We start from the raw sequence: 60,948 nt of genomic DNA, 5'->3' as shown, positions 1-60,948 counted from the left end.
TACAGAACTGAGTGTTCTACTATCATCACTTATTCCTAGCACTTTAACCAAATATGGGTTTCTATGTCAACCCTCCCTGACATACACCACACCCTAAATTACAATGAGAAGTTTCTCTGGTAGCGGCAAATGGCCACATTAATCTTATATGGTGAACTAGTATTTGAGTATCCTCTCTTCTCCATGACATCTGCCTATAATTTTGTTAAGATTCAGAAATGCTTTTGATGACTTAACTTTGTTTAAATATTTTTTAGTTTTATGTCATTTACATTTATTCTGATTTTTAAAGTTGGCTTATCTGGGGACTAGAGAGATGGTTGAGTGATAAGGAGAACTTGATACTCTTATAGATGACTGGAATTCAATTCCCAGAATCAAGAGGCTTACAGCTGTATACAACTCCAGTTCATGGTATCCTACTGCTTTGTTTGGCCCATGTGAGCACACAAAGACACATTCACATACACATAAATGAATATTTATTTTTAAATTTGACAAGCAAGATGTGCCTAAATTGGTGCAATAGTGGCATGGCTGGTATGGAAGTTGACCACATTCTGACTAGATTTGAGGTCAGCCACGTGGGAATAAACACTAACGTTTAAATGAGAAAGTACTACCACTTTTTCTCAACTACAACTTTAACGCTTGTATTGTTAGTTCTCAGACTATATTTTTTTGACACTGTATTGGTCACTATATGTTCACTTCTGCATGGGAATAATATCAGGTGGAGTCATCACAGTTTATGCAATACTGCCCCTGCAATCAATAAAAGTGTGAAACTATGGATGCAATTAGAAGGCATTTTAATAACTGGTAAAATATAGCTAATAAATTTTCTTTATTTTATTTTATTTAAGTCATGCTGCATATACAATTTATTATACGTGATAAATTACTCTTCCTTTATTTTTTCATCACTTAAAAATTTGAATAGAAATTGCATAATAAAAATTCAGAATGCTATAGAATAAAATTCTGAGAAAAAAGAGACTGGCTTGTTCACCTGAATCACAACAGAAGTTCTAAGAGGTGCTTATGTTATGCACACAGTGGTAGCATGCCTGTGTTACCCTGGCTGTCACTTCCCATGTATATTTAACTTGGGACAGTCACCTAGGATTGGAATTCACCTGCTAGTTCAAATTATAACACTATACATAAAGAAAATAGTGTTGTTCTTTCTTCACATATACAATTTTAACCATCATCATCATTTTGTTTTTAAGTAACAATATTCATACAGTTTACTAGCCTCACTCAAATCAAAGTTTGATATAGCAACAAAGTCACTTGAGGGCTAAATTCAGAGAAAGTAGATGGCTATCAGAGTCCCCTAGGTAAATGCTAAAGAAAGCTTTTCCAAGTTGGGGTTCTATTTAAAACAAGGACCTACAGAGATTTTCCACAAAGAGGCTTTACAATACATTGCTCTACACTGAGAAAGAATTCTTACTATATTTGGTCAGTGTAGAAAATGAGCTCACCATCATCTCTGGGTAAAGGCAAAGGTAAAATGCCACTAGCCAAGAAGAAGAAACTGCTTTCATAGGCAAATCCTAGAGGTAAGTTCATGACTAACTTTTTGACTCAGGAACATCACTTTCCTTCTAATTACTAATTTCAGAATATTTTCCCTGTAGCATTTTTTTTTTACTTCTAAATATGTATCTTAGGGTTCTGAATGTGTTATTCAAGTGATTATCATCCAGGAATATTATAGATTGTCTCTCCAGTGAGTATTTTGGGAACACATTTGTTGCAGTTTCGCACACATACACAGAGAGAGAGAGAGAGGAAGAGAGAATCCTACAGTATTTATTTGGAGTGCAATGGCTTTCAAATGGAGTTCAAGATCCTTTGATCTTGATATTTTCTAAATAATGTCAATATTTCCTCTTTTAGCACTTAATCAAATCAGTATACTCAACTATTGACATCAACAGGATAACATACACTCCATTCTGATGAGAAAAGAAGTTTAAATGTTTCTAATAATAGTATGAACCTCTAGCTACCCTTTAATTGTTCCTCTCTCTCTCTCTTTCTCTTCCCCTTGTTTGTGCTTGTGTCTGTCTGTGTGTGTGTGTGCGCGCGCGCGTTTGTGTGTGTGTGTGTTAATATCTAGAATGATGAATCTTCTGTCAACTTTATAACTTAATTTTCTTAAAGTCAAAGTTTCTACAGAAAATCAGATAATTCTTACTGTATATTATAGGTCTATTACTTTCTACTAAAATGAATGAGAAAACAAGATTTAACCTCCACCATGATGTAAAAAGTGTCTACTTAAATAAAAAGGGAAAGAAATATTTAAAGAGAACAATTTAAAGTCTAGCTACTATTTTATCTAGTACCCATTGAGATTATATTATATATAACATATATAATATATACATATACATATTATACACACACTCAAACACACACACTTATTATCAGTATATGTCTATTCTGTAAATTGTCATAATTTAGAGACTTTTAACCACCCAGAGTTTTTTTAATAAGACATTTAATAACATCACCAGAAATCTACAGTCTCAGTATTGGCCTGTATTTATAATAACCACTGAGAGCTATGATTTTATTACTCATTTGTTCATGTTCCAACAAATTTGTAGTAAATCACTTAACATATTTAAATGAATTCATAACTATCTAATTTTTATTTGGTTCATTATATTTTTCATTTTAATTTTAGTTTAATTGGTCACAGCTTAATTCATATAATTTTATGATCTCATTGTCTCAAATAGCAAACTGAATTTCTAATAAGACCACAAGAGCCTTTTTTCCCGAACATGAGATACAAATGTGCAATGATTGAATAGATTATCTATGAGATAATTATCATTTTATAACTTTCAGTCATTTTACCAATTAGCAATGTTGGATCTCACATTTTGTTCAATTTTTAAATATATTTGAAGAGTTCATATTTTTCAAGTGACTGTACATAATGTTATCTTTCATAAATGTCATAATTTTATTGCATTTTAATTATAGTGAATTTTTTTAAGTGACAATGAATATTTTCCTTTACTTGACTATAATTTCTTGAAGCAAACACTTCTGTGATTTTTCTTCAAATCATTCTTTCTTTGTTACTGCCTTCCAAAGATTATTTCCGGATTAAATCCTATCTACTTACTAAAAGCTGTTATACCGTAGTGCTCAGCGGTTTACATCCTTTTATTAATCTTCAGTATTTTATATATAATTCAAAGTTATTGAATTGAATTATAGTAATGTTATAACTTTTCATAAATAATAATTATTTGGACTTATATAGTAGAAAATATTTAACAAACTAACTCACTAGCAAGTTCATGGTTGGGCTAGGGTCAAACAGTAGTAGAACCATTGAAAACCTTGTTCAAAGCTCTGTGCTCAATTTGTGGTCTGCAAAAATAATTATAATAAATAAATGAGTTAAATAGTCAATTAATAAATTTGTGGAATATGTGAAAACATTTTGTGCTTATGCCTTTTCAGTGTTCTATGTGATATGCTCTAGGACTTAATTCTTCAAGACTTCTAGCAGGAGAGCTAAGCAATGCTATTTGATGTTAATTGGAATCACATTACAATCAAGCAGAACATGGGAAAAAATAATGTAATCACTTTTCATTTTCAATGTGGGAAAACATGAAGAAAGGAAATCAAAAGCAGCAACAGCAGGTACAAAAAGTAACCAATTGGAATTGCATGATAGTGAAACCCATGAAAACACCAAAACAAAAATATATGTTATGACTGTTTTGTATGTATGAGAGAATGGAAAAGGTGTATATTAACAGAATTCGTTAGACTATGTGATTACAAGGTCATATTCTAGAGATAACTTGAAGCTCAAGAAAGAGTTGTTCACAAGGGCACCATATTTAACTTTGGACATTTTACTCTGGGATCCAAAATTAAAGCGATAGCTAAATAATTTAGTAGTTAGATACTAATTAACTTCATATCACAGGGCTGAAAGAACTAAAGAGAATAGATCTAGTGTGAGTGAGTAATGCCAAATATTAAGGGTTAGAACAGGAGAAACCATAATTATATTTATTTAAAAAGCATGGAGAAATGTTGCAGGCAATTTTTCAGAAAACTGGCCAAGAAAATGGCAGAGTGAATTTAGCTGCAATCAACAGAAAGTCTTGTTTGTACTGAGTAACAAAAGTAGAGTTCAGTTTTCTCATATCAAGAAGAAATCTTAGAAAGGAACTAATGGCTTTGGTAAAGTTTTCAATGGGCTCACTGAGTGCTGGGCTTTTTCAAGTCTCCATGGTGCTGCATGTAAGAAATGGGCTTTACGTTCCCAATTTTCATGAAAAAAATAAATCAACAGATCTCATGTTCCTAATGTGAGGTAAGGCTTCAATCTTTTAAACATGGGGTTGGAGAGCTTAACAGAATAGGAAAACAAGTGGTTTTAAGAGTTTCATGAAGCCAAGGAGCTAAAGGCTTAGAAATATATAAAAACAAATTAATAAGATCAGGACTGAATACTGTAGAGAATTACAGTAAAATAGTAAGTAAAACTGATTGCTATAGAAAATATCCAGAATTAAGTTCCTTTGAAGAAACAAGGTGTCTATGGCAATTGGATGGTCAGACTGACTGATTGAACATTGAAGGTTGCTAAAGAATGGCTGGCAAGAGAGAAGAGTAGTTACATGGGACACCAGTTCAAAGATTTTTTTAATGAGTTTATAATAGCTATAGGCACAGAAGTTGGAAGACTTAGTTTGGAAGATTTTTTGGGAAACCTTGAGTACATTTCAAAGTATCAATCAGAATAGCATAATACTATACTCACAAACATGAAATTTCTAAACATAAGTCCTGAACCTGACATTTTATCCATCTGTAATTCTGGAGATTTACTATTTTTAACATATAAATCTAGATGAAAAATGTAGAACATATATAGAATTTTGCATGGTATAAGAAAGTTAAAGGGCTTGGTAACCATCATTGCACAAAAGAAGTAAAAAAAAAAGGTCCATATTGATATATAGTAACATGTAACATGTTTACTTATTTATTTTTCTTATTTTTCATATTGATATCAGTTCCCTCTCCATCTCTCCCTCTCTCTCTCACCCTCCCATGACACCTGACCACCCTCCCATTCCATCAGCCCTCCCCCCACAATCCACAGGAAGGGTGATGCCTTCCAGAAGTAGTCAACAAAATCTGTCAAGTCATTTGGAGTATGGACTAGGCCCTCCCTTCTACCTCTAGGTTAGGGGAGTACCCCTTCATGGGGGATGTGCTCCCAGAGTCCTTTTGTGTTCCAGGGATGCATCCTAGTTCCACTGTCAGAGGTCCTTTAGACTGCCCAGACCTTCTAACTGATATCCATGTTCAGGGGGTCTGAGTTGATCCAGTGCTAGATTCCCAGCTATCAGTCTGGGGGCCCATTAGCTCCTCCTTGTTCAGGTCAGCTCTCTCTGTGGGTTTCTGAGCCACTGAATGCTGAATGCTAAGCAGGACCTTGATAAAACTTTCATGAGCTAAATACTTTAAAAATCTTCTCAATTTGAGTAGTTATCTTTCATGATAATTTGTATAGAAAAATGCCAAACATGTAAGCCATGAATTACAGAAAATGAGTACAATAATACAACTTATACCATTGTCTTTAGATAAGATTTCAAAACTACACTGCAATGAAAACAAAAATGATAAAAGAGAGGTATATATAGCAAAGCAAAATAAAATACAACCAAACAGAAGGATGAACAATAGAAATATATGAACCTTCATCTGTAATATTTAATAAAATCAAAATGCCAATTCCTCCCCACAAAAATAAGCAATCTTATTTAAAAGTCAAAGGCAATAGTAATTAGTATCACTTTAAGAAAATAAATACAAATGCCCAAGTGATATATAACAAATTATTCACTATTGGTGACGGAGAGAGGGTTCAATGGAAAAGGCCACCCATGGCTTTTACAGAGGACCCACATTCAATAACCAGCACCCACAAAGCAGCCCATGGACTGTTATAACTCCAGCCCCAGGAGATTCAATGCCCTATTCTGACCTCAATGTAATTTGCACATATGTAATGCACATATAGATATGTAGACCAAAGAATTTTATACATAAAAACAAGGACAAATATTTACAATTATGTGTTAATACCATAAGCAACAAGAGAAACATAAATCAAAACTACAATGAAATAACAGTGTCATGCACTAGAAAAGCTACTATCAAAACCAAAAGGTAACTAATGTTCATTGAGAGTAGGATAAAAGTTCAGTTTATGCACTGATTATGAGAATGTTCATGTAGCAGTTGAATTGAATCATAGAAGTTCTCAAAAATTTAGAGTTGACATATTTATCCATTATTTTACCTTGGGCTGTATCTTAATAAAGCAAATTCAGTATACCAAAGAGATACATGCTTTTCCATATTTATGACAACTATTTATAGTTGCTTATATATTGGAATAAGCAACATATAATTAAATGTTAGTCATACATAGGAAGGAATTATTTCATTTGAAAAATGATGAATAAGTCCAAGATACTGTGTTAAAGGAAATTTCAGAGAGAGACAACATGTTCAACTTCTCATCATGGGTGGAAAATGTTTTTTTAAGAGCTCAAAATGACTGTAGATTAGTAATCAATAGTGGTTTGGGAGTGATTAAGTGGTAGTTTAGAAAGATTGCCAGGTAAGTCTGTACATCAATTACATGTTTTCAAATCCATATTCACCCATAAAGGAATACAACTAATACATGTGTTCAACAAAATATTTTAATAATTTTATAATAATAAATACAGATGAAATGTGCTTAAAATAATTTTGAACCAAAACACCCATTTAACTAGTAAAACAAATTCATGAAAGAATAATTTGCAAAATGGTCTAAGAGCACTCTATATAGATATTTTCTGTCACTTGAAGTGAGTAGACAACAAAAATGTCTGGTTGTAGAATAAAAAGGAGGAACCATTTGCTTTCCTCTACATATTTTTGTTTGTGTTTCTTTAAGTATGTAATGTTCTTAACTTTATTATTTTTCATTTACTTATTCTTTTGCTATCCAATTCAGAGGTTTTGTCTCTCTTGATTTTGAAATTCAGAGGGAAAAGGAGCCCCATAAGAGGAAAATATCCCTTATTAGCTTTGGCTACAATTTTTCTACATTTCCTAACTTCAAGCAACTTGAAACTGCCCATGTCAATGAATCAACTAAATGACTCCACAGTTGCTGAGTTTGTTCTTCTAGGACTGTCTAGTTCCTGGGAAACCAAAGTTTTTCTCATGCTGACATTCTCTATGCTCTATTTAGGAATCATTCTGGGAAATCTCTTCATTGTCATTTTAGTAATTGCTGACTCTCACTTGCATTCACCTATGTACTTTCTTTTGGCAAACCTTTCTTTAAATGATGTATGGGTTTCCTGTACCACTGTTCCCAAAATGATCTCAGACCTTCTGAAAGAACGCAAAGTCATTTCTTTCCACAGTTGTATGGCCCAGATCTGTTTTATTCACATTATGGGAGGAGTAGAGATGGTGCTGCTTATAGCCATGGCATTTGACAGGTACATAGCCATCTGTAAGCCTCTGCACTACTTGAGCATCATGAGCCCCAAAATATGCATTTTATTTGTAATCGCTGGTTGGGTCACTGGTGTGATCCATGCCCTGTCCCAGTTCTCTTTTGTTATAAACCTGCCTTTTTGTGGTCCTAACAAAGTAGACAGCTTTTATTGTGACTTCCCGCGGATCATACAACTTGCATGCACTGATAGAGACAAGTTTGAATTTGTCGTTGCTGCCAACAGCGGCTTCATGAGCATGGGGACATTCTTCCTGCTTCTCCTCTCCTATGTCTTCATTTTGGTGACAGTATGGAAAAGGTCTTCAGGGGACTTATCGAAGGCACTGGTCACTCTGTCAGCACACATCACTGTGGTTGTTCTTTTTTTCACTCCATGCATGTTTCTCTATGTGTGGCCTTTCCCCACATCATCAATTGACAAATACCTGTTTATTGCTGACTTTGCTATCACACCTGCCCTGAATCCTGTCATCTATACATTAAGAAACAAAGATATAAGGGTATCAATCCAAAGATTATGTAAAAGAGCTGGTCATGACAGATATTGATGACTAAATTTTGGTGTGGGAGCTCTAAAAGTGAACATTTAGCTGTATATTGAAAGGTTTCACTGAGGAACATGCTTTTTAACCTTGCCAACTGCACATGTCACCTACCTCGCAACATGTATGCATTCCCACAGGCTATTGATGCCTTGCTTCTCTTCTTTTGAGAAACTGAAATATATCTGTATGTATTTCTTTTCTTAAAAAGCACTATGGATAAATGTGTTTTTTATAGACTGTTTTTATCAGGCTATATTGTTCAAAAATGAACATCAAATTTGTTTTGGTATGTAAATGAAGAATCATAATGTGTGGCTCCATTATTAGGACTAGTGTCTTTAGTTATTCAGATTGTGTTGTCTCAAAAAGTACACAGATTTTAATTTAAATGTAAATAATTTACTCAGAAGAGGTTTCAGTGTCATCAATGGAAAAGTGACACATTACTACCTTCTACTGACTCTGCCCTAAAGGTGACAGATATCATAATTTAAAATTGTTTCACTTGTAAGATAAGGGGTCCAAAGTGGTTCTTCATTTTGTAAATGCACATTACTCTTTTGACATGTCTAATCTGTATCCTCAACAATTTTCTATGTGCATTTTAGAAAAATTTAGAAAAAAATGGTCAAGCAGATTTGATGGTAAATACACTAAACTAAGCTAACCATTGAGTAACTTGAAGGTCATCATCTATAGGCTACATAACTTATAGAACTACATGTTAAGCTTTTCCACTTTAATCATGTGGCACCAACTGATACATAGTCATGGAAAATTTTATCCACTGACAACTCTATGATTCTCCACTTTGTATGACTTCCTAGAAACTTCTGAGTAACGGTGGCCTTTCATTCATGAGCATGACCCAGCAAAGAAATTGCCATTATAATATTCTTTTGGTTTGTTTGTTTGTTTGTTTAAGAGATGGTTTCTCTGTGTAGCCTTGACTGTTGTAGAGCTCACCCTATAGAATAGTCAGGCCTCGAACTCACAGAAATCTGCCTGCCTCTGCTTCCTGAATATTGGTAGTAAAGGCATGTGCCACCACCATCGGGCCCAGTACACTGTTCTAAGGACCAGAAACATTTCCTATAAACTGATATAATCTGACTTCAAAATAGCAATTTTTGACACAGACCAAAATAGTTTCCTTATACACATATGCACTAATAAAATGATACAAAGAGTAAAAGGAAGAACAAGAGTACAAAAGGTGTGTTTGAGAAAATGGCACTGAGTATGGTCTTCATTTGAAAGAGCAAGAATGCCACTAGCAATGCAAACGACATAGGAGCAATCTGAAAGAAGAGGCTTTCATCTCACTGGGGAAAGCAGGATATCTGTTTTGGGGGTTATTTATATTGTTGCTGTTTTGTTTTGCTTTCTTGTTTTTATTGAAAATAATTTTTTTCGTATAATACACTCAGATTACAATTTCCCTTACTACTACTTTCCAAGTTCCTCTCTACCTCATTCCCATCAGAACATCCCATTCTGGCCCTCACTAGAAACTTACCAGGAACCTAAGATATAACAATAAAATAAGATAAAACCAAAAATATAGAAATTGGCATAGGGCAAAACAAACAGAAGGAAAAGAACCCAAGAAAAGACATAAGAAACAGAGAAAGATGCAGAGACCACTGATATGCACGCTGAGGATTTCTATCAAACCTGGAAACTACTGTATATACAAAAAAAAAAAAAAAAAAAAAAACCTAAAACCCCCTATAGGATAAAAATAAATAAAAGGATAAATAAAAATAAATCATTAAATAACATCATAGGTGTTTAAAAAAAACTCTGTCATGAATAATTCAGGAGAGCTCATTTCAGGTGGCCCTTGACTATTGGACATGCATCCTACCCTAAAGAGTAACATGTTTCCCCAATAAGACACCCTTAGAGAAAGCTGAAAACAATATTCTACAAAGACAATTTATTGACAGAACTCCTATGAGTTCAGAGAGCTAGAATATTTCCAGTCAGGTAATGTTATTGTTAGCCTGCTTCAGAACCATTCATTGCATATCTCCGTTACTGACCTAAAATTCAGCTGTGTGAATATTTAAATAAACATTTTTGAAATGTACAAAAGGACCCTTAACCTTTACTAACACAAAAAGTAAAAGGCATACCATCACATAATATATTCGGTAATTAGTAGAGATATTCTCACATGATGTCCCCACTAATGCACTTTATATGCCTTGAATATGATTCCTTTCTGCTCTGTTACTATAAACATTTCATGAAACTTAACACATGGAAACACAGTTCCATGTGTTAACTTGAAGTTTTTGTCCTTCTTCCATGGTCACTCATATTTGGCCTCAGGAAAAAAAAAAAACTATTTCTTCCTCCTATTGAGATAGAGATGTATTTTTAATTTAAGCACAATATACATTGGTATGCTGAGAACAGATGGAATTAGCCATCACATTTAAAGCATATTTACATGCAGCATGATAAACACACTTAGAAAACTCATATTTTAAACATTCATTTTTTAAAATTTATTCATTCAATCTAGTGGCATTGTGTGGTGCAGTGTGTCACACAATATACCCTTTTGCCTTAACAGTCCTATCCAAATAATGTTCACTACAATGAGTTATCAGCCTGGCGCAAAGTCTCTGGAACACCATCATCACTGGACTGCTTTCTGATACCCTACTGTTGCCCAAGTCATGGGGATGCTGTGGTTATCATCCCACAGGACCAGTATCTTCAAGTCCAACAGGTCATAGATGGGGTAGATATTAGATTGGCCAACTCAGGACCAACATAGTTGGTCAGGGCCAATGGAAGCCCACCTCCCCAGGCAAGAGGCAGAGCCAGCTCTCCTAGATCTATGCTGGACTGGCCCCACCTCTCATTGGTCCTGGGACAGCTGGCCCTACCCTTCGCTGGTCACTGCAGCAGTGAATCTGGCCCCATCCGGATAGAAAAGCTGGCCCCCATACTCAGGAAAGACACCCTAACCCCTTACTATGGCATAGACAGTTTACTCTTTGAACAACATGAAAAGCAAATTACTGTGTAAATATTTTAAATGATTACTAGATACATGCAATATATGTGATACACATGTGCTGGATGAAATGCATACTATTACATATGAAACAAATATGTGGAACACTAAGTATATGTGCAATTAGTTCTATGCCATGCTTTTAAGACTTGAAAAAGAGGGATATAATGTCATTGGTGAATGTGAAGAACATTATGCTCAATGAAAAATGGGACACAAATAAAAATTGTAAGGTGTGCTCTCACTTATATGCAAAGATTTAATAAGTTGAATAAACAGGACTAAATAGAACTTTAGTCATCAATAGTATATCAGAGAGAAAATAAAAGATGTAGAATTTCATAATTATATATGGCTAATAATTAACATGTGTGAAAAAGAGGGGACAATATTGGGTATCAGTCCTTACCTTCCAACTTATTGAGACAGGGACTCTAGCTCTTAAGCACTATGTATCCTGGTATAGTTGGCCATAGCATCTCAACATTCCCTTATTTCCAACTCTCATTTTACATAGAAATTGTCCAATATATGTATGTTGTAGGATGTGAATTAAGCTCTTCATGTTGAGTGGGAAGCACTAAGGTTCTTGTATACTGTATCCATTCCTATCTAGATCTACTCTAGGTCTTAATCAGCCATTGTCACTATGTCGCACTATGTTGTGAAACAGACATTTAAAAATTAATTCATTGTAAAATAATTATATGCTTACTAAATACATCCTTTTCTTCCTTCTGTAGCCCCTAGAAACCACTAATGTATTCTCTGCTTCTGAGGTACATTGTTTCAAATTACTCATATATGTACAAACTATGTATTTATTCTTTTATGTCAGAATGTTCTAAAGATTCATCCACATACACATTTACACAATAAAATACTACTCTGTGGGAAAAACAATGGAATCTTGAAATTCACAGGCAAATGGATGGAACTGGAAGAAACCAACCTGAATGAAATAACACGGTCACAAAAAGAGGAACATGGTATATACTCACTCATATATGTATTTTAGACATAGAGCAAAGGATCACCAGCCTATAATTCACACCACCAGAGGAATTAGGATACAAGGAGAATTCTAAGAGAGCCATAGGTCCCTCACAGAAGGCAAAAGGTACAAGATCTCCTGAGCATATTGGGAGTGGGAAGAGGCAGTGAGTGGAGAGAGAACTAGGAGAAAGAGAAGGGGAAAAGAAGAAAGAACGAGGGACCAGGAAGATTGAGATGGGGGAGGAATAGATGAGAGAAGACAAGAGGAGAGAGAAAGAAAGAAAGAGAGAGAGAGAGAGAGAGAGAGAGAGAGAGAGAGAGAGAGAGCATTAAAGAGGGAGCCATTTTAGGTTTGAAGAAAAAACTAAACCTAGAGAAATGTCCAGAGACCTACAAGACTGACCCAATCTAACAATTTGAGCATCAGTGGAAAGGTTACCATTAATGCCCCTCCCTGATAATGAGATTGAGGACTAACTTATCCACCATCATAGAGCGAGCCCTCATCTAGTAGCTGATGGAAACAGAAGTAAACACCCACAACTAAACACTGAGCATAACTTGAATCCAGATGCAGAGAGGGAGAACAAGACCAGGCTACAGAAACACATAGAGACAGCTGACCTGAATAAGGAGTAGCTAATGGGCCCCCAGACTGATAACTGGGAATCCAACATGAGACTGACTCAGAACCCCTGAACATGGGTCTCAGCTAGAAGGCATGGGCAGTCTAAGGGAATTCAGACAGTGGAACCAGGATGTATCCCTTGTGCACAAAAGGACTTTGGGAGTACATCCTCCGTGGAGGGGTACTCCTTTAACCTAAACACAGGAGAGAAGGCCTAGTCCCTACTCCAAATGGCATGACAGATTTAGATGACCCCTTCTGGATGGCATCACTCAACATGTGAAGTGGAGGGGGGGCGAGAGGGGAGGGTGGTTGGGGTCATGGCAGGATGGGAGAGATGGAAAGAAGAAGGGAGGAAGGGAGAGGGAACTAGGATCGATATGTAAATTAAAAATACAAAATAAAAAATACATTATAAAAAAGAAAAGATTCATCCACATTGCCACAAATAACAGCAGTCATGCTATTTATTCACACAATGTCAATAATAATTAAATAATAATAACATATGTCTGTATGTGTGGTGTGTATACATGCACAACTGCATGAATATATATATCATATATATGTATGATACAAGTATGCATTTTTTTCTATTGGTTCATCTGTTCCTAGACACCAGTAGATAATGTATCCTATAAATATTGCAACAAAGAACATGGGAATTCAGCATTCCTTGATGTATGGATTTCATTTAATAGGTATCTCAAATGATTGAGTAGTATGCTTAAACTAGTATAATTTTTAATTTTTTGTAAAATCAACATCATTTTATGTACTCTACCACTGTATATTATCAACAACAACATACAACAGTCCTAATTTCACAAACATAAGCCAAGATATTTTATATATTTTTTTAAACATTGTCTTGCATTTTACAATTTTAAAATGAACCTAGTGTTGAAAATGGGGACTTACTGCAAGATGTTCCCATTTCAGGATCCCCAAGGACCTGAACCCATTTAAGTACGTGACAGGAAAGTTTCCAAAGCAGACTTGACTTTGTCAGTGTATATAAGCCACACTGAGGTGAAATTCTTGCCAACAATGGTCACAGCAGAAATCACAATTTTACAGTGTGGCACAGTTGCAGACTCAAGCAGCATTTAGAGGGAACATTATCAACTTGGGAGGATCCAGTTGATGAGATGATTCCTGCAGTGTAAGTACATCCCAAAGTGGTTGCTGTACTGTCACTTTTCATCAAAATATTCATTTAATATATTTTTCTACATTAGCAGCACATTTTTTATCACTAGTGAATTTCAGGGAATATTGCATCTTAATTTTCTGTTTTCCAAAAACAGGATATAAGTTTACTTTTCCAAATAACATTTGAAACTTCTGGAAATTTTAAGTAGGTTTATATGTTCACATAATATTAACTCTTCATGTAATGTGACAAGTTATAACACTCTGTGCTTAAAAAGCATGCTGCTCCCAGGCTGCTTATTTTGCTATAAAGTTATCTTATAATACTAGAATTTTTTATGTCTACTTTCTATATACAGTACAGTCGGGATGAAAGTAGAAAAGTGAGACGTAGACAAGAATGCTAGGGATTTAAAAATAATTATAGTTCACTGTAAATTTAAAATTCAATTTAAGTTATCTGAAAATACCATTTTATACAGAGAAAAAAGAAGGGAAGGAGACAAAAATAAAGGCATGGAAATGAGTTTAATTTATAAAATATTCAGATTAACATATGAAATCTCATTACTAAGAATTGAAAGCCACTGAATATATAAATATAAGTAACACCTCCCATATGCTGGTCTATAACTATATTATTGCTCACAGATAATTTCTAATGGATAGTGAAAAATCAAGGAAAGTAATAATGTTAACAATGTGCCTTTAGCACCCAAGTTCTCAATCTATCTGATGAACCATTTAAATCACATTTTTTGTAGTAAACTTGGTTTGATTCTATAATTTCATACACAGTCAACAGTAGATTTGTGCCTGGAAATTTTGTGTTTGTGTTTGAAATAAGTCAATAGATTGCCATTTTGGAATTATGGTATCCATGTAATGGGGCTGTAGCTCTATCTATGATGTTTATTGAAGAAAATTATTTCTGATTCCATTCATAAAGAACAGATAAAAGTTAAGTGCTTCTGATATTTTTAAACAATATACTCATATTTGTAGGTATCTTTCAGAGGTACCAGGCTTTTGAGCCATCATTCTACATTTAGAAATCTTTCCTGATTAGACACAATGTACAAAAATAAGAAACATTTATTTAAAATTTGAGTTGGATACAATGCTAATATTTCAGTTTGAATATTTTTCTCCTAATTTAACTATGAACATTAAGTTATTGTTTCTATTTCAGGAATTCTTAAGCTATGCCTTCCTCAACCCATTGGAGCACAGTGTACTAAATGGAAGAAGCAAACCAGACTGTGGTGTCTGAGTTTATTTTTCAAGGACTTTGTACATCAAGGGAGCTACAGATCTTCCTCCTCCTGCCATTTTCCACTCTTTACCTGATGACTGTGATAGGCAATCTCTTTGTCGTGATAGTAATCATCACTGATCATCATCTCCATTCTCCCATGTACTTTCTGTTAGCTAATCTCTCCTTCATTGACTTCTGCCTTTCCTCAGTTACTACCCCCAAACTGACCGCAGACCTACTAAAATACAATAAAACCATTTCCTTTGGGGGCTGCATGAGCCAGATCCTCTGTGTGCATTTCTTCGGAGGGGGTGAGATGGTACTTCTTGTGACCATGGCCTATGACCGCTATGTGGCCATCTGCAGGCCACTCCATTATACCAGCATCATGGACAGACAGAAATGCATCTTGCTTGTTTTGATATCATGGATCATTGGGTTTGTGCATGCCATTAGTCAGCTGCTTTTGATTTTGGAACTACCTTTCTGTGGACCTAGAGTAATAGATAGCTTTTTCTGTGATATTCCTTTGGTGATGAAATTGGCCTGCATGAATACTGATACTCTGGGAATCGTGATAAATGCTGACAGTGGTGTTTTAGCAACAACTTGTTTTGTTCTCTTGCTGATATCTTACTCTTACATTCTACTAACTGTTCAGCATCATTCTAAAGATGGCTCATCAAAGGCTCTCTCTACCTGTACATCACATATCATAGTGGTTGTGCTGTTTTTTGGGCCCTGCATTTTCATCTATCTATGGCCAGTCAGCATTACTTGGATGGACAAGTTTCTCGCTGTGTTTTATACAGTTATCACACCCCTCCTGAATCCAGCCATCTATACATTGAGAAATAAAGATATTAAAAATGCTGTAAAAAAGCTGAAAAGTCACAGGTAAATTTGGAGATAATTTTTAGACATCTCTTGTAATCAGAAAATTCATTGTGTTCATACTATTTTAGCTATATTTTTATTCAGAAAATTGCATATATGAATCATTTCTGCATGGTTTTAGCTGAACACATTTATAATTATGAGATATTATGAATGTACATTCAAAAGTCCAATACTTAGATCTTTGCCACTTAGAGTGATAACTGCATTGCATACTTATTTGTATGTAAAGACTAGAATGATGATAATGTTCTAAAAATAATAATTATAGTTTAATAATAATACCCATAATCACAACACTATGCAACTCATTTTTACTAGACTTTATTTAGAGTTCCCATTTAATTATTTATCAAAATTATAATTTAAAATATATAATTATGTTCTAATCCTCATTCTAACTTTGCTCCAGGAGATGCTGGAGATATTTATGAGTTCTACATCCTCTGAGATCAAAATGATTTACAAATCAAATCATATTTACCTAATTTCTGTCATTTTTCCAATTTATACCTATTCAAATAAAATCATTTTTTCCCTATTTTCAATCCATAACAGAAAAGAAAGTGTTCATAATATTAGAATGCACTTCTCCCAGTCCACATTATTTTGATGACCTTGATTTTAGTTTATGTTATGATAATAGGACAGTGTGGTAAAAATATATGCTTTTTAAAATAGTATATATGATGCACTATGCATGTATACATATTTACATATATATGCATACACTGTTCGTGTTAGTTGTCATTTGATAATGTATGCTACTTATTGGATGTAACTATATGTATAAACATTTACTATAGTTTGATATCTAGTGTATTCCTAAAAAAGATGTAAGTTATAATTTCTTGAAATTCCTGTCCTAAAATTTCATGAACTATGGTTGCAATCAATATATATATATATGTGTGTGTGTGTGTGTGTTTGTTTGTGTGTGTGTGTGTGTGTTTTCTAATACAGTTACTCTTATATAGCATAAACTAATAAAAAACTTGTGAATAAATACCTGTATTGTGTTTTCCTGAAATCAGATTAAAGGTGGACAAGGTTCATATCAGTCCACACACCTTGAGCATATGGGGAATATTTTGGGAAGTTTCAATATACTTTTCCTAAAATATTATCTCAGTTTTGTTTATACACTTAACTATCTTAATTTTTTCAAGTTACCATTTTTTTTCTTTTGTGAAACTTGTTCTTTGACAATATCTGCAATAAGCTGATTGCATCTGACTAATGTCCTCGAAACTAATTTCCCTCACACTCTTATTACCCTCTTCCCCAGACACATGCACACTAGTCCCTCTCTACATTTATGATTTTGTTTTTGTGTTTTACTTTATGGCACACATGGACTGCTCAGAGCCATCTGTGTGTTCATTGGTTTTGGAACCATTCTTGGAGAATGGTGAGTTTCTCAGTGGGCCGTAAATGAAGAAAATGTCTTTCCCTTCCCCAGAACCATTAGGAGCTCAACGTTTTGCAAGTGGAGAACACACTCTGATCTATGACTGACTATTGACAGTTATCTGTGTGGGGCCCACAGTAGGCAGCCTTGGAATTGACTGTATTGGTTGTGCCCTGTCCAGATCACATTTCAAAATCCTTCTCACTATTGCAAATGTCTTATATGTATTCTTCTGCCCCTCTTCCTCCTTTCTCAAATCACTATTATTTTATAAGTGATTTGAAACCTACACATAGCTTGCTTTTGTCTTCCCTCAAGCATGTTATGAAAATAAAATACTATGAGAACTTCTTGTTAAAGTTTAATTAGACTGGAAACTCCCTCAAGCCAGTTTCTCTTTTATTATCATTATTATTGTTGTTGTTTGTTCTTCTCATATATACTTCATCCTAAAAACAGTTTCCTCTCTCTTCCTCTGCACCTAGTCCCTCCTACCCACATCATGACTTCCCTAGATCCACATCCTCTATCCCCTCAGAAAGAACAGGCCTCCCAGGAACATCAACCATACACAGTACAATATACACCAATACCAGATACATACCATCATATAAAGGCTGGACAAAGCAACCCAGAAGGAGGAAAAGAGTCCTACCAGCAGACAAAAGAGTCAGAGACATCTCCTACTCCCACTATTAGGAATCCCACAAGAACACTAAGCTACCTAGTCATAACATGAATGCTGAGGATCTAGGTCAGATCCCTTTAGGCCCACCCGATCTCTGAACCTTGAATCTTGAAATTCACATGCAAATATAAGGAACTAGAAGAAACCATCCTGAGTGAGGTAACCAGGACACAAAAAGACAAACATGGTATAGCCTACAGTTCACACCACCAGAGAATCTTGGATACAAGCAGGACCCTGAGGGAGTCATGCAAGTTCCCCCAAAGAAGGAGAAAAAGACAAAATCTCCTGACATATTGGGATAGGGGGCATTGAGTGAAAAGGGAGCTAGGAGAAAGAGAAAGGGAGAAGAAGAGGGGAGAAGAGAACATGAGGGATCAGAAAAATTGAGTCAGGGGATAAATATGCAACAGCAAGAAAAGAGACACCATAATACAGAGAGCTATTATAGGTTTTAAGAGAAAACTGACACTTGAGAAATATCCAGAAACCTACAAGGATGAATCGAAAGAAAGGACCTGTTTTACAAAGTGACTCCTGTAGAGTGAGTGCTTCATAAAATGATTGTTGCATTGTTTTTCATCTCAACTACTCATTTAAGATTTGTTTGTTTTCTTGATTTAGTAGCACATATTTTCTTTTATCTCTTTGATGAATTTACAGGGAGTCTTGAACTTGTAATTATTGTGCTTGACAAAAAATACTGAACAAGTTTTTTCTTCCAAAAATCTTTGAAACTTAGGGATAATTAATGATTTCTTACTATAACCTTACAAGTTCTAAGTCTTTCAACTGGGAGAAGTATGATATTCACAGATCACTATATTAAACTCTAGTATTATATGATTATGTTTATATTATTGCATGCTGCATGTACTCAAGATATAGACAATACAGTAAGAAAGTAGATAATTGAGATTGGAGAGAGAGGAGGATAGCAGGTGGGTTTAGAATAATAAGGGTTCATTAAGAAGTCACAAAATCAGTAAAAGTTATGTGAAAATGCCACTGATATTCAAGGTTAAGTGTACTGAATTTTGGAAACAATGAAATTACAGTAACTTTTATGTAAACACTGTATTTGTAATTCATCATCAAGAACAAAGTACCTTGTTTAACAAATGCCATTAATTTTCATAGAATACTCAAAATTAAGTTTCCTATCAGTTACCTTCTAGTTTATAAATGGTATTAGAGGCATTGCAGTCAGACAAGAATGTTTGCACTACAGCTTTGCTACTTATTTGAACTCATTAACACAGGAAAATAAATAATGCATTTAAAGTACTTAACACAGAAATTACACAATATTAGCAACAACTTGATTTTCTAATCTTCCAAATCAGGCATAGAAATATAAAGTACAGAAATTAAGATGAAGAAAAAAGAAAGAAAGATAGAAAGAAACAAAGAAAGTCTATGAGAGCAGAAAGAAAAAAATGAGAATCAGGGAAACTAGCTTACATGATTAAATTATTCAAACTATTGAATGAAATATCACTGTTTAGAGTAAAAAGCAAGTAAACATACGACAATAAGAAACATGTTCATGCCTGGGAATATACGAAAGCTAGGGGATGAACTTCAATGGGTTAGTAAAAAAATCAAAGGAGAGACAGAATTCTAACAAAGTGTCTTTACCATCTAGGTTCTAAATTTATTCGACGAACAGTTTTTCTCACAATTTGTATGTTCTTACACAGTCAACAATAGATTTGTGTCTGAAACTTTCATGTTTATTTTTGAAACAGGACAATAAATACTCATTCTGGAATTATGATGGTCAAATAAAGAGGCTCTATGTCTCAGATATCATTTAAAGAAAATTACTTCTGATTCCATTTAGAAAAGGTAAAGGCCTAAAAATGTAAGAATAATATTTGCTACTAACATTTGTAAAGAATATACTCATTTTTTATTATACATGTTGTCTTTCAGATGTGTAGAACTATTGGCCCATCGTTCTCCAGTAACAAACCTTCTCTGCTAAGATACAATATATAAACCCAGGAAATACAGTTTTTAAATTTGGGTTGGATAAGTTTCTAAGATTTCAACTTGGTGTATTTCTGCTTACTTGACACTTTTAAAAAGCTGTCTTTGCTATTCCAAGAGTTCTTGGTACAGATCCCTTTGTGTAAGCCATTGCTGAACTTTAGTAAATGGAAGATGGTAACCAGACCATGGTGTCTGAATTTATTTCTCAGGGACTTTGTACATCAACGGAGCTACAGATCTTCCTCTTGCTGCCATTTTCCACTCTTTACCTGATGACTGTTGTAGGTAACCTCTTTGTCGTGATATTAATCATCACTGATCATCATCTCCATTCAACTATGTACTTTCTATTAGCTAATCTCTCATTTGTTGACTTCTGCCTTTCTTCGGTAAATACACCCAATCTGACTGCAGACCTCCTAAAAGATAATAAAACCATTCCCTTTGGGGGCTGCATGAGCCAGATCCTCTGTGTGCATTTCTTCGGAGGGGGTGAGATGGTACTTCTTGTGACCATGGCCTATGACCGCTATGTGGCCATCTGCAGGCCACTCCATTATACCAGCATCATGGACAGAATGAAATGCATCTTGCTCGTTTTGATATCATGGATCATTGGGTTTGTGCATGCCATTAGTCAGCTGCTCTTGATTTTGGAACTACCTTTGGACCTAGAGTAATAGATAGCTTTTTCTGTGATATTCCTTTGGTGATGAAATTGGCCTGCAAGAATACTGATACTCTGGGAATCGTGATAAATGCTGACAGTGGTGTTTTAGCAACAACTTGTTTTGTTCTCTTGCTGATATCTTACACTTACATCCTATTAACTGTTCAGGTTCACCCTAAAGATGGCTCATCAAAGGCACTGTCTACCTGTACATCCCATATCATAGTGGTTGTGCTATTTTTTGGGCCTATTATGTTTATCTATCTGTGTCCAGTCAACATCTTTTGGGTGGACAAGTTTCTCACTGTGTTTTATACAGTCATTACACCGCTCCTGAATCCAGCCATCTATACACTGAGAAATAAAGATATTAAGAATTCCATAAATAAGCTGATAAATCATATGTAAACTTGGAAATAATTTTTAGGGTAATTATATAATATAAAATAACAGATTACACAAATCTTTAGCCATTGTTCAACTAGAAATTGAATGTTATGGTTTTATTTTGTAAGAAATTTGTTAATAATTGTGTATGACCATGAAACGATTATGAATATACATTCAAAGGTTGAACAATACTAGTTTTCCTGCTTACAAAGAATAATATATCTGAATGATAAACCCTTTTGTATGTATACATATACATATGTGTGAAGATACATATATATTCATTTTATCTATCATTTGATAATGTATTTTACTTGTGGGATAAAGCCATATATATACATGTTCATAATATTTGAAAACTAATTTACAGCCAGACATAATAGTCATTTTGGAAAGATTATAATTGAGCATCATTTAATTCTTATTTGATTAGCTAGTGAGATGGATCAATGTGTAAAGGGGAATTTTATACAAAAAAAATTCCTGGTGTGACTATAATTTGAAATATGTTTTGAAAAATTATCCATTTACTGACTTGACAGATTTTGTTGATCACTCCTGGAAGGCATCACCCTCCCTATGGAGTTGGGGTAGAATGAAGTAGGGGGAGGTCTGGGGGGCATGAGGGATGGAGAGGGAACTGGGATTGATATTTTACATATCAATATGTAAAATAAGAAAACTAATAAAGAAGAAAAGAAATAAATTCATTAAAGAAAAAAAAACTGAAACATTATCCATTTGCATCCTCTATCTTCCTTTATTTTTGGAAAATTGCCACTGTTTAATTATTACAAGTTTGTGGCACATTCTAAAATATTGCATATATTTTGGTTTCTTGTTTCAGTACTGTTTATTTCTCAAATTTTATATTGTCCATGCTGTATTATTCCATAACCTATCAACTATTTTTCAGAAATTTTTGCTGTTAACCCATGGATTAGTCTTCTGGGAACTGATAGTTTTATACCTCTGAGATTTGTTTATTAATATGGTTTGATTTCTTTGCTTATTCAGGGCTTCAAATATGTAATAATATTTTAATCCATCATCTATGTATGTTATTTTCCATATTCAATTGGTTTTGATAGACTTTTCTCAATTGCTTAAATTATCTTGTTACATATAATATTCCCTCTTTGTCTTAATGTGGGAAACAGTGTATAATTTGGTAATTAGTAACTAAATTTTGTACTTCCTTTCAAATAACATTTCATGCTTGACAAAATACTCTTGACACATAGCTAAAAAAAAATTCTTAACATTCAGTATTAGTGTTTTATTTGCTTTTGTTGTTGTTATTGTTTTGTCTTTGTTTATATTTGTTTTATTTATTTTATTTCTAGACAACAGTTTCTACTTCCTCCCTCCTCCCAGGCCCTACTGCCACTCTCCCACTGATTCCCCCTCCAAACCTATTTCTATTCAGAAAAGGACAGGCCTACTATTAATATTGACAATGCATAGAATATTAAGTTGTAGTAATATTAAGCACCTCACCTTGTATTAAGGCTAGGTAAGGCAACCCAATATGAGGAATAGGGTCCCAAAAGCCAGCAAAAGTGTAAGAGTCAGACCCTGCTCTCACTGATAGGAGTCCCACAAGAAGACCAAGCTACACAACTGTCACATGTATGCAGAGGACCAAGGTCTGTCCGTTCCAGGCTCTCTACTTGTCAATTCAGTCTATGTGTACACCTATAAATCCATGTTAGTTGCTTCTGTCGATTTTCTTCTGATATCCTAGACCCCTTGCGCTCCTACAACTTGTCTCTTTCTCTTTATCAGAGATACCCAAACTAAGTATAATGTTCTAGTGTGGTTCTCTGTATTTGTTTCCACAAGTTGCTATATGAAGTCTCTCTAATGACTAGTGGGCTAGGCACCAATCTTTAAGTATAGCAGAATATTCTTAGGCATCAGTACATTAACTTTTTTTCTACAACAGTATTTAATTCTATCCTAGGTATCTGGACCATACAGCCTCTAGGTCTTGGTATGCCAGGCAGTATCAGGGATGAGCTTGCTCTTATGACATGGGGCTCAGGCAAAAACCTATCATTGGTTAGCCACTTCCACAAACTCTGCCTCACCCTTATCCCTGCACAAAGGTTATGTGTCTCAGTTGGTGTCCCCATCCCCACATTAGTAATCTTGCATGGTCATATAAGGTAGCCAGTTCAAGCTACTTATCCACTTTTACTTAGCTGAAACCAATCATAGGGCAAGATAGTCACCAAAGATCTTTACCATCCCCACATCTGACAGAGAGCTGATTGCCAAAATATATTTTAAAAATTCAAGAAATTAAATGTCAGGAAACCAAAGATCCAATTAAAAGCTGAGGTACAGACAAAAACAGAGAATTCTCAACAAAAGAATCTCAAATGGCTAAGAAATACTTAAATAAATATTCAAAATCCTTAGCCATCACAGAAATGTATATCAAAACTACTTTGAGAGTCTATCTTAAATTTGTCAGAATGGCTTAGAAAAATAATGCAAGTGACAACTCATGCTGCCTAGCTATCAGAAGACTCCTCCATTGCTGGTGAAAGTGCAATCTTGTATGGCCACTATGGATATTAATATGGTATTTCTCACTAAATTGGGAATCAATCTACCTTATGACCCAGCTATATGACTCTTGGGCATATACCAAACGATGCTCAATCATATCACAAAGCATGAAGCATTCTTTGAGTATATGCCCAAGAATGATAAAGTTGTATCTTCCAATGGATATATCCCCACCATTCTGAGGAACTACCACACTGTTACCCATAGTGGTTGTACAAGTTTGCATACCACTAGCAATAGATGAGTATTCCACTAACTCCATATCCTCCTCAGCATGAGCTGGCACTTGTTTATTGATTTTAGCTATTTAACTCCTGTAAGATGAACTCTCAAAGTAGTTTTCATTTGTATTTCCCTGGTAACTAATGATATTGTACTTTTCTTAAGAGTTTCTCAGTCATTTTTGGTTTTTTTTTTTTTTGAGGGAGAACTTTGTTTATATCTGTGTCCCCCTCCCAACTTTATTGTGTTTGTTTTCTTGGTGACCACTTTTATTTAATTCTATAGATATTTTTCAAATTAATCATCTACCTGATGTGTATTTGGTAAAACTATTATTCCATCTGTAGCTTGCTGCTTTGCCCAAATGATGGTGTCCTTAGCCATACAGAAGACTTTTCACTTTCGTAAAATCCCATTTACTTATAGTTGTTAATGGTGCCTGAGATATTGGTGTTCTATTCAAAGTCTTTTCCTATTCATATGAGTTCAAGGCTATTCCTCACTTTTGTTTAGGTCAGATTCAGTGTATCTGATCTTTTTTTGAGGGATTTGACCAATTTGGAATTAAATTTTGTGTAGGGTGATGGATGTGGATCTAATTGCATTCTTCTATATACCTATCCAGTTTGACAATTTCTCCCCATATATATTTCTTATTTCGTTATCAAAAATCAAGTGTTCACAAGAATGTAGGTTTGTGTCTAGGTCTTCAATGTAATCCTATTGATCAAGATGTCTTTTTATGATATTTTATTTGTTATAGCTTTGTAATTAATTTTGAGGTAAGGAATATTGAAACCTCTAACAGCATTGGAGATGATTCCACTTTCTTATATTTTCTTCAATTTCTTTCTTCAACATCTCAAAACATTATCATACAAGTATTTCACTTGCTTAGTTGGAATTAGCCCATAATATTTTTGAGGCTATTGTGTAAGTTATTGGTTCCAAGATTTATTTCTCAGGCCATTTGTTACATTATATATAGAAAGGCCACATGTTTTGTATTGTTTTGTGTTGGTTTTTGTATTAATTTTGTATCCTAATACTTTGGTGAATGTGTTTGCCAGATACAGAAGTGTCCTGGTGGATTTTTAAATTTTCTCACTTGTACAATCATATCAAATGCAAACAAGGATACTGTGAATTCATCCCTTCGTATTTAAATCTTTTGATCTCTTTTGGTTGTCTCATTGGTATAGGTAAGACTTCAAGTACTATAAAGTTCTATACTGAATAAGTATGGAGAAATGGACAACTTTGTCTTGTTCTTAAATTTACTGGAAATGCTTTGTTTTCTTTACATTTAGGTTGGTAAGGAGACGGGCTTGCAGTAAATCACCTTAATTATGTTGCAATATGTCTCCTTTATGCCTTGTTGCCCAACATATTTATCATGAAGAGCTGTTGGGTATTTTTAAAGGCCTCTTTCTATTACTAATGAGATTATAATGTGGTTCATATCTTCCAGTTTAGATATATGGTAGATTATACTTATTTATTTACATGATTTTAATCATTCTTGCATAACTGAGATGAACTATACTTGATTATGTATCTTAGATTCAGTTTATGTAACACAAATAAATAAAAGGACCCAGAGACAGATATTGGGGTTGAACCTGAAGATTAAGGAAGCAAAGTAGAGGGCAATTAGCTTATCTCTAGCTCCGGCTAAAAGGGCTGGTCCATGCTATGCACAAGCTCTTCACCAAGTTTCAAACTGCTGCCTCTCCTCAGTGTAGCTGCAGACTGACTGCTTCCTACTGACTATGATTCGATTTCAGACTATTTCAATCTTGTATAGATCTAGGTGGCCTTGGACTACAGAGATCTGTCTATCTCTTAATCCTGAGTTCTATGATTAAAGGTGTATAGCATCACCTCTAGTTTCGGGACACTGAGAATAAGATGTGCATCACCACTGCCTGATCTCTATAGCTTGAGGCAGACTTTGCTTTTTTGAATCTTCAGGCCTTAATAATTGACAAGTAATATACCACAAGTTTAAGAGTTTTTTTTAAATTTTTAATTTAAATTTGAAAGAAGCCTGTTTTACATGTCAATCCCAGTCTCTACACCTTCCCATCATCCCCTGTTCCCCCCACAACAAACCCCCATCCTATCCTCTTTCTCTGCCTCAGGGAGGACGAGGCCTTCCATGGGGAGTCTTCAAAGTCTGTCCTGTCATTTGGAGCAGGGTCAAGCCCCTACCCCATGTGTCTAGGGTGAGGGAATATCCCTCTATGTGGAATGGTACATTTGTATACTAGGAATAAATACTGATCCACTACCAGAAGCCCCATAGATTGACCAGTCCTCGCAACTAAGACCACATTCAGAAAATCTGAGTCAAAACTATGCTGGTTTCCCAGCTATCAGACTGGAGTCCATGAGCTCCTCGTTGTTCAGGTCAGCTGTTTCCATGGGTTTCTACAGCCTGATCTTTGACCACTTTGCTTATCATTTTTCCTCTCTGCAACTGGATTCCGAGACTATGGCTTAGTGTTTAGCTGTGGGTGCTTACTTCTGCGTCTATCAGCTACTAGATGAAAGCTCTTGGATGGCACATAAGGTAATCATCAATCTCATTATTGGGGAAGAGCATTTAAGGTAACCTCTCCACTATTTCTTAGATTGTTAGTTGGGGTCATCCTCGTAGATCTTTGGACATTTCCCTAGTGCCAGATTTCTCTTTAGACCTATAATGGGTCCCTCTTTTATGGTATCTCTTTTTTAGTTCTCCTCTATTCTTTCCCTGACTCAATATTCGTGCTCCCTCATGCCCACTTCTCTCCTGTTCTTCCTTCTAACAACCTCTCCCCTTGCCACTTGCTCCCAATTTGCCATCCATAGTCCCTTACTATTTGTAGAACATTTATCCAGGGCCTTCTGATTTTCAGAGTTTCCATTGAGAAGTCAGGTGTAATAATGCTATGTCTGCCTTTCACATTCTCCAGGGAAACATGTGTGTTTCTTTTAGGATCCTCCTTGTTTCCTAGCTTTTCTGGTGGTGTGGATTGTAGGCTGGTAATCCTTTCCTCTATATCTAAAAACCATATATGAGTGGGTACATACTGTGTCTGTCTTTTTGTGACTGGGTTACCTCACTCAGGATGATTTCTTCTACTTCCATCCATTTGCCTAAAAATTTCAAGATTACATTTGTTGTTTTGTTTGCTTGTTTGTTTTTTCTGTTCAGTAGTATTCCATTGTGTAAATTACCACATTTACTCCATCCTTTCTTCACTTAAGGTTGCTTTATCTAGGTTGCTCCCAGGATTTGGATATTAAAAATAATGTTGCTATGTACATAGGTGAACAGTTGTCCTTGTTGTATGAATGTACATCTTTTGGGTATAAGCCTTAGAGTAGAATTACTGGATCTTGAGGTAGACTGATTCTCATTTTCCTGAGGAACAGCCACATTGATTTCCAAAGTTGCTGTAAGAGTTTGCAGTCTACAGGACCTCTGACAGTGGAACCAGGATGTATTATTGGTGCACAAAAGGATTTAAGAGCATATTCCCCATGGAGGGATACTCCAATACCTAGAAACAGGAGGGAGGTCCTAGGCCCTACTCCAAATGATTTGACAGATTTGATGATCCCTCCTGGAAAGCCTCACCCTTCCTCTGGAGTGGGTGGGAAATGGGATGCAAGGGGGGTCAGGCAGCATGGGAGGATGGGAGGGTGATGAAACTGGGAACAATCTGTAAATTAAGAAAAATTAATATTAAAAAATAGGGAAAAAAGAGTTTGCACTCACACCAGCATTGGAGAAGTGTACCCCTGTAACCACATCCTCTCCAGTATAAACTGTCTTGGTGTTTTTTTATTTAGCCATTGGGACAGTAGTAAGATGGTATCTCAGCATTGTTTTGATTTGCATTTCCCTGATGACCAAGGATATTGGGCACTTTCTTAAGTATCTTTCAGCCATTTTGCATTCCTCTATTGAGAATTTTCTATTTAGTTCTGTACCCCACTTTTACTTTTTAATTGGATTATTTGGTGCTTCAGTGACTAGCTTCTTGAATTCTTTATATTTTGGAGATCAGCCCTCTGTGAGATGTGGGGTTTGTGGAGATATTTTCCCAGTCTGTTTTGTCTTGTTGCCTGTGTTCTTTACCTTACAGAAGTTTCTCAGTTTCAGGAGGTCCCATTTATTAATTGTCCATCTCAGTGTCTCTGCTACTGGTGTTATGTTTAGGAAGTGGTCTCCTGTATCAATTCCTTCAAGGGTACCTCTTACCTTCTCTTTTAAGATGTTTAGAGTGTCTGGATTTATGTTGAGGTCTTTGATCCATTTGGACTTAAGTTTTGTGCATGGCAATAGATATGGATATATCAGCAGTCTTCTACAAGTCACCACCTGGTTATGCCAGCACCATTTGTTGAAGATGCTTTTTTTCCCATTTTATAATTTTAATGTCTTTGTTAAAAATCACATGTTCATAGGTGTGTGGGTTAATATCAGGGTTTTCAGTTTGGTTCCATTGGTCTTCTTGTCTATTTTTGTGTCAATAGCAAGCTGTTTTTAGGGATATAGCTCTACAATAAAGCTTGAAGTCAGGGGTGGTGATGCTTCCAGTATTTCTTATATTGTAAAGGTTTGTTTTGGCTATAAAGGGTCTTTTGTTTTACCATATAAAGTTGAGTATTGTTCTTTCACGGTCTGTGAATAACTGTGCTGGGATTTTGATGGGGATTGCATTTAATCTGTAAACTGCTTTTGGTATGATTGCCATTTTTACATGAGACATCTTTCCATTTTCTGGTATCTTCTTTAATTTTTTTTCTTTAAAGACTCAAACATCTTATTATATAGTCTGTCAGTTCTCTCCATGTCTCTTCAATATTGTAGGTGAAGCTCTGGCTAGAGCAATGTTTAAAAAAAAAGTAGATTAAGGGGAAACAAATTGGAAAGAAAAAAGTCAAACTCTCACTATTTGCAGATGATATGATAGTTTACATACATTACATTGACCCAAAAACTCTACCAGGGAACTCCTATAGCTGATAAACAACTACAGAAAAGTGACAGGATATAAGGATTAACTAAAATAATCAGTATCCCTAATATATACAGATTATAAAGAGGCTAAGAAAGAAATCTGAGAAATATGACATTTTGTCATAGCCACAAATACTTTTTGTGTCTATGTTCGTAAGGATATTGGTTAGAAATTCTTTCTTCATTGGGTCTTTACATGGTTTAGTTGTTAGGGTAACTGTGGCCTTAAAATAAAGAATTAGCAATGTCTCTTTTGTTTCTACTTTGTGGAATATTTAGAATTGTTGGTGTTAATGGTTTTATTAACCAGACATCATGTTACTCAGTGGTACACATGTGCTTTGTGAAACTGGTATTTTCAACTTCTCCCTCAGCATCTGAGAGGGAGCCTATGGGATTAGGACCTCTACTCCTTCTCATGCCATCTCAATACCCTATTTGCTCTCCTTTGATTTCATATTATTCTCATCATTAGCTGTCTAGTTTTCCTGTCCTTCCTTCTTCTTCCAGTTTTATGACTTGCATCTGCCAAAACATGGTGTTTAACTGATGTTAGTTAGATCTTCACATAGAAAATTACATTGTGATTCAATTCTAAAACAAGATTCAGTACTCTTTCAGATACAAACTAGTATTCTCTATAACATGCTTCCAATGAGCTCATGCCCTAATCCACAGGCTGTTAAAGGGGCAAATTTTGGTTCGACAACAAAGCAAAAGAAGAATGTAGTTTACCACACAGAAATGGCTAATGATCCAGGGAGATGAGACTCTTGTGTAAGAGTGGGACATCTGAACTGGGTTTCAAGAGCTTAACAGGATTACTCATAAATCAATAGGTATAGAGAGCCCATGAAGCTAAACCCCAAAGCATAGTACTTTGACATGAAGGGAGACTTGAAGAGCCTGAGTTCTTTCTGACCATCCATGACTTCTTTGTCCCAAAAGACTCTCAGTGGAAAGTATCTTTCCCATTACCCTATGTTCTACAGATGGGCTGAGAAGAATTAAGAAAACCCTAAAATGTAAGACATTTCCCTCCTCCTATTACAGACTCTTCCACCTAGTCACATTCATACAGAATATCCAGTCTTCATGGATCCTGGGCATTTGTGGTGATATTTTGTTTGTGCTTTAACAAGTAAAGCTTGCCTGAAGATTAGAGTGCATATCTAGCCACACACGTTAGCCTAGGAGGCAAAGCAGTAGTGGCCCACACTTTAATCCCAGCACTTGGGAGAGAATGGCAGATGGACCTGTAAGGAGGAGGTTTATCCCTGCTGCCTGGTTTTGTCCCCCAGTCGTGCCAGCCCCAATGAACACAAGGACACTCTGTATTTGATATAATGATGTTGGCCAGGTACCAGTTTCTTGTCAGTTAGCTCTGTCTTAAGTATTAACCCATTTCTGTTAAAGATAAGTACTTCCACGTGCTCTAAATTTACCGGGGAATGGGGCCTGCATCTGGTCTCTCCAGTCTCTCCATGCTGACTCTGCCTTAGTACTTCCTCTTTTCCCATGTCTCCTAGTCCCTCCTATCCTTCTTTCCTATTGGCCAACAGTGCTTTATTTATTAGCTAGTGTGAGAAACATATTTACAGAATGACATCTCACATCATCTCCTTTTTTCTGTCTAAAATAAAGAGTTTTAACCATAGTATGTCTGGCAGACTCTTCAGCAAAGCAGGAAACTTTAAACTGTCTTCTTATATTGGCAGTTTGTCAGGCATTTTTCTCTGTGTCCTGCAGACTGTCTGGCAGACTCTTCCATGAAGCAGGAACTCTGTAGCAATGTCCATCTTGAATCAGCAGTCACTTTGCTGTGGGTCCTGCATGTCCAGTTTATACAGCATAAAGTCAAACAGTCCAGACAAGAGCAGTATCTTGTCCAAATGGCTAGTCTTACCATATTGGAAGTAAACTACATAACAAGTTTCTTCAATGTCCATCTCCCTTTCTGACGCATGTGGTCAAGAGCATTCAAGTCTTACTGTCAAGACAAATCCTAAACCATTTTAAAGGCCATATTCTTTAGGTCTTTGAAAGGTTTGAAGAATGCCAATCCATCTCAAATAATCTTGAAAACCCAACTAACTTACTTAACTAACTTAACTCTAAGCTTTGACTATCATAGGTAATTATCTATAATCTGTATTACATTATACATTACATTTCTAAATGAGCTAAATAAACAGAATACCTAAACAAAAGTAGAAATATACACATCACAAAATTGACCTTAAATTGTATCAATAAATGAAAATCAATTCCAAAACAAAGTAATCAATAAATGAAAATCTATTCCAACACAAAGTAATCATATCTATATCATAATCCCCTTTTTACCTTTAAAAAGTTATTGGTTGTGATCATTAACCATTTATAACCAACCCCATTTAAATGAAAACAATCATTTACAAACAATATTTGGGAATTTGGGCGTCGTTCTTTCCAAACTACTTCCTGCTGGTAAAAGGTGCTGTCATGGGGGATTCTAAGAAGATGCAAAAATCCTGGCTTTAGTCTGTAAGGCTACTTTGTTCAGCTGTTTTGAATGTAGGATCACGTGGTACTCTGTTTCAGGGGGTCTGGCTTGCTCAAACCACATTAGTCTGGGAGGAATCCACAGCTTTTCATTTTCTGTGGAAACAAAAATAAAACTCCTTTTCCCCAGTAACTTGTCCTTAGACTTAAAGTTTGATGTGAAAGCATTTTTAAAATATATAAATTGAATTAATCCGGTAGCATTTCTTTTATCAGTTGTTGTTATTTTGTTACTCCCTCAGCAGTCAAACAATTGGAAGATAACAGAATAGCATATAGTATCCTCAGTTTTTCTGTGCTTTCCATCTTTATGTGGCTTTTTTATTACTGTTTTTTTTTTTTTTTTTTTTACTTTCTATTTTGTCATTTTTTGAGACAGGGTATCTCTGTGTAACTCTTTTCTGTCCTGGAATTTACTCTGCATACCAGGTTTACTTTGAAATCACAGAGATCTGCTTGCCTCTGTCTCCCCAGTGCTGGGATTAAGGCGTGTGCTACCATGCCCAACTCCTCAATGTATTTTTACAACCATTTTATTCCTTTCCTCTCCCAAGCCTACATATATTTTAGAACACACTGTAAACCTTTAGTGGTTTTTCTTCAGGTGAATCTGTAAATCTTTATCTTTCTGTAGCCATGAGTCTTTTATACGGTAAACAACAACATTGCTAAAATGAAAGTCATAGTTGTTCCTGCTGCGGTTTATCAAAGATGGCAGCAGCTATTTTACCACCAGCACTGAGAGCTGTGCTCACTGCCTTGATCTGCGCTGCCATCCAGCAGCATGCTGCAGGCTTGGAGATGTGGTCACTGCCATTGCCAGCTCTTGTACACACCAATAAATTGTTAGCAGTGCTTCTTCAAAGCTGTGCTGTTTTTCCCCCCTTATGCTGAGTCAGGAAACCTCTCTTAAAGGAGCTGCACAAATATCTGCTTGTCTCTCGCAAAACAGAGTCCAACAGAGAAAAATGCTGCTACCAAGAAACCTTGCTTGTCTCTGTTATTTTGTTTGTAAAACCCTTTTTTAAGCTTTTGTTAAATTTTAAGTGGAAATTCTTATTAGCCACGTGGGCGCCATATGTAAGGAGTAGGTTTTTCTCCACTGCCTAGTCTTGTCCAGCCGCCGTGCCAGCCCCAATTAACACAGGGAGACTCTGTATTTGATATAATGCTGTTGGCCAGGTACTAGTTTCTTGTCAGCTAGCTCTGTCTTAAGTATTAACCCATTTCTGTTAAAGACAAGTTCTTCTACGTGCTTTCATCTTACCTGGGAATGGAGCCTGCATCTGGTCTCACCAGTCTCTCCATGCTGACTCCTCCTTACTACTTTCTCTTTCCTCCTTGTCTCCTAGTCCCTCCTATCTTCCTTTACTATTGGCCAACAATGATTTATTCATTAGCTAGTATGAGAAACATATTTACAGAATGACATCTCCCATCAGATCTCTATGGGCTCCTGGTTACATTGGGCTACACAAGATTGAAACAGTCTAAAAGAAAAACAGAGCTAACATCTTTTATTCCAATATTTGGGATAATACACCTTTAATCCCAGCACTGTGGATGTGGAGACAGAAGTGTGTAGAGAGAGGAGAGAGGAGAGAGGAGCAGTCTGAGGATTCATAGGAACATGGGAGCCCATTTAGTTTGAGTCTTGGTATAGGTAAGGAGTCTGTCTGATAGCTGGCTCCTTTACTTCTCTGACCATTCAGTAGTTACCCAAATAATCTGACTCTGTGTTTTTATTATTCATTCTACAGGCATGAAAATTCAATCTTCTCCTTGTCCTCAGGTCTTCTTTACTGAAAGTTTCCAGAGTCCCATAAATTCGATTAAACTAATATGTTCTAAAATAAATAAATAAATGATAATAAGAGATGAAGAAGAAAAAAAGAAGATGATGATGACAAACAGAAGTACAGAACAAAAGAAAGAAGAAAGGAAGAAGGGAGGAAGAAAGAATGAAAGGAAAGAAGAGGTAGTATAAGAAAGCCAGGGGAATTAAGAGAGTAAGCAGCTCCCCTCTGTGGCCTCTGCTGCTCCTACTTCTGTTTTGAGTTCCTGTCCTGACTTCTTTGAGTGATGCTGAAGTGTAAACCTAATAAACTTTTTCCTCCACAATAGCATAGCAATCCTAACTAAGACAACACCTAAGAAGGAAGATTAATATGGGAGGAGCCAAGAGACACATAAAGATATGAGAGTCAAAGCCTTAAAATTAAATGTTTATTTATGAGCAGCTGCAACCATAAGATAGAGTCGCACCCACCTGGAGAGGTGAGCACCTTACCTTCTCCTGTCCTCCCCTTCCTGTCTTTGGAGGCCCTTCACCAAGACACATAACCCATCCCACCCACCAAATTCCTGGAGACCTGCTAGCAGCCCTAAAACTCCAGAAGCTGCTGCCATTGTAACTTTAGCCATTTGTTCAGAGACAGGTGGGTACTGGGCCTTGTCCTGTCCCTTCTCCATCCCAGCCTTCATTGGAGGCCCTTGATGGGGCTACATCGCCTACCAAATCCCCAGAGACCTGTGGGCAGCCCAACACCCACTGGAAGAGCTACAGCCATCACAGCCTTGGCCCAGCACCCGCAAGAAGAATCACCACATGCACTCACTGAAATAAGAGATGGGAAAATTACACTAAAAAAAAAAAAAACATTCAAAAGAGTAACATGACACCACCAGAGTTTAGGGGTTTTACACCAGGCAGTCTGGACATCTCAACTCAAATGAAGCACAAGAAAATGCCCTTACAAACAACTTTATAAAGATGATAGAGGCCGTTAAATGGGAAATGAAATAAAGACAATAAAGAAAACACAAACTGAGGAAATGGTAGAAATAGAACATCTGGGTAAACAATCAGGAACTACAGATGTAAGAATACTCAAAAGAATACCAGAAATGTAAAAACCGATCTTAGGTGTTGAATATACACTAGAGGAAATAGACTCATGGAACAAAGAAAATCTTAATTCCAACAAATCCTTAACACCAAATATCCTGGAAATATGGGATACCATGTAAAGACCAAACCTAAGAATAATACATATAAAAGAAGGTGAAGAAACCCAACTGAAAGGTGCAGGAAACATATTCAACAAAAATATACAAGGAAAATTTCCTAACCTAAAGAAGGACATGGCTATGAAAGTAGAAGAAACTTACAGAATACCAAATAGTTTGGAACAAAAAAAAGTCCCCTTACCACATAATAATCAAAACACAAAACAAAGAAAAAATATTAAGAGCAGCAAAGGAAAAAGGCCAAATAACATTATAAAGGCAGACCTAGCAGTATTATACTTCTCAATGGAAACTCTGAAAGTCAGAAAGTCCTGGATATATGTTCTACTAACACTAAGGGACCATGGATGGCAGCCCAGATTACTATACCCAGCAAAGCTTTCAATCACTATAGATGAAGAAAACAAGATATTCCATGACTACACAAGATTTAAACAATGCATATCTACAAATCCAGCCCTACCACAAGTTCTGAAAGGAAAATTGCAACCCAAGGAACTTACTACACTCACAAAAACATAGACAATTGATAATTCCACAATACTAAAATCCAAAAAAAAGAGAAACACTTGCACAATACCACCATAAACAAATCCTAAACTAACAAGTATTAATAATCAATGCTCATTAATATCCCTTAATATCAATGGCTTTAATTCACCTATGAAAAGACACAGGCTAACAGAATGGATACAAAAGCAGAATCCATCCTTCTGCTGTATAAAAGAAACATACCTCAACTTCAAAAATAGACATTAGCTTAGAGTTAAGGGCTGGGAAAAGAAACAAACAGGTGTAGCTATCCTAATATCTAACAAATGAGAATGCAAACGAAAATTAATCAAAAGAGATAAAGAAGATCATTTCATATTTGTCACAGGAAAAATCCATCAAGATGAAGTCTATGTTTTGAACATCTATGCCCCAAGTACAAATTGCATCCACACTTATAAGAAACATTACTAACACACAAACCACACATAAAACTTCACAAACATATAGTGAGAGACATCAATACCCTACTCTCACCACTGGACAGGACTACTAGATAGAAATGTAACAAAGAAACAAAGGAACTAACAGATGTTATGATTCAGTTGGGTTTAATATTCATCTATAGAATATAGAAGAATAAACCTTCTTCTCAGCAACACAGTAGCTTCTCTAAAATCAACAACATACTCAATAACAAAGGAAACCTCAACACGTACCAAATACTTGTAATAACTCCCTGTGTCTTATTGGATCACCCATTGTTTAAAGTTAAATTTCAACAACAACACAAATTGCAGAAGCCTACAAAGTCATGGAAATTGTACAATGCTCAATGGCATCACTCCTGGCTCAAGAAAGATAAGAAAGAAATTAAAGTCTACCTATAATTCAATGAAAATGAAGGCAGAATAACCCAAACTTTTGGGACAATATGAAAGTAATGATAAGAGGAAACTTCATAGCACTAAGTGCCCATGTAAAGAAACAGGAGAGTATTCACACAAGATATTTAACAGCACACTTGAAAGCTCTAGAACAGAAAGAAGCAAACTCACCCATGAGGAGTAGATGCCAGGAAATAATCAAATTGAGGGGTAAAATCAGTGAAGTAGAAACTAAGAAAACAATACAACATAAATCAATAAAGCAAAGAGTTGGTTCTCTGAAAAAATCAACAGGATAGACAAATGCTTATCCACACTAAAATACAGACACTGAGGAAATCCAGAGAATCATCAGGTTATATTTTAATAGCCTGACTTCCACAAAATTAAAAGATGTAAAGAAATGTACAATTTTCTGGATAGGCATCACTAACCAAAATTAAATCAAGAACAGATAACCAATTTAAGTAGATGTGTACTCCCAAAGAAATAGAAGCAGTTATTAAAACTTTACTAATCAAAAAAAGCCCATGGTTAGATAGTTTCAGTGCAGAATTTGACCTGAAATTCAAAGAAAAGCTAATACCAATACCCCTCAAATTTTTCCACACAATAGAAGCAGAGGGGTCATTGTCAAACTCTTTTTATGAGGCTATAATTACTTTGGTACCCAAACCATACAAAGATACAATCAAGAAAGAGACTATAGACTAATCTCCCTCATGAATAAGGATGTAAAAATACTGAAAAAATAAATCATTCAAGAACACATCAGAAAAATCATCCACCATGATCAATTAGACTTCATTCCAGAGAAGCAAGGATGGGTCAACATATGAAAATCTGTAGATGTAATCTACCATATTAACAACAACAACAACAAGAAACCTGAAAAAGTAAAACCACGTGATCATCTCACTAGATGCTGGAAAAGCCTTCGACAAACTCTAATACCCTTCATGTTAAAGTTCTTAGAGAGATCAGGGAAACAGGAACATACCTAAATATGATATAGGAAATATACAGCAAACAAACAGCCACCATCAAAATAAATGGTGAGAAACTCGAGGAGATTCCTCTAAAATCAGGAACAAGAGAAACCTGTCCATTCTCTACATATCTTCAATATTGTACTTGAAGTTTTACTTAGAGCAAAAAGACAACAGAGATCAAGAATATACAAATTGGAAAGGAAGAAGTCAAATTTCCACTATTTGCAGATGATATGATAGTTTACATAAGTGAACTGAAAAATTCTACCATGGAACTCCTATAGCTAATAAACATGTTCAGTAAAGTGGCAGGATTCAAGACTTACTAAAAAAAATCAGTAGCCCTCATATATACATACATACATACATACATACATATATATATATATAATAAATGGTCTGAGAAAGAAATCAGAGAAACATCATCCTTTCACAATAGCGAAAAACTATATAAAATATCTTGGGGGGGGTGTAACTCTAACCCAACAAGTGAAAGAACAACAGTATGACAATAGGTTTTGTCTTTAAAGAAAGAAATTTAAAAAGATATCAGAAAATGGAAAAATCTCCCATGCTATAGAATAGGTGAGATCACAAAGTAAAAATAGCAATCTTGCCAAAAGCAATCTACAGATTCAGTGCAATCCCCATAAAAATCCCAGCACAATTCTCCACTGACCTTGAAAGGATAATACCCAACTTTATATGGAAAAACAAAAAAGTTTAGTAAACAGAAATTTGGTAGAAATGTGATCATAATTATAAGATTGGAGGAAGAAGTTGCAGAATAGAGCAGAGATAATTGATTTTCAGTCATCTGTTGTTAATAACTCTACAGAATTAATGTATGAATGAAACGCATTCTTGATAATGAAAGGTCCAGGGCATTCCTTCTAACATGTGCTGCCTATCTGTGTCAACAGAGCCGAACAGGGCTGTGTTCTGTTTGTTTAGTTTTGAGCATGAACCCTTCAGCAAAGGGTATCATGAGAAACAACACCTGCTAGCTAACTTTGTTCTTAAAAAGCTGTATTACCATAAAGTAATGCTAGACATATTAATGTGAGTGAAAAGGGATTTCTCAAAGAGCAGAAGTATTTGTATGAGAAGACTATGTTTGGAATTATAAAAATATAGAAATATATGAGTATTTACGAATGTAATAACAATTAATGAAAAAAGGTATGAAAATAATAGAAAACATGGAGGGTATATGTAAGGATCTAGAGGTTATTACAATATAAATATATAATAAAGTAAATATACTTTGGAAAAATAATTATAATAACAGATTTATAGTATAAAAGATTAGGAGGTTATTTGGGGTCTATAATTACTTTAAAAAACCACTTTCCTTATATAAAGTTACACTAGAAAATTGCATGAAGAATTAATAATAAATTAGTTTTTTAAAAAGTATGAAAGGAAATTTATATCTAATAAAATAGAATTATGTGATGAAAAGTTGAAAGGAAATTTTAAATGATTTTAGCACACACATTTTCTTCTTCTTCTTTTTTTTTTATATGTCGATCCCAGTTCCATCTCCCTCCCTCCCTCCCTGCCTCTCATCCCCCTCACATTCACCTTGACCACCCTCCCCTCCCTTCCCCCACACTCATTCCACATGTAGAGCTATGCCATCCAAGTGGAGCCATGTAAATCTGTCAAGTCATTTGAATAGGGACTAGGACCTCTCTCCTGTTCTATATAAACTACTTATATGCAATTTTGCTATGTGTGTGTCTATAAAAATATAATGGTATTCACTCTAAGTATATATAAGGAAATGAATTTGAAAATAAAGACAAAAAAATCTAAAATAAGATTGTTTGCATGACTCATAGGTTCAGTAGAGGCTGATCATAAAGAAAAATGACAAAAGAAAAAAAAATGTCTCCACTGTCATTTCCAGATGTGGAGATAATTGTCTAAATGGATACATGAGCTATAAAACTACAGGCAAGTTTTCTCTATTTTTCAAATAATTATTGCATTTATTCATGTGGGTACACATGTCATTAATGAAGGCATCTCTATCTATGTGCTTGCACATATGCAACAGCACAACTGTGGAGATTAGAAGACAGCTGAACGAGCGGGTTCTATCCCTCCACTCTGTGGATCCCAAAGGTTAACTTAGGTTATCAGACTTGGGAACAATTCACGTTAACTTATGGCATGTCACTTTCCCCACATGATTCATCTTTTAACTTGTATGTTGTTACAACACGTAGAAAATATTAACTCATAGTCATAAACTTCTTATAAAATTAAAGGAATATTTTTTTCTTTGTTATTGATCTCTCAGATTCAAATCAAGACATGCTGGAGGCAAGGGATCCCCAAGGACTATGAAAGAAAAGACTTTTCAACTACATTGTCGTACTTAATGTGCAGAATGGGAAACTTTCCAAGGCAGATGTGATTTTTGTCAGTGTATATAAGCCACATTGAGGTGAAACATACCAGCGATGCTGTCATAGAAGGCACCACAATGTAAGACTTTCAGATTCTAGGGAAATTAGAGGAAACATCATCTAAAAGGCAAGATTTGTTTTATAAGGTGATTCTTGTAATGTTAGTACATAACAAACTGATTTTTGTACTTTCATTTTTCATCTCAACTACTTGTTCAAGGTATATTTTTATTATTGTTTTAGGAGCACATATTTTTAAATCCTCTATGAGATTACAGTGAGTCTTGCATTATTATTTCTTAATTGTTGTGCTTAATAAAGATATTGAACTTTTCCATTCCAACTCATCCTTGAGATATTGGAAACATAAAGCAGTTTTATATGCTCACACTTATGATTTCTTAGGGTAGTATTCAAAGCCTGAAGTCCCTGAACATGGCAAAAAAATTATACCCACAGACCTCTAAATTTCATCTGTTACTGATTATCTATTGTTTTGTTTTGTTTTGTTTTATAGATACTCTGTTTTTGGAGATACAGACAATAAATTAGTTAAGCAGTTATTAACAATTGGAGGCAGTTGATAGTGATACAGATTAAAAGAATAATAATTCACCAATATAAAAATAAAGTGTGAAAATAGCATTGATATCAAAAAAGGCTAAATATGCTTAATTTTGAACACAATAAAATTAATTTTATGTGAACATCACCATTTTTACTATGTAAATTGGTCATTTTTAAAATTATTTGTATTTGTATTTAAATAGCAAATAGCCTTGTCTTACAAATGTCATTAATTTTCTTGGACTTCTCAAAATGGAGATTCCTATCATTTATTTGATAATCTGGAAGTGATATGTATTTGGAATCAGAGACAGCTCATTTTATGCTACACTTTTACTAGTTTATAGAGATGATCTACACATGAAATAAATAGACATTATTATTACAAATGTACAATATTTCAAGTACTTAACAAGGAAATTGCAAAACATGATCTAATTTGTCGAAATTTAGTCTTCCAATTTCAAAACATAAAAATAGTATGAAAAAGAACCAGTATTAAGATTAAGGAAGAAATCTCATGAGAAATAACCAGACAAAGGAAGAAAGACGAAATGAAACAGAAAGGTATAGAGGCAGAGGAAGCAGGTTTCATGAATAACTGATTCAAATTATTATATGAAATCTCACCATTTAGATTTGAAAGTCTGTAACTATATGACAATAAGTAACTTCCCTCGGGACTAGTAATATATCATTATTCAGAGATACACTTCGAAGGATGAGACCAATGTTCAAGGTAAACATAATGCTAAAAACATGACTTGAGCCCATGAATTCACATTTTATTTCTTTTGGTGCTGTGACAAGCAAGTGGATGCTATAAAAGTATCTCAGATATTCACTCAAGAAAATTACCTCTAAATCCATGACAAAAAGTCACTTTAAGTCTTGAAAATGCAAACAGAATATTTTGTACAGATATTTTTAAAGATATACACATTTACATACATAGACAGACTACATTACAGATGTATAAAATGTTTCCTATATTTAGAAAAATTTCCCAATTAGGGAAAATACACACACACACACACACACACACACACACACACACAGAGTTATTTTAAATTTGAATGGATACAATGCTACCATATATATAATTTGTATTCTTTTTTTCTTACTTGAATAAGAACATTAAGCTATAATTTTTATTTCAGAAGTTTTTATGCTCTATCTCTCTCATTGGAGCACCACATAACAAATGGAAGAAGCAAACCAGACTGTGGTGTCTGAGTTTATTTTTCAAGGACTTTGTACATCAAGGGAGCTACAGATCTTCCTGCTGCTGCCATTTTCCATTCTCTACCTGATGACTGTGGTAGGAAATCTCTTTATTGTAATATTAATCATCACTGATCATCATCTCCATTCTCCCATGTACTTTCTATTAGCCAATCTCTCCTTCATTGACTTCTGCCTTTCCTCAGTTACTACCCCCAAACTGATAATAGATCTTGCAAAATATAATAAAACTATTTCCTTTGGGGGCTGCATGAGCCAGATCCTCTGTGTGCATTTCTTTGCAGGAGGTGAGATGGTACTTCTTGTGACCATGGCCTATGACCGCTATGTGGCCATCTGCAGGCCACTCCATTACACCAGCATCGTGGACAGACAGAAGTGCATCTCGCTCATTTTGATATCATGGATCATTGGCTTTGTGCATGCCATGAGTCAACTGATCTTGATTTTGGAGCTGCGTTTCTGTGGACCTAGAATGATAGACAGCTTTTTCTGTGATATTCCTTTGGTGATGAAATTGGCCTGCATGAATACTGATACTCTGGGATTCGTGATAAATGCTGACAGTGGTGTTTTAGCAACAACTTGTTTTGTTCTCTTGCTGATATCTTATTCTTACATTTTACTAACTGTTCAGCATCATTCTAAAGGTGGCTCATCAAAGGCTCTCTCTACCTGTGCATCCCATATCATAGTGGTTGTGCTGTTCTTTGGGCCTGTCATTTTCATCTATCTATGGCCAGTCAGCATCACCTGGGTAGACAAGTTTCTTGCTGTATTTTATTCAGTTGTCACACCTCTCCTAAATCCAACTATCTATACACTGAGAAATAAAGATATTAAGAATGCCATTAAGAAATTAATAAATCATATGTAAGCTCTAACGTAATTTTTAAACATCTTATGTTACTGACAAATTCATTGTACACAACATTTTTATACACATGGATATTGAATTGTATAGTAACTTGTTTGGGGTACTTATAATGGTAGTTAATATATGGTTAGTAAATATTCATGTATAATCTTACCATTTACAATGAGTAATACACCTGAAAAATGTGCTTGCATATATTTCAGATTAGATAATTATAATGTTGCAAAAATAATGACCTCATGTTATTTCATATTATCTTTGTTCTCAAATTTATGCAAGTAACTTTATTAAAATTGTTATTAACAAAATTTTCTATGTATTACTTATCAACCTTACCATATTTAAAAATATGACATAATATGCCAACCCTAATTCTCTCTTTATAATAGAAGATGTTTGTGAAGACTGCATTAACTTGGATATCAAAGTGCTAAACAAATCTAATCATAAAGATAGTTGCCTCACATAGATATGATCTCTATCAGTTTTCAAGTCTTAATTCTTCACATGAATTCAGAATTTTTCTATATATTTCCTTAACTAAAAGGCCAATTTATTTATAATATAACTGGCAAGGCCATTTAGGTTAACATTACCTGTTCTTGAAAATATGGTATTCATAATAAATCATATTATATTCCAATTGATGTAGTGGGCCTTTTGCTGGATAAACTATATTTACATGTTTACAACAGCTTGATGTCTAGATCATTTCTCCCCCCCTTTTTTAATTCAAATTTGTAACAAGCTTGTTTTGCATGTCAATCACAGTTCCCTCTCCCTCCCCTCTTTCCCTCCACAGCCCCAAACACCCTATCCCATCCCCTTCCTCCTTTCCAAAGTAGGTGAGGCCTTCCATGGGGGATTTTCAAAGTCTGTCATATCATTTGAAGCAGGGTCTAGGCCCTCCCCCATGTGTCTAGGCTGGGAGACCACCCTTCTATGTGGAATGGGCTCTCAAAATCCATTTGTATAATAGGGATAAATACTGATGCACTACCAGAGGCACCATAGATTGCCCAGGTCTCCTAAATGATACCCACATTCAGAGGGTCTGGTTCAGACCTATGCTGGTTTCCCATCTATTATACTAGAGTCTATGAGCTTCTCCTTGTTCAATTCAGCTGTTTCTGTGGGTTTCTACAGCCTGGTCTTTACTTCTTTTATCTTCACTCCTGTCTCTCTGTTCTTGGATTCCAGGGATTCAGCTCAGTGTTTAGCTGTAGGTGTTTGCTTCTGCTTCCATCAGCTACTGGATAAGGGCTCTAGGATGGCTTATAAGGTAGTCATGAATCTCATTATCAGGGAAGGACATTTAAGGTAATCTCTCCATTATTGCTTAGACTGTTAGTTGTAGCTCTCTGGACATTTACCTAGTGCCAGATTTCTCTTTAAACCTATATTGGCTTGTGGTATCTTTTTTCTTGCTTTCCTCTATTCTGTCCCCAACTATATTCCTGATCCCTCATGTTGTCCTCTCCCAAACTCTTTTCTCCTACTCTTTCTCATAACTCTCTCTTCTCCAACCCCATGTTCCTAATTTGCTCAGACTATCTTTTTCCCTTTTTGGGGTGATCACGTATGTCTCCCTTAGAGTCCTCTTTGTTTCCTATCCTGGTGGCATGGATTGTAAGCTAGTATTCCTTTGCTCTATGTCTAAAAAATCCATATATGAGTGAGTACACACTACTTTTGTCTTTTTGTGACTGGGTTACATCATTCAGGAAGATTTCTTTAAGTTCCATCCATTTGCCTTCGAATTTCAAGATTCCATTGTTATTTCATTCCTTTGAGTAGTACTCCATTGTGTAAATGTACCACATTTTCTTTATCCATTTTTCAGTTGAGGGGCATCTAAGTTGCTTCCAGGTTCTGGCTATTACAATAAAACACTGCTATGAACATAGTTGAACAGATGTCCTTGTTGTATGCATGTGCATCTTGTGGGTATGTGCCTAAGACTGGAATTGCTTGATATTGTGGTAGACTGATTCCCATTTTCTTGAGGTACCACCATACTGATTTCCAAAGTGGCTGTATGAGATAATACTCCCACCAGCGGTGGAGGGGTGTTCTTTCTCCACATCCTGTCCAGCATAAACTGTCTTTGGTGTTTTTGATTTTAGCCATTCTGACATGAGAATGATGATATCTCAGAGTTGTTTTGATTTCCCTGATGTTGAGTACTTTCTTAAGTGTCTTTCATCCATTTTAGATTCCTCTATTGAGAATTCTTTATTTAGTTTTGAACCCCAATTTTCAATTAGAGTATTTGTTGTTTTAGGAACTAGCTTGTTGAGTTCCTTGTATGTTTTGGATCTCAGCCCTCTGACAGAAGTGGGGAAGGTGAATATCTTATCCCATTCAGAAATGAAAGTAATAACTTCTTCAATATCATAGCAGTATTTAACAAACCAATGACATATATTGATATATATATATATATATATATATATATATATATATATATGAGTTTGTTATAACACAAATTCTCTAAAAACACCATGAAAATGCATGCATCATGCTTTCCCAAAATCATGTGATTATAGATAAGTATGGCTCAAGTCTGGCTAAAGACTTTGATATGTACAAATGTGTAGGCTCTGGTGTAGCCTCTGTTATATTTTCTTTCCAGAAGAAATTACCTCCAGTTTGTTTATAGAGTTAACTCTCAACAATTTTGTAACAATATTTATTTAATAAATATGTTCTTTGACTATATCTGCAATAAGCTGATTACATACAGTTCCTGACCTCTCATTTCCCTCACATTCTTATTACCCCCTCCCCAAGTCACAAAAAAAAACATATACAAGTACCTTTCTCCATTTATTTTTTTTTATTTTTTTTGAAGCTTATAAAAAAGTTTATTTTTATAATGAGTTTTAAAATAAAGAAGCTTTATTCTCTTAAGAGCCCTAAGCACTGGAAACATTAGTAAATGCATTTGTGGAAGATATTTGTGGAAGTATTAATTTTGGCTACATATATTTGATTATTATCTTGGAAGTATGACAATATTTCAGATGCATCATTTGAAACAAAATAACACATACATGTATTTGTCAGTGATAGGTGTGGGTGGTGTAAAAAGTGGTCAAAGGACAACTTGTGATTGAACTGAACAATACCAGCCTTTTGCAAGAGTCATTAAATGCTGAGCAACTCACTTGGCCACAATTTTTCACTTGAAAACCTAAAATATGTAGCTAAAAATGGTTGGTCATGGCATACATCACTAAGTTAGAGTATTATCTTCATGTGACCCATATATTATTTTTTCCATTCCAACTTCATAAGATGTTGTTGCACTGATTCTTAATGTGACATTTCCTTCAGTGATTAGCAAATTCTGTTGAGTCATTTTATTATATGTTTATCCACTCCAGTAAAAATACCTTATTAAACCAGTATCTAGAGCACTTTGCTTCTGTTGACACTTAATATGTCTATTTATATGGATCTTCCTTATATAACAACCAGTCCTCCTGAAAAATGCTTTCCCAGTATCCAACTGGTAATTCCTAAACAGTTCTGACCATATGCATATTTCTCTAATTAGGTAAACTGGCTCTGTTTATGTACTTCAGGCTTTCTCATCAAATAGCTTCAAATCGCATCCATTGCCATTCCTTTGCCATGTAGATGCTGTGGAAGATGCTTTTCAGTTGTTAAATGTGACAGACCAAAGTAGCTTCTTACACATAATATCTTCAATAATAAATATTTCTATCACTTTCTTTATAAAAAAATTAAAAGTGCCTTTGTATTTTAACTTTAGTATGTCTGCATCTGCATTCCATTAATTTTACTTTTTTTTTATATTTATGTATTGTGTTTTGCTTTGTGATCTATTACAATGACCCAAAGCCATCCTTGTGTTCATTGATTACAACTGTCCCTCAAGCACTATGATCTCATCAGTGGATCTCAACTGAATAAAATTCCTGGAACTGTTCCAGAATCATCAGTAGCTTATAGTTCATAGAGGATATGTAGCTGTACATAGGTAGCGTCTGATTTTTTGATTGATTGTTGAATATTATCTTGTATGTCACACATGGTATGCAGTTTTGGAATCATTACAGGCTGTGCCATGCCTACAAGATAATATTTCACAGTTCTTGCATTCTTTCTGACCTCTTCTTTGATTTCCCAGAATTATTTTATAAGTGATTTTAAACCTATAGACCTCTTGTTCTCACCTGCACACAGTCATATAATTACAAAAAAAACCTCCTCTTTTCTAAACTATGTAATTAAACTTTAAAAGACCTGTTTCCTGCATTGCTTCAAACAATATAAATTAATTTTAATAATTTGAGAAATTTAGTGAAATTACTTGTATGCAATGCAAAGTCAAGAAGCACTATGGAAACCAGTGAGATAGCTCTGCAGATAAAGGAGCTTCTAGCCAAACCAGAGGACCAAAGTTAAATCCCCAAAACCCACATGCTAGAAGAAGGGTTACACTCCCATAAACTTTGATCTAACATTTGCAAGTGTTCCTACCCATGGATACATAGAATAATTAAATAAATAAATGTTGACCAAAAAATAATCACAATGAAAGCTTTAAAATATATGTTTCTTTGTATCCCAATAAAAACATTATATACATAAACATGAACTGTAGCCACAATTGTGTTTTGAGAGATATTACACATATGAAGACATAACTACAAAATAACAGAAAAACACCTACCACTATTCACCCTATAAGGGATTACTATGCATACTAACAAAAGAACTAAATAAAATTAAACACTAAAGGCAAAAAAGTAATACAGTTTAAATAAGTGGGTAAATGAACCAAATAGACATTTTTCAATGATGAAATACAGATGGCTAATATACATGAAAAAATGAAATATTTAGCCACCAAACAATGACATTTTTTAACATTATCACTGTTAGTTATGTTTAGGAAAGTATATGTGTGTGAGCCATGTCCATGGAGGTCAGAAGAGGACATCAATTCCTTGGAACTGAAGATACCATTCACTTAAGAAACAGGGCCCAGAGACCCTGAGCTGGACCTGGCCTGAGTGCTTCTTCCTTAAGGATTGGCTTTGATGATAGGAGAAATACCTACTACTGCATGGTACATGAAATTACACTAATGCATGGTTTGAATGTGGTGATACCTATGGTCAAATTAGTAACTGTAGTATAGGTGATTAAATGACATACAGAGCTGTCATTAGAAAATGAAAATTTGATGTAGGAGAATTAATATTAGAAAAGAAAAAGGGACCCAGGAGAACAGAAAAGGTGGAATGTGAAAGGGGATAGAGGGAAATTGTGATAAAAGTACACCAAATGAATAGGTTAAAATATAACAAAAAACTTACTAGTTCAATTTATATTCACGAATAAAATTTTAGATTCTCAAATAGGAGTTGAACAGCAAATAAATTTACTTCGGATAATGACACCCTTTCAACCATTGTAAGAATATTAATTAGGTCTATATAAAATACTAATTATACATGACTTACTATCATATAGAAGCAAATAATATAAAATATGAAACAAAGTTTGAATGACTTTGAAAGTGTTTATGAGTTTTAAGAAGGTTATTAATTAAATTATGCTTAGTAACACTAGTTAAAATTAAGAAATTTTATAGTATTTTTATTTTTTTACTCCTTTTTATTTTTATTTTTATTTTACATATTGATCTCAGTTCCCTCTTCCTCCCTCTCTCCCACCTTCCCTTCCTCCTTCTTTCCTCCCTCTCTCCCACCTTCCCTTCCTCCTTCTTTCCCTATCTAACACCCTCCCATTCCACCACCACCCCTAATCCACATGTACTGTGATACCATCCAGGAGGGGTCATCTAAATCTGTCAAGTCATTTGGAGTAGGGACAAAGATTTCTCTCCTGTCTCTAGGTTAAGGGAGTATCTCTCCATGGAGGATGTGCCCCCAAAGTCTTTTTGGGCACCAGGGATACATCCTGGTTCCACTGTCATAGGTCCCTTAGACTGCTGAGGCCTTCTAGATGAGACCCATATTCAGGGGTTCTGAGTTAGTCCCATGCTAGATTCCCAGCTATCAATCTGTGGGCTCATTAGCTCCTCCTTGTTCAGGTCAGTTGTCTCTGTGTTTCTGTAGTCTAGTATTTTCCTCCCTCTCTGCATCTGAATTCTAGTTTGGCTCAGTCTGTCCTTGTGGGTGTTGCTTCTGTTTCTATCAGCTACTGGATGAGGGTACCATGATGGTGGATAAGTTGCTTGTTGATCTCATTATCAGGGAAGGGCATTAATGGTAGCCTTTCCACTGTTGATCAAATTGTTAGTTGGGGTCAGTCTCATAGGTCTCTGGAATTTCTCTAGATTCAGTTTTGTCTTCAAACGTGTAATGGCTCCCTCTTTTATGGTCTCTCTCTCTCTCTCTCTTTTATTCTCTCTATCCCTCTCTCCCTCTCTCTCTCCTCTTGTCTATTCCTCCCCTGACTCAATCTTCCTAGTCCCATGTGCTTTCCTCTCATCCCCTTCTCTTTTTTCCCTAGTTCCCTCTCCACTCACTGCCTCCCCCCACTCCCAATATACTCAGGGGATCTTGATCCTTTCCCCTTCTGTGAGGGACCTTATATGGATGTCTTAGAATCCTCCATGTATCCTACTTTCTCTGGTGGTGTGAATTATAGGCTGGTGACCCTTTGCTGTAGGTCTAAAATCCATATATGAGTGAGTACATACCTCTTTTTGTGACTGGGTTATCTCATTCAGGATGGTTTTTGCAAGTTCCATCCACTTGCCTGTGAATTTCAAGATTCTGTTGTTTTTTATCTGCAGGGTAGTATTCTATTGTGTAAATGTGCCATACATTCTTTATCCATTCTTCAGTTGAGAAGCATCTAAGTTGCTTCTAGGTTTACGTTCATTTACTATAGTGTATGCATACAAATGCTTACATTTCTAAATTATTTCTACTGATTTTGCTTAAAATTTTTGAGATAATTATATATTCTCAAACATCTACTTCTTTTTTCTTTTGTTTTTTCTTGAAACATTCTTGACTATTTCAAGAACATTTTTCAATATTATTGAAATAATATTTTTCTGTGTAGCTATCACTGTCCTTAAACTGACTCTGTAAACCAGGCTGGCATCAAACTCACAGAGATCCACCTTCCTTTGTCTCCTCAGTGATGATATTAAAGTTATGTGCTACCACTACCCAGCTTCATCGTTACTATTTTTTAAATTTCATTTACATTCTAACCAAATTTTTCCCTCCTACCTCTCTTCCTACCTCCCTTGCCTCAACCCAAAACCAACCCCTTTTACTCCTCCCAACAGGTTAGGCTTTCCATGGGGCATCAAGCCCCTCCCCCTTGTGTTAAGGCTGAGCAAGGCATCCCCTCTTAGGGAATGGATTCCAACAATCTAGGTCATGCACCACAGATAGATCCTGGTCCTACTGCCAGGGACCCCTCAGATAGCCCATGTTTCACAACTACCTCCCATATATAAGGGCCTCATTCAGTCTCATGGAGACTCCAAAGCTATCAGTCTAGATTTCATGAATTTCCATGAGCTTGGTTCAGCTATCTCTGTAGATTTCCCTATCATTATCATGACCTTCCTTGCTCTCATGTTCCTTCCTCCCTCTCTTTTGCTGGATTCAAGGAGTTCAAACTGGTGCTTTGTTGTGGATCTCTCCACCTGGTTGTATCAATAACTGGATGAAGGCTCAAAGTTAGACACTTCATCAGAGTATATGGTAGGGAAAAATCTTTCCAAAAAAGGACCTAAGAAGCAAGCTGATGTAGCTATACAAATAGCTATCAAATTAGGCTTCAAAGTAAAGAATATCAAAAGAGATGTGGAAGGCCATTTCATATTCGTCACAGAAAAAAATCCATCTAGATGAAGTCTTAATCATAAACATTTATGCCTTGCACACTGTAAAGCATCACACTCCCTGTGGAGTGGGTAGGATGGGATGGGAGGGGGTAGGGGGCATGGAAGGGAGGGAGGGAGAGGGAACTGGGATCAATATATAAAATAGAAAACAAAAAATAAATACATACATATATATGTGTGTATATATATTTGTATACATACACACACACACACATATGTAAAAGGTCTGAGAACGTAAAAAATAACATTGTATCTGTAGTTTTTCAATTTTTTTACATTATTTTTTAACTTTATTTAATTTATTATTTTACATGTTGATCCCAGTTCATTCTCTCTCCCTCCCTCACTCACTCCCTCCCTCCCTCCCTCACTTTTACACTCTCTGCTCTCTCACATGCACCCTAACCACCATCCCTTCCCATCCACCCACCCCAATTCCATATGTAGGGGAACGTCATCCAGTTGGGAACATGTAGATCTGAAAGGTCATGTGAAGTAGGGACTAGGGCTTCTATCCTGTGTCTAGGTTAAGGCAGTTATCCCTCCATGGGGGATGTGTTCGCAAGGTCCTTTTGTGCACCAGGGATACATCCTGGCTCCACTGTCTGAGGTCCCTTAGACTGCTCAGTCCTTCTGGCTGAGACCCATATTCAGGGAGGCCTGAGTCAGTCCCATGCTGGCTTCCCATCTATCAGTCTGGTGGCCCGTTAACTCCTCCTTGTTCAGGTAAGCTGTCTCTATGTGTTTCTGCCACCTGGTCTTGTCCTCTCCATCTGCATCTGGGTTCTAGTTCGACTCAGGGTTTATGTATGGGTGTTTGCTCCTGTTTCCATCAGGTATTAGATGAGGGCTCCATGGATAAGTTAGTTGTTGATCTCACTATCCGGGAAGGGCTTTTATGGTAGCCTTTCCATGGTTGCTCAAATTGTAAGATGGTGCCAGTCTTGTATTCTCTAGACCTGTCTTTGTGTTCAATTTTTTCTTCAAACCAACATTGGCTCCCTCTTTTATGTTCTCTCTCTCTCTGTCTTCTATTCCCATGGGGACTCGATCTTCCTAGTCGCACGTGTTTTCCTCTCCTCCCCTCTTGCTTTCTCCTACTTCTCTCTCCATTTGCTGCCCCCCACTTCCCCTGTGCTCTGGGGGACTTCTCCCTTCCTGGTTCTGTGAGGGAATTTATATGAATCTCTTAGAATACACCTCGTATCCTAATTCCTCTGGTGGTGTGAATTATAGGCTGATGAATCTTTGCTCTAGGTCTAAAATCCATATATGAGTGAGTACATACTATGTTCCTCTTTTTGTGACTGGGTTACCTCATTCAGGATGGTTTCTTCAAGTGCCATCTACTTGCTTGCAAATTTCAAGATACCATTATTTTTTTTTTCTGCAGAGTAGTATTCCATTGTGTAGATGTGCCACATCTTCTTTATCCATTCTTCAATTGAGGTTGCTTTCAGGTTCTTGCTATTACAACAATGCTTCTATGAACATAGTTCAGCACATGTCTTTGTTGCATGGGTATGGATCATTTGGGTATATGCCTAAGAGGGGGGATTGCCGGATCTTGTAGTAAACTAATTCCCATTTTCCTGAAGAACCGCCATACTGATCTCCAAAATGCCTGTACGAGTTTGCACTCCCACCCGCAGTGGACAAGCATACCCCTTTCTCCACATCCTCTCCAGCATAAGTTGTCATCAGTGTTACTAATTTTAGCCATTCTGACAGGATTAAGATGGTATCTCAAAGTTGTTTTGAATTGCATTTCTCTGATAGCTAAGGATGTGGAGCACTCTCTTAAGTGTCTTTCAGCCTTTTTGATTTCCTGTATTAAGAGTTCTTTCATCAGTTCTGTGCCCCGTTTTTTAATGGGGTTATTTGGTGTTTTGTTGACTAGTTTCTTGAATTTTTGTATATTTTGGAGATCAGCCCTTTGTCGGATATAGGATTGCTGAAAATCTTTTCCTAGTCTGTGGCCTGCCGTTTGTTCTTGTCCACTGTGTCCTTTACCTTACAGAAGCTTCTAAGTTTGAAGAGGTCCCATTTATTTATTGTTGCTCTCAGTGTCTGTGCCCCTGGAGTTATGTCTGGAGTTATGTTCAGGAAGCGGTCTCCTATACCAATTTGATCAAGGGTACCTCCTAATTTCTCTTCTCTATAGAAAATTAATAATGATGTAGATATTGAACATTATTCCCAGAAGTATTATTTGGTTGATAAGTACATGTGTGTCTTTAGTTGTAGTGATGAGTGGTGAATTAGAAAACGAGTAACTCTCCCTGTTTTCTCATACCCTGAGGATGCTGAGGGCAAGATCTATGCCTGCTTGGGTAGTTGGAGTAGCTTTCGCTAATATTCTAGTGTCAGGTTGTATCACTCTCATTTTATTCTGTGTGCTTTTTTGTAATAATCTACTTATTTGTGTCTTTATGTTTCAAAATAGCTGACACCACTCAAGTTCAGTTGAATCGGAGTGAGTTAGTGTAAGGAGTACAGGTTTTTCCTCCCACCGCCTGGTCTGGTCCTGCCACTGCACCAGCCCCAAACAATACACTGAGACTTGTTTCTTATCTGCTAGCTCTGTCTTAATTATTAGCCCATTTCTATGTATTTCCATGTGGTCTTACCAGGGAGAGGCGGCTGGCGGTTCTTCCTTCTCTAGACTCTCCATCTTGGCTCCTCCTTCCTATTTCCTCTTTCCTCCTTTTCTCCTAGTCCCTTCTATCTTGCTTTCCTATTGGCCAACAATGCTTTATTCATTAACCAGTATGAGAAACATATACAGAATGACATCTCCCATGAAGTTAGGAGAAAGAGAAGGGGAGGAGTAGAGAACATGTGGACCAGCAAGATTGAGTCGGGGAATGAAAAGACAAGAGCAAAACAAGAGATACCATAATAGAGGAAGGAATTATAGGTTTGAAGACAAAACTGACTCTAGAGAAATGTCCACCGATCTACAATAATGACCCCAACTAATAATCTGAGCAACAATGGAAAGGCTACCTTGAATGCCTTTCCCTATATTCAGATTGATAATTAGTTTATATGCTATCATAGAGCCCTCATCTAGTAGCTGATGAAACTGAGTTGAAAGGAATTCTTCAAAGCAGTAATATTTTAAAGCAATATGTGTAGTATTTTGACTCTTCTTTCTTGTTTCTAATGAATAAGATCATATAAATAAAAAAATCTGTATCTTGACTATTTCATGACAATTCAATTATTCTTTCCAATCTAAAAAGCAATAGTATATAATATATAACATATAATATATAATATATATAATATATGGCATATTGTATATATTGTCAATTTTATGATAGATAAAACTTATTTAGTAATCATGCTATAATATTACTACATTAGTTATTGACAGTTCTATAATATATATTGCTCCTTTCTATATACTAACTTAGATACATTTTTTTTAATTTGAAAAATGTGCTATAAGATAGAACAGAGCACACTGTGAAGAGCATATGGAAATAGTTATTTAATTCCATTTTCAGGAGGTGTCAAGGTAACTTAGTAAGCAAAGACACTTTTCACAAATTATGTTTATGGACTTGTATATGATTTGAAATGTATTTTGAAAAGTAACTAATTTGTAGCCATTTATTTATATTTTTTATAAAATCCTCATTGCTTAAAGTTTGTGACACATTCTAAACCATTGCATAATAGTATTCTCTTTTCTGTACTACTAGTTATTTCTTCAAATTTCATACTGTCCATGTTGTGGTAGTCCATCATATGTACCACTACTCAAAAATTTTGCATGCTGCATTGCATACTTAATTGTGTGTGAGGACTAGAATGATGATAATGTTCTAAAAAATAATAATTATAGTTTAATGATAATACCCATAATCACAACACTATGCAACTCATTTTTACTAGATTTTTATTTACAGAGTTCTCATTGAATTATTTATCAAAATTATCATTTAAAGATATCATTATGTTCTAATCCTCATTCCAACTTCCCTACAGGAGATGCTGGATACATTTATGAGTTCTACATCCTCTTAGATCAAAATGTTTTACAAATCAAATCATATTGACATAATTTCTGTCGTTTTCCAATTTGTACCTATTCAAATAAAATCATTTTTCCCTATTTTCAATCCATAACTGAAAAGGAAGTGTTCATAATATTAGAATACACTTCCCTCAGTCCACATTATTTTGATGACCTTGATTTTAGTTTATGTTATGAAAATAGGGCAGTGTGGTAAAAATATGTGCTTTTTAAAATAGTATATATGATGCACTATGCATATATACATATTTACATATATATGTATACACTGCTCGTGTTAGTTATCATTGGATAATGTATGCTACTTAGTGGATGAAACTATATGTATATACATTTACAATAGTTTGATATCTAGTGTATTCCTAAAAAGAGATGTGTTATAATTTCTTGAATTTCTTGTCCTAAAATTTCATGAACTATGGGCACACATATATATGTGTCTAGTAATAAAGTTACTCTTATACCATATAACATAAATTAATAAAAACCCTGCAAATAAATACCTGTATTGTGTTTTCATGAAATCAGATTAAAGGTGCACAAGGATCATGTCAGTCCACACACCTTGAGAATATGGGGAATATTTTGGGAAGTTTCAATATATCCTAAAGTATTATAATTTTACAAGTCACCAATGTTTTTATTTTGTGAAATATCTTACTTTTGACAATATCTGCAATAAGCTAATTATATCTGAATAATGTCCCTGAAACTAATTTCCCTCACACTCTTATTACCCTCTTCCCCAGACACATGCACACTAGTCTCTCTCTACATATATGATTTTGTTTTTGTGTTTTACTTTATGGCACACATGGACTGCTCAGAGCCATCTGTGTGTTCATTGGTTTTGGAACCATTCTAGGAGAATGGTGAGTTTCTCAGTGGGCCGTAAATGAAGAAAATGTCTTTCCCTTCCCCAGAACCATTAGGAGCTCAACGTTTTGCAAGTGGAGAACACACTCTGATCTATGACTGACTATTGACAGTTATCTGTGTGGGGCCCACAGTAGGCAGCCTTGGAATTGACTGTATTGGTTGTGCCCTGTCCAGATCACATTTCAAAATCCTTCTCACTATTGCAAATGTCTTATATGTATTCTTCTGCCCCTCTTCCTCCTTTCTCAAATCACTATTATTTTATAAGTGATTTGAAACCTACACATAGCTTGCTTTTGTCTTCCCTCAAGCATGTTATGAAAATAAAATACTATGAGAACTTCTTGTTAAAGTTTAATTAGACTGGAAACTCCCTCAAGCCAATTTCTCTTTTATTATCATTATTATTGTTGTTGTTTGTTCTTCTCATATATACTTCATCCTAAAAACAGTTTCCTCTCTCTTCCTCTGCACCTAGTCCCTCCTACCCACATCATGACTTCCCTAGATCCACATCCTCTATCCCCTCAGAAAGAACAGGCCTCCCAGGAACATCAACCATACACAGTACAATATACACCAATACCAGATACATACCATCATATAAAGGCTGGACAAAGCAACCCAGAAGGAGGAAAAGAGTCCTACCAGCAGACAAAAGAGTCAGAGACATCTCCTACTCCCACTATTAGGAGTCCCACAAGAACACTAAGCTACCTAGTCATAACATGAATTCTGAGGATCTAGGTCAGATCCCTGTGGGCCCACCCGATCTCTGTGAACCTTGAATCTTGAAATTCACATGCAAATGGAAGGAACTAGAAGAAACCATCCTGAGTAAGGTAACCAGGACACAAAAAGACAAACATGGTATGTATTCACTTATATATGGATTTTAGACAAGAGCAAAGTTTCAATAGCCTACAGTTTACACCACCAGAGAATCTTGGATACAAGCTGGACCCTGAGAGAGTCATGCAAGTTCCCCCAAAGAAGGAGAAAGGTACAAGATCTCCTGACATATTGGGATAGGGGGCATTGAGTGAAAAGGGAGCTAGGAGAAAGAGAAAGGGAGAAGAAGAGGGGAGAAGAGAACATGAGGGATCAGAAAAATTGAGTCAGGGGATAAATATACAACAGCAAGAAAAGAGACACCATAATACAGAGAGCCATTATAGGTTTTAAGAGAAAACTGACACTTGAGAAATATCCAGAGACCTACAAGGATGAACCCAACTACAAACTGAGCAATAGTGGAGAAGCTATCTTAAATGCCCTTCCCTCATAATGAGATTGATAACTGCCTTATATGCCATCCTAGAGCCTTCATCTAGCAGCTGATGAAAGAGAAGCAGACACCCACAGCTAAACACTGAGCCAAACTCCTGGGATCCAGTAGCAGAGAGGGAGTAGTGATGAGCAAAGGGGTCAAGACCAGGCTTACAGAAACCCACAGAGACAACTGATTTGAATAAGCTCATGGCACCCAGACTGATAGTTGAGATAACAGCATAGGACCAACCCAGACCTCCTTAACGTGGGTCTCAGTTAGAACGCAAGTGTAGTCTATGGGACATCTGATATTAGGTTTCAGGGCCAGGGTGAGTTTCTTTGGCTGACCCTTTTACCCTATACTTTTCATACTTGTTTATATTATCTTGGCACATATAACTTTCCTCTTTTGTCTTAATTTTATCATTAAAGTTTTGGTACTTTCTTTTAAATAGCATCCCATGATTTAGATTCTTGTCTAATTGACAAAAAAAAAAAAATATTGAGACGTAGCTCTAAAGGTCTTAATTCACTTGTTGTTTTTAATACCCCACTTGTAATCAGAAGATGACAATTTAAAAATTCCATTCAAGGAAACCAGGAAAATAATTTCTCAGTATTTTCTGTTCTTATATATCATTAATCTAGAAATCAATTAGAAAATTTAGCTATTCATATGTTATACTCATTTTATTTGATAAATGCGCAAATAAACTTTAAATTGCATGTTGTTTTATCAGAATTTCATACAATATGTATGCTTTAAATTTCAAAAAGTTTATAAATCACCCAATGGTTAAGTAGCAAAGTCAAACTAACAACCTTTATCCTTAGATAGACAGATCCATAAGTATCAAATAAAATGAATTGAACATCACAAAGAAAAAGGCAACTATATCATCCATACATGTCAGTTTAGAGAATATGTCATGGAGAAAGAAAATTCAGAGTATAAATTTATAAGTAACTATTTAACCACTCTTTTACTGCAAATATATGAATTGCTCATATTAATGTACAAAAAAAGTAATACCAGACCCAGATATAAAATCATTGTAGTATTAGTGAAAATATAGCATGTTTCATCTCACAAATTGAGGAAACAGAATTTCTGTGACAATGAGAGCTAGCCAAAAATAGATGCCAAAAAGCCATAGGTAGGTAGAAAATTATAGGAATCAGAAAATTATAAAGAACATCAAAATCCCCAATAATGTCAGTAAAAATAAGATTTAAAATGATTATTTTATACAATATTTAGAATTATAATTATTTTTATCTACAGATGTCTATAGGAAGGAAAATATACTTGAAAAAAGAAAAGTTAATGGTAGGTTTATCAATGAGAATTTGGAGTAAGTGGATTAATTAGAATGTGCAGAGAAATCAAGGGTCTGAGCTTTTTTTTTGCTTGTTGGCTACTCGTTTTGGTTTGTTTGTTTGTTTGTTCTTGTTTTTTGATATTTTGGGTTTCCAAGACAAGGTTTCTCTATATAACACTCCTCCCTTTCCTAATAGTCCAGGCTGGCCTCCAGCTCACAGAGATGCACCTTCCTCCATTTCCCTAGTACTGGGATCTAAATTGTGCATTGCCATCACCTGGCTTGTATTTTTCATCATGCATTTTTTTTCTCTTCATAGTTTCCCTTTCCCTAACTTTTCCCAATACTTCTCCAACTTCTTCATCAAACCAACTACATTTATTTTCTTATCTCTCCTGTGAGAAAACAAACAGGCAAATAAAAAAAAAAGAAATCTGAATAAAAGATAAAGAAGAAAAGGAAAAGTAACATACAAATAAAATTACAAAATCAGAAACTGTCACTTGCAAGTAGAAGACCGGTAAAACTAGATAGATAGATAGATAGATAGATAGATAGATAGATAGATAGATAGATAGACAGACAGACAGATAGATCCAAACAAAGCAATATGAGACAAGAAGTCTACAAAAATAAAACTGACTTCATTTTGCATTGGCCATCTACTACTAGATACTGGGTCCACAGTTAAGTGTGACTAATACACCCAATGATATGCATTTGATAAAACTAATTTTTCTTTGCAAATAGACTTATATTGGAGATAGCTTCTTGGTTATGAATATGAACTCCTATCCACTTCAGGCTCTCAGAAATTGAGCATAAATGAATCTGTAGGTTCTGTGCATGCTGCCAGTCTCTGTAGTTAATAGTGTATTAGTTCTGTTGTGTCTAGAAGACAATTTCCTTGCTGCCTTCCACCTCTCTGGATCTTAAAATCATTCTGCTTCCTCATCCACATAGCATCCTAAGTCCTGAGGAGGAGGACCTTGATGAAGACCTCCCAATTATGCCTGAGTGTTCCATTGTTTCTCACAATTTAAAAATTGTTCAGTTGTGTATCTCTGTGATTGACCTATCTACTGCAAGAAGTCTCAGAAGCCATGAGAGATAAATCAGTTGTTAACTAGTGTGTAACAGGTCTACCCACCAGAAACATCATTTTTTATTGGATAGTCCAATTTGGCAAGGCCATGGGTTCACTGTCTGTGGAAACCATTTGTTCCTGTCTTCTTGTTCTCATGAGTCACTTTATTCTACCCTAAGAATTTTTCCCCTAAGAACAGTTTAGGGTGTTTCCCACTGTCTGTGTGTTTATCTCATGAAACTATATATGGATGGTCTAGAAAATGACCTATCATTTAGCTATAAAATTTTGATATATAGAATCTATACTGAGATATTCCACATAACCAAATCTATTTGTCCCATAAGGACTGTGAACTCTGAACAGCCTGCCTTGTTTTCTTGTTCAGGCTAACTGCACACAATAAGCTCACTTTTATCTCAGAGCAAGTTCTAACTACACTACAGGATTTTTGTAAATAGATCATAAGTTTGAAGCCTTATAGTTATGTACAAGTTCAGAGCCAGAGATGTAGAACCAAGGTTACTAAGACAAACATAGCAATTGTTCATTTGCCAAATAGATCTGTGTCTTAAAATTGTCATTGGGTACTGTGCCTTTCCTGTTTTTTTTCCCCTATGGCCTTGTACCCTTGTGTTGCCATGGTAAATGTCTCAGCTCCTTACCACTTGCGCCAGGAATACACCTTTAATCAATGGTAAAAATTTCCTGCATCACTTTTTAAAGTAAATTTTATTTAAATTATAAACACTTTTATTTTACATATCTATCCAAGTTCCCTCTTCCTTCCATCCTCCCATTCCCCCCCCCATCCCATCCTCAATCCACTCCACAGAGATGGTGAGGCCTTCCATGAGGGATCACCAAAATCTGTCATTTGGGGTAGGGCCTAGAAACTCGCCTGTGTCTCTAGGCTAAGGGAATATCTCTCCATGGGGATTGGGCTCCTGATGTCCATTTGTGCACTAGGGATACATCCTGGTCCCATAGACTGCCCAGTTGTCATAGCTGACACAAACATTCAGTGGGCCTGGTTTGGTCCCATGTTGTTTCCCCACCTGTCAGACTGGGGTTCATGAGCTCCCACTTGCTTAGGTCAGCTATTTCTGTGGGTTTTCCCAACATGGTCCTGACCCCTTTGTTTGTCACTCCTTCCTCTCTAAAACTGGATTCCTGGAGTTTGGCTCAGTGCTTAGTTGTGGATCTTTGCTTCTGTTTCCGTCAGCTACTGGAAGAAATGGTCAGTTTGTAAAGAAAAGTATTAATATCAAATATAACAGGAGTTGTTGTAACCTGAGTGACAGCACTCAGAGGAGAGAATCCATAAAGTAATATAGGCATCTTTGAGTGTCAAAGCAAGCAATACAAAAAACAAAACATTTGTTTCTGTAATAGCAAGGAAATTAGACCATTTTATTCATTCATTTAAATGCCTTGGAAGTTTTCTTTCTTTACTGATTCAATGATTCACTGCAAAAACGTTATTTTGTAAGCCAGGAAGGCTTTTACACCTATGAGTCTTCTGCCACACAGTTGTGCATCCTATGACTGAGGACATGAGCCACTTTACCCTGCTGTTTCCCCCTCTCTCTCTCTCTCTCTCTCTCTCTCCCCTCTCTCTCTCTCTTTATAAACTCCTAATCACCACACTTCACTCACTGTTGCTGCTCAATCCACTATTTATACTTTCATGTTTTCAGCGATGAACAAAGAATTAGGATCAATGTGGATACACCTAACTAACATTTCTCATTTTCAATCAGTGGGTGCTTTGAAATCCATTCCTCTGTTCAAGTCAAAGAACCAAATAAATGAGAATGTGTTTTTGGATATTGAGTGGCTGGTACTCTTTAATTCTTAATCATTACATTTTTCTAAGGACAATATTTTATTTGTTCTTTTTTTTTATATAAAAAAAGAACATAATGCCAATGTTGAACGTAGAGGATATTAAGCTAAGTGAGGAAAACCAGACACCCACATATACCCACTATATAAACAATGATATATGCCCTCAGTCATACACAGACTTTTAAAAAGTTAAATAAACAGAAGGCGATAGAACTGTGGTCAACAGCAAAAGACTGGGTGAATGAATAGGAATAAATACATGTTTAGTTACATATTGTTGACAATTCTAAATGATTATTATAGAGATTGAATAGTATACTTAATAAAGTATTATATGATGAAAATTTGAAAAAAAATTTAGATGCTTTTAATGAAAACATAGTGACTAAGTGAAATACTAATATGCATTACACTGTTTTGTGTGTGTGTGCGTGTGTGTGTGTGTGTGTGTGTGTGTCTGTATTGGA

General features: G+C 35.6%; 4 protein-coding genes across 4 annotated transcripts; all 4 read left to right on the top strand.

Annotated features, from left to right (window-relative positions):
- Positions 1-7,209: 7,209 nt before the first annotated feature.
- On the top strand, positions 7,210-8,148 carry LOC127221751 (olfactory receptor 4F21). Its single transcript, XM_051183756.1, has one exon. The coding sequence runs from the start codon at positions 7,210-7,212 to the stop codon at positions 8,146-8,148; it is 939 nt and encodes a 312-aa protein (XP_051039713.1).
- A 7,054-nt stretch (positions 8,149-15,202) lies between these two features.
- On the top strand, positions 15,203-16,120 carry LOC127221749 (olfactory receptor 4K3-like). The gene has a single exon (XM_051183755.1). It carries the CDS (start codon positions 15,203-15,205, stop codon positions 16,118-16,120), a length of 918 nt encoding a protein of 305 aa, XP_051039712.1.
- A 4,254-nt stretch (positions 16,121-20,374) lies between these two features.
- On the top strand, positions 20,375-21,291 carry LOC127221748 (olfactory receptor 4K3-like). The gene is given in 2 exon segments (XM_051183754.1): positions 20,375-20,876; positions 20,879-21,291. Coding segments are annotated over 2 exon segments (912 nt in total). The 5' UTR covers positions 20,375-20,377.
- Positions 21,292-41,228: 19,937 nt separating this feature from the next.
- On the top strand, positions 41,229-42,146 carry LOC127221747 (olfactory receptor 4K3-like). Its single transcript, XM_051183753.1, has one exon. It carries the CDS (start codon positions 41,229-41,231, stop codon positions 42,144-42,146), a length of 918 nt encoding a protein of 305 aa, XP_051039710.1.
- The last annotated feature ends 18,802 nt before the right edge of the window (positions 42,147-60,948 follow it).

Source organism: Phodopus roborovskii, unplaced genomic scaffold (assembly GCF_943737965.1).
Source record: "Phodopus roborovskii unplaced genomic scaffold, PHOROB, whole genome shotgun sequence".
Classification (NCBI taxonomy): domain Eukaryota; kingdom Metazoa; phylum Chordata; class Mammalia; order Rodentia; family Cricetidae; genus Phodopus; species Phodopus roborovskii.
This window is presented reverse-complemented; position numbering and strand designations above follow the sequence as displayed.

Excerpts from the sequence above, each read along its gene's own strand:
- LOC127221751 (XM_051183756.1), top strand. The coding sequence starts at position 7,210 with ATGTCAATGAATCAACTAAATGACTCCACAGTTGCTGAGTTTGTTCTT.
- LOC127221749 (XM_051183755.1), top strand. The coding sequence starts at position 15,203 with ATGGAAGAAGCAAACCAGACTGTGGTGTCTGAGTTTATTTTTCAAGGA.
- LOC127221747 (XM_051183753.1), top strand. The coding sequence starts at position 41,229 with ATGGAAGAAGCAAACCAGACTGTGGTGTCTGAGTTTATTTTTCAAGGA.